Here is a 72,089-nt window from a genome sequence, read left to right as displayed (position 1 = left end):
AGGACGCTTGGGTGCCAGGGGGGGGCTCTGGCCGTAAATCCCTTGCCTTCCGGGTCCTGCACAAGAGGCTAACGTGACTCGGGATTGGATCTCGAGGCCCGCATACTAGTCTACGGGCGGAAGCTTGGATTAGTGATCCCTGGTGGATTACTGGATAGCCTTCGGGCGGATTATGAATACGCCTACGGGCGGGAACTCCTTGTATTTCAAAGATAAAAGGATAAAATGATAATAAAGAAGTTGTTTGGCATTGTTTTCTTTATGTCCTGTGATAAGATTACGTGAAGGAACCGGTGCATAACAGGGTTAATCAAAGAAGCTGTTTGTATATGTCAAACTAATGTGGTAGGTAATTACATAACTAAAACAAACCGAGGAAAGTGCGGAGGATGGACCATGGGTCCGTCCTATGGATGGGTGGTCCCGGTTAGCCGGGAACTTTTCTCAAAGTCTTCGACGGACAGAGGATGATCGTCATCTCCAAAACAAGTAACGAGAACGATGACTTAGAATTAACTATTACCCGATTCACGCTGTTTTAGGGGAACGGAATGGGACTATGCCTTATGGCAGAGAGGTCGAGCCTTGCATCCCTCTCGTTTCCCATTCTCCTTGAACCAAGTGCAGCGTAAATCCACTTCGGACCTGGCGTTTCTGCGTAAAGTAGTTCGCTCGGGTCTGACGCTAGTTGTTGCTAGCTAATGACCAAACAAGAAAACCCAAACTCAGGTCGATCCTAAGTGGGAACGGCCAGGATACTTCCGCTACGTGGCAGACGTGGGAAGACCTAGATCGCAAGTCCCGTAACATTCCATGGGAGTGACGGGCGGAGCTTTCTAGACATCCTTCCCGATGGACTGCTAAGACGTGTCCGGGATGATTCTAGTGGACACGTTACAATTGCTTCCAGATGATTCTACAATAATCTATTGCAAACTACTGTAACAAAGGGAACTATCAACACCACACTCTCTCCTTTCTTAATCAACCATGATTTTTTGAAAATAGCTATCGTGCAAGCAAAACTTGGACCTCCCTCGATCTATCACTTGCCCTTCACAATGCCTTTCTTATTCGCATGCATGGTAGAGAGGCAAATACTCCAAATGGTTGATTCTGTGGTCTTGGTAAAGGAACCAAAATGCCAAGCTTCAACTGTGCTTAATAGATAGGACATGTGTAGAGCTCCTATTGTTTCAAGAGTTCAACCATCTTAGGTAGAGACCAACTCTCACCTAGTCTCTCACCTCTCTCATCCAATGGCTACTCTCATAGGCAACAAAAGAAACCAATGGGACTAAGTTTGTAATAGACACACATGGGACCCATGCATCATTTTAGTCTTAGCAAACACAAGTGGTCTCATGATCTGAATGGCACTCCTTCATTCTACAAGCTCTTGAATCGAATGCATAGTCCACCACTCGCCTCTTGCAATTGTTGAGGGAAGTGTGTTGAGGTAAAAGAAGGTGGAGGAGTGTTGAGTGCTTCACAACCTATCCTCACACTCTCCTTACAACCCTCTCTCCCTCACTCTCCCTCACTCTCTCCCTCTCAATGGCACACACAAAAGCTTCAAGAAATAGAATGTAGGTAGAAGAGAACTCACTTAGAAGTTGGCACACACTCAAATGATCTCTCTCATTAACTTTTTGACTTTTAAACATATGTTTAGAGGGCTCTGGCCCCTTTTGCCCCTTGGGCACCTAGACCATTCTATTAATAGTCCATCAAACTTGACCTTGCATTGACAAGTGGATGTTAAAGCTAAGTGGGATTCAACTCCACAAAGATTATTACAACTTGCACAAGAGTGAGCCTGCACTCAAATTACATTGGTTGCTTCTTGGCATTACCAAAACTTGCACTATTATAAAAAAAATTAGTGCCTTACTTTTTTCTTATCACATGTCACACCTGATGGAGTTAGCACTATCCTAGTGTGTCATCACTAGAACCCAAGTAGTACCATTTAGGGGGTCGAAGTTGAGACTTTACCCTATAAGTAGAGGCGTGGATGCATATCACTACCCTTCATTTCTCATTGTCTTTGAGATAAGTGTGGTAATGGTTCACTTTGGCTTGAGGGATGATAGCAATGCAATCACCTCATGTAACGTGTCCACCTGTTCCCTTCAGGACACGTCTTAACAATCCATCGGAAAGGAGGTCTAGAAAGCTCTGCCCGGCACTCCCATGGAATTTTACGAGGTTTGCAATCTAGGACTTTCCACGTCTGCCACGTAGCGGAAGTATTCTGGCCGTTCCCACTTAGGACCGACCTGAATCAGGGTTTTCCCTAATGGTCATTTCCTAAACGACAACTAGCATCGAACCCCGAGCGAACTACTTTACGCAGAAACGCGAGGGCCGAAGCGGATTCACGCTGCACTTGGTTCAAGGAGAATGGGAAACGAGAGGGATGCAAGGCTCGACCTCTTTGCCATAAGGCATAGTCCCATTCCGTTCCCCTAAAACATCATAAATCAGGATTATTATAGCCTAGACTCTAGGTCGACGCCCTTGCTATTCATTTCCTTTGAGAATATATCCTTGTTGTCCATTATGATTGAGAAAAGTTCTCGGCCAACCGGGACCACCCATCCGTAGGACAGACCCATGGCCACATCCACCGCACTTTTCTCAGGTTGTTTTAGTTGTCTAATTACCTACCACATTTAGTTGGACATGCATCAAGCAGCTTCCTTAATTAGCCCGTTAGACACCGGTTCCTTCACGTAATCTTAGCACTTGACATAGAAAAGCAGTGTCAAACAAGTTCCTTTTCAACAGGTTATCATATTTATCTTTGGAATACATTCATAAAGTCTAGCCCACAGGCTTATCCATAATCCATCCGAAGGCTATCCAGCAATCCACAGGGATCTCTAATCCAAGATTCCGCTTGTAGACTAGTATGCGGGCCTTGAGATCCAATCCCGAGTTACGTTGGCCTCTTGTGCAGGGCCTGGAAGGCGAGGGATTTACGACCAAATCCCCCTAGCACCCAAGCATCCTCCTGCTCCAAGTAGCGCTCAATGGAGAGACCTCATGCGACAGGTTCGGTCCACGTTCCCGGCCCGGCTAACAACCCCCTTGGTTAGGGTCAGGCAGACAGTCGGGGGTAACTGAGGCTGCCTCTCCCTTCAGGCCTTCAGCCTGAAGGATTAGATATCTTTTCATCCTTTAGTTCCTTGAGCAAATAAAGCAAATAGTGCTCTTTAAACTGTTACAAGCACAATCATTTCCAGTGGTCGTTATTTGGCCAACTGCTAAGGAGTGAATCCTTCTCTCCGAATGCATCCAGCATTCGATCCGGGATCAATTGCGACTTGGCAAGATCCCCAAGGGTTTTTCTATTCTTCCTTTTGTCCTTGGGTTAAGGCCGTACCCTATTAACCCAATACCTTAAGTTCTATCAACAGTAAATCATGGCGACCATGTCGCTCCAAATTATTGATTGGTCCTTTGCTTCCAAGCAAATACCTAATTCCCTTATCTTGGCAACTTTTCCCTCCAAGAAAGGTGCTATAGCAGGACGGCTACTCATCCTCTTGCAAGTTAAACTTGCACAAGAATCTGCCAATCTCGTTCCAAGGAATTGGCAACTCTCTTGTGGTCAAACCACAAGATCAGCGACGTTTGCGACTTGTTGCACAAGTGTCGCATCTATTCCGTTGTGGGATCATTTCACCCATCGAATGGCGTCTTCTGATCATGGAATCATGATTAGACAAGAAGCAAGGTTTAGGGTGTCTTCTTATCCAACCCATTCCCAATTGCACTAGGCCGTCCTAGGGGTTCCGACTCAATCCGAGCTTCATCTTTTGAACGAGTGATCGTTTCTTGCAAGCTCATCCAATTGTCCCTACATTCCGTGAATGTGGGTAGGACTTTAGGGTATGAGAGTTTCGACTTGGCAACAAGTGCGACTAGGAGTCCCTAACATGCTAAACCCTAGTTAGCACTTGGGGTATATTGTGTCAACTTAACCATCCTATGCTAATCCTTTGCAGTTTAGGTGTTTTAGGTAATCCAGTTTACTTGTCTTACGACAATGACGGACTATTCCTAAGGATATTGTCTTGATCAAAGAGGGGAAAAACTAGCAACTAGATTCGCAATCCCCAACTCTTCTTGTTAAGACCAAAACACATGTTAAGTTACAGCATAATTTCCATTGATCGTGCTAAGACATGCATTCACGATTCATGCCACTAAGCTTTTAAGATTTTATGCCTAAATGAACCATGCAGTCTTTCCCTAACTACATCTCTGAATGAAATTATTCGTGCGATGAACGTGCATTATGCAACCTTTCCTAACTACTACACAGTTAAATGAGATTTATGCCAATTGAAACTGGAGTTAACCTACTTCATGCAGCCCTTAGAATCTTTCAATGCCTTGCAATTTCCTATGGTTGATAATGACTTTCTTAATGGATCATTACGAAGAAGTTTTGTCTAATAATGTGACATGCAACTTAATCTTTCCATGCATAATCAAAGGTGTACTACAAGAATTTTGAGTTTGTAATGGTAGTCATTAGTTGTTCTAGATTCGTTACTTTGCAATGCACAAAAGCAACTTGCTAAAAATGCATAGACACCTTATGTTCTTTTTCGTTCATTCCATTGAAAAAATACAAATGACCAATCTTCAATCGTGAGTTACTTCCTTTAAAAATAGCCAATGTATTTCATTCGCATCAAACTAGGTGGAATTGACAAGCATAAGTGCATCCTAATTCCATGAATTAACCATGCATAATTGCAATACTTCGACGTAAATCAAAAATAGGAAGAAAGCCTGGACTTGTGGGTTCGGTGAAATATCCACATGAATATTAGAAGATGATCCTCCTGTGGTTGCGCCTTGTGACTTTTTAGGGGCCATCGTGAATTCGACCTTCGGTTAGCCTTCATAGATTTGAATTACTTGCCTTGGTTTGCAGCCTTATGATCTTTGGCCGTCTCCTTCGTACGTGCAATTCCCTTTGAGGTACGGCTCCTTGACATAAGTACTGACTTGTGGAATTTGGCTTTGGAAGGCCTTAGGGTTCTTGTGAAGGCCCTTGTGGCAACGGAGGCTTTAGAGCTATTCTTCTCCTTGAAATTCCAGGGGAAAAAGGGGTAGGAATGGACTTATGTGGAATCCAGTGGGGAGGGGGTCTAAGGAAGCCCTCTTCTTTTCCATAAAGACCCAGGGGTAAGGATGGGCTTATTGGGGGATCTAGCGAGAAGGGATTTTATAGGCTTTCTCCTCTTCTTTTCAAATCTCGAACTAGGGATGATTGGTGGGAAGGGGTTTGTAGCTTCCTCTTCTTCAAAGTCCCGGAAAGGGCTTATTGGGGAACTAATGGGAAGGCCTTATAGGCTTCCTCTTCGAAGCTGTAATAGTGGATGCTTACCTCTAGTCTCCTCAGAGTGAGAGAGCTCCTTTATCCTCTACTGAACTAGAAATAGTAGATGATCCATTTGGTAGTGAGACATCATCAAACGATGGATCTAAAGAAGGTCCACTATAGAGGATATTTATAAGATAACATTGAATGAGGTGATAGAGCCTCAAGATCAAATAAGAGACGTGGACATTATTGAGTTAGACCTTGGTACACCTAATGATTAGTGAACAATCAAATTAGGTTCCATGCTCAGTTCGGAAGAGAGAGGACTATGTGTCTCTGATTCAGGAGTTCCATGACATCTTTGCTTGGTGGAGCTATGAAAAACTTAGTGGCATTCCCCCCATTCTGGCTGTGCATACTATTTTTGTAGCTCTTCCTAACTGCATTGAGAGTCTTGGCATAGCTAGGATGTCCTGAGAAAGGGGAATCATGAGCTTCCCATAGTATCTTCTGCTTAAGTGACTGGCTTGCCGATATACATAATCTCATTCTATAGTAGACAAGTCCACTATTGATAGAGAATTCATGATACTTAGCCTGTAGCTTCTGGTCTTGTTCCTTGATAGGGATCTCCCTTAGCATCTTTTGATAGGCTGGATCATGGCATACTTCTTCTCTAGCTAGCTCAAGTATTGGGTTGTTTGGCATGGATACCTTTGTGGCTAGAGATCTAGCTGTTGATGGATTTTGCAAGATTAGAGAATTAAGGAATGCCTTGCGACTGAGTGTGTCGGTAACTACATTCTCCTTTCCAGGTCGGTATTTGATTTCAAAATCATACTCGTCCAGCACTTCAATTCATCGACATTGCCTCATGTTGAGCTCGTTCTGTGTAAAGATCCACTTGAGACTTTTATGATCCGTTACTAGAGTAAACTTGTTACCCAACAGGTAGTGTCTCCAAATCTTGAGAGCATGGATGATAGCTAACAGTTCTAAATCATGGGTAGCATAATTCTTCTCATGGCTCTTCAGTTTCCTTGATGAGTATGCTACAGGATGCCCTTCTTGCATGAGCACACATCCTAAGGCAAGTGTGCTAGCATCAGTTACTACTTCAAACTCCTTACTGAGGTTTGAAAGTTTTAGGATAGGTGCTGATACCAAACTTTGCTTTAATCTATCAAAGCTAGATTGTTCGGCAGCTGACCATGCAATGGATGTTTGCTTCTTCAGTAAATTCGTCACAGGTGCTGCAATCAAAGCATAGTTTTTTATGAAGACCCTATACCATCTTGTCAATCCAAGAAAACTGCATATTTCTTTGACAGTTGTTGGTATTGGCCATTCTAAAACATCTCTGACTTTGGCCGGCGGATCCACTAAGATTCCTTCCATTGATATGATGAATCCCTGATATTCAATCTGACGTTTAAAGAATGCACACTTCTTCATCTTAGAATAAAGCTTGTGTGCCCTCATTGTCTCAAGGACAATCCGAAGCTAGGGTTCATGATCTTCTTCCTGTTTGGAATAGACTAGGGTGTGGTCGAAGAAGACAAGCACGAAGTCATCAAGATATGGCCTAAAGATATCTTACATTAACTTGTTGAAGGTGGCAGGCGCATTCGTGAACCTGAATGACATAACTAGGAACTCAAAGTGTCCATATCTTGTGTTGAAGGTCGTCTTTGGGATATATTCTTCCTTGATCCTTATCTGATAGTAACCAGACTTGAGATCAATCTTGGAGAAGATCTTCGCACCCTGAAGACGATCAAGAAGCTCATCTATTCTAGGAATAGGGTACTTGTTCTTAACAGTTGATTGATTCAACCCTCTGTAATCAATACATAGCCAAAGCGTTCCATCTTTCTTTTTCTAGAACAGTACTAGAGCACCCCATGGTGAACTGCTAGGACGGATGTAGCCCTGATCTAGCAGTTGCTTGAGTTGCTCCTTCAGCTCAATTGCTTCCGGGATGGACATCCTATAAGGTCTCTTTGCAATTGGCACAACTCCTGGCACTAGCTTGATGTCATGATCCACTTCTCTTTGAGGCGAGAGTTCTATCAACTCTTCAGCAAATACGTCCGCGTATTCCTTTAGCCATGAAGGTTCTTCACTAGACTCCTGCCTTTGATCTAACTTATCAAGCTTAGTCAAGTAGATAGGTAGCCCCATTCTAACTCCCTTTATGATCCGAGATGCTTTAGCTACTTGAATTTTTGGCTTTCCAGCCTCTCCTTGAGTTGTGACTAATTCCCCTTCAGCATTTCGAAAGGAAACTTGGCCCTTTCCACAATGAATGTGGGCATCCTTAGGTTTAAGACAATCCATTCCGAGTAAACACTCATGGATACCTAGGTTCATGACCCTGAATTTGACCGAAGTCATCTTTCCTCCAAGAAAGAATTCCACCTTAGCAGTTTGCCTGGTACAAGTGACCTCACGACCATTTGCTAATTCCACAAGCAAGGTAGGTGCTTCTACTGTGGCTATTCCTAATCTTCTTGCATAAGCTGGTGAGATAAAGGAATGTGTACTGCCACAATTAATCAAGGTTTTGAAACCTTTACCTTGATAGTCTGATGGTGTCTGAATCATCGAAAATTGGCGATTCAGGCCTTTCTTGTTAAGAGCGGCATGGACTATCGCCCTTTCAAACTCTGCTTCCATGGTCGGATCTTCTTCTTCACACATTTCCCTATTGGCAACACATGCGGTTCTTCCTCTGTCTTGGGTGGCGGCCCCCTAGCCATGGTCAATTCCTTGGAAAGGTGCTTGACGATGTCCTCCATCAAGCTTGGGACATTGCCTCTTGAAATGACCGGGCTCGTTGGAGTGGAAACAACAAAGATTTCAGCCATTGCTTTGGGTAGGGACAAAGTTGTTGACATTATTGGTCCTTGCTTTCTTTCTTTGTCCCCGATTTTGACCTTTAACTCTCTTCACTTGGGGCCTATATGCTCCTCTGTTCTGGTCATTATAAGTCCAAGTTTTGTTACTTCTTGGCCTAGCTTGCACCTCCTGAATTATGGGTGTAGCTCGAATGAGTGCGTCCTGTAGATCTGTTGGCCGCATAGATTCGAGGCGGGTATTCACTGGTGGGTTTAAACCAGCACAAAATTTCGACACCTGCTGTGTCATGTCCATCTGTGACGCATACTTCAGAAGTGAGACAAATTTTGAGTAGTATGCGTCAAGAGTGAGTCCCAGCTGTTTCAGCTCGTAGAACTCATTCATTTTCTGCGTGCGATACGCACGTGGTAAGTATATTACTTGCATAGCTTTCTTCAGCTTTTTCCAGGTAATGGATCCTTCCGAGATCCCTTGATCTCTGCACCATTGCTTCCACCAAAGCCTAGCTTCACCGGTGAGCTTCAGCTTGGCGAGCATAGCCTGGTTGGCGGCGGGTGCAGTACCGACTGCTTCAAAGTAATCTTCCATGGACTCTATCCAAATCTGAGCATCCGCTTGGACAATCCTATCTTTCCCGTCAAATTTTGGCGGCTTGATCTGCTTGAGAAGAAACTTCTTCTCCTAGATCATGGCCGTACTTGATGTAGGGGGTGAACTGGGAATCTGTACCTGGGGTTGTGCTTGGATAGAGGATTCTTAACGTTATAACTCGCTAATCGTTATGATTTATATTTCATATCCAATTCAGCTATCAACGAAGAAATCTAGCCACTTAACCTTTTTATCAATTCTCATAGCCAAGACAGACATTGATAAAAAGAAATCTTATTTCATTTATGTGGGCCTAGCCCTTTCGGAGTATAATATTTCCTGAGATGATAGAGCAACCGTTACATTTAGTTCGGGAGAATAATGTCGTGTTACATTTAGCTACGGGAACTGGATAATAGTATGGTTTCAGGTCATGGATCTTCAGGAATCGGTAATTCATCGAAAGATTAGGGTATCCTTTCCTTTGGTACCCATTCTTCTTGTAGCATTCCAACACCTTGATCTTGTTGGCGGGGATTACGCGGGTCACTTCCTTGTATACATATGAGTTCAGCTCAACCCTTCGACCTTCGATATGTAAATTTGAGTTTATGTGAGCCTCCACAAAAATGAACAGCTTCACGATCTTAAGGTCCTCCAACCACTTGATCCTCTTTAGGTTGGTTCGAAGGTACACAAACCGGTGGACAGATATGTAGTGGATTCCTGAGTCACCCGTCCATCTCTGTTCCACGTATAAAGGTGATGGATTATAAATACGGTCTAGGATTTTCATCATATCGATCCTTTGTCGATAATCCGGGGAATGCATCGCGGTCATAAACATGACTTGGAACACTAAGAACTTGTTGCATGCTTCATAATTCTGCAAGACAGCATTGAAAGTAAGGAAAAGTTCTCAACAGCACATTTTCTTTACTTCTTCTTATTAAGATTTCTCAAATAAACAAATCTTTCGTTGGTTCAACTGTAATGTGTCCTGAAGGGAACAAGTGGACACGTTACACCTCAAAAGCTAACACTAGATGGTTGATTGGAAACTTTAGCATTAGGTTTCCATTTTTAGGTCAATCCTTGTGGGATTAAGGTAGAGCTTTCCCTATGAGATAGAGACTCAAGTAGCTCAAGATTAAGAATGTTAAATTACTTTAATGAGTTTCAAGTAGTAGCAATCTTGATTACTTCTTGATGGGCTACTAAAATACAGTCTATTGATGTTTGTTTAGGTAGGCATGTTATACTTGGTATCAAAGCAAAGATTAGGTATTGTTTGCAAATTATTAAGGTTAAGTAAAAATTAGATTAACAAAAAGTTCTCATGATTTATCTTATCACTAATATTTGGCAAAATGTTTCTAGAATGATGAAGCATGGAACCATTTTCTTGTGTTTCAAACTTTATTCACATCAGCTATATACTTCTCTAACTTTGCATAGGGAAATTAGTTCATACATATTTTAGACCAACTTTATAATCCTTTCCCATTGTATCAAGAAAGGTGATGGATGAAAAATGGAGTATATTTCTTCATTGATGCTGATTGACTTCCATACATCTGAACCAACCTCAAGAGATTGCAATGAATGGAAAATTTGAAAGTTGTTAAGATATTCATTTTTGAAGAGTCTAGAGTTAATCCAACTCTTGTTCCAACTCTTGTTACAAGAGGAGAACAAGTCTGTTTAAGCCATTATATCTATAAGGAAGTAACCAAAGTAGTCTAAGCCAACATACTTGCTATTTTGGGATACTCTCATTGAAATAATTATTATAAAGAAGGTTATTCTAACCTTTCCTCCAAGTACATAATCCTATAATATATGTTTGCTGTAATAATTACTATAAAGAAGGTTAATTCCAAAATCTTATATATGTTTGCTAAACCCCATCTTACATTACCGTTGGTGTATCTAAGTCTCATGGGTAAATCTTATAGTAGAGCCCTATTCATGAGATAATGTCTACAGCTATCAAGACAAATAAATTGAATAAAAGATGTTTCATTTCTCTTCATCTATGCCAAAATTATAGTTTTAAAAGAAAATTTTAAGTTGGCATAGAGTAAAATTTTAGACACACATTTTAAAAAAGTTCTTTCATATTTTCAATCCCAAGACATTCCGCACATCGTTGATTCTATCAAACTGCTAGTGAAGAAATTCCTTCTCAAGTAGATCAAACCTCCAGAATTGGATGGGAAAGAAAAAGACATGGAAACTAATGCAAAAGTTTAGATAGAGTCCATAGACAGCTATTTTTGAGCTGGAGAGACAAGTATCTCTAATCAGGCCATGTTGGCCAAGCTAAAACCAATAGGGGAAGTGCATCTTTGGTGGAAGAAGTGGTGTAGAGATACTCGAGTCTCAAAAGCTATTGCCATATCGAAACTCATAAAAGAAGCTATGCATGGGAGGTATATTTTGCCTTCCTATCGCACCTCAAAGATGAACAAGTTCTTTGAGATTCGCTAGCTAGGGCTAAGCTTAAAAGCATATTACTCCCAATTTGTAACCCTTCAAAAGTACGCTCCGACCAATGGATATCACTCAATAGGTGGCCAAGTTTTGTCAAGCCCTAAATCATCCTTTAGATACTTAGCTTAAAGCCATGCATCCCATAGATCTACAAGATGCCTTAATAAGAGTAAAGCCGCTTAATCTTCAAGCATAATCAAGGAATACAAAATACTTGGGTTAAGCATCACCCAATAGATGACCTCGTGCATTCTTGAAGAGATGCAAGGGCAACAATAGTTTGATGCAAAGAAGAAGGAAAAAGCCAATAAAACTAGTATCTTCATTCCCATAAATCAAAACAATGGTGCCTAAAGATGTTTTCATTTCAACAAATTGAGTCATTATAAAAGACAATGCCCTAAACTAGACCAACCACCTCAATAAGCATAGTTTCATGGCTAAAACAGAGGGGCAAGAGGAAGAGGAAGAGGAAGAGCTACACATTAATTGTCATAGAAGAAAAAGAACTCTTGATGGAGATTGAAATGGAAAGAGGGATGGTTCACGATGTCAAGCACTTTCGCGTAAACTAAAAACCCCTAGAAAAACTTTGGGTAGGTAGGATTTTTGTAGCTTAGTTATTTGTGAAACTATTTGTTTCGTTTTTTTGTAGCTAGATTTTTGTGTTTGCCTAGATCAGGAAATGTTTTTGTAATTTTATTTGGATTTTTAAAAGCTTGAAAACTTGATGGACTTAATTAACATTGTTGTTTTTTTGCATAGATTGGAGCAAGATTACAATGGTAGCTATTGGACATATTGGAATAGGTATATTTTCTTGCCAATATCTTTGCACATCATGGGGACTATGGGTTCAAGAGCACTTCACATTGCACTTATCTGATGTATTGCTATTGCTGCACTTATTGCACCATTATTGAGCACTAGCACGGCATGATGCCTATTGTAGCTATATGCAATAAATTTAGATGTACGTGCACTTGAGAGAGTACCTTTCATTGTCACACATTTTTCTTTGCACACACAAGAGCTAGGATATTCATCACCAAAATAAGAACCACATGTAGAGTTGGAAGGTGGATGGGTGAGTTTTGAGGGTTGTGAAGGACATCTATAGTTGTGAGATGGGTTGTTATACTTGGTCAACATCATGAGGACCATGTTTTTGTTGAGTGATTGTGAGATTCTGGGTGGGTGGAGCGGAGTAAAACATTTCTTTTTTGCTAAGTGATGAGAGGTGAGATTAAGGATCATAATAAAACCACGGAGTATTTCTTTAGAAGCAAATTGTTTGATAGGACACATTACATTGTATTAAAAGTAGGTACAATAGAAAAAAGTCAACACTCTTTTGGAATCTAAGAGAGATTGAACATTTCTTGGAGAAGGTTGATCATGTGTGGATTTATAGAGCCTATGTTTGGATATTTCTTTGGATGGGTTCTCTTTGTACATAACTACTATTGTGTTCGGAGTCACACTACCCTTAAGGGTGAAATGAATATTTGAATATAGAGCCTCATTGTCCTATTAGCATGCCCAGATGATGTCAATGAGCCGCAATGAAAGGAAAGCATGCATTCTCAAAGCAGAGAGAGGAATTTTTTGGAGTTGATGCTTTGTTGTTCCTCTACGTGTTTTTAGCTAGGAGGCTATATTTTATAATAGCAAGTTGGCCTACATATTTTGTCAGGATTGCAATGTTGATTTTGGTCATCAAGTTTGCCATATTTGAGGGATTGATAGGAGAAGAGAAGGACTCATTACATTATTTCAAGGACATGCTTCATAAAGGTTTACAATGTTTGATGAAGTCTGCAATGTGTTTGAGAGCCTACTGCATGTTGATGGTCAACTTGCCTCCATATTCCTAGGGGCTTGATTCTCATGAGCTTGAAATGCATGTTTACATGTTTGGATGAGGGAGCCAAGCTTTTTTGGGTCCTTGTGGTGGAGATTAGGGGGGGATGATTAGAAGTCGGGTGGGTGACTTGCAAAAGGAGTATGATGATATAGCGGCCTAGTTATCATATAGCACAACATCATGCTATGTATGGAGGTGGCTATCTTGCAAGCATGTAATAAACTATCTGGGTCGATTGCTTTGAGTACCAAATTTTCTCATCATGATTGTTATAAAAATGAAGGATGGATGAATAGGTTTTAGGGCTAGATTTCCCGAGTAATATGAGGGTCAATGTATGTGTTATGCTAGAGATTAGAAGAGACATGATTTGAAGTCATTTATTAGCTTGAGTGCACAAAGAGGACCATGCTTTACTTTGAAGGATACTAGAGTTGTCATTCTTAGGGACACTAAATTAACTTCTTGTAAACTAGAGGGTTACCATTGGGATATTCAAGAGTGGTGCCATTTCTTAATAGCATGGAGGATAGCCAACATATCCTAGTCATACACATTCATTTGTATCTCCTTGTCATCAAACTTATGGCTCTCAAAAGCAATCACACCATGCTCTTGCAATAGTACAACACAATACCTCTGCAATTGGCATCACACTCAATGGTAAACTCCTTAGAGAAATTAGGACATATGAGGATGGGGGTTGAAGTAAACATTTTCTTCAATTGCTTAAAATTGTGATTAGTAATAGCATCCCACAAAAGAATGATTCCTTTTTTAATCAATTAGTCAAAGGTGCTACAATGGTGGCATAATGCTTCATGAAGCATCTATAAAATGAAGAGAGACTAAGGAAACTACGTAATGAAGTAGTGCTGGTTGGAGTGGGCCAGTCCTTAAGACATTGCACCTTCTTAGGGTCAGCATGTATGCCATTTTTGCTAACATCCCAAGTACTCCACTGATGTCTACATAAAGATACACTTACTTTTCTTAGCAAAGAGTTGATGCTCTTTCAAGATATCAAAAAACCATTTGATGTGTGCCAAGTGCTCCTCTTCTTGTGACTTGCTGTAAATGAGAATGTCATCAAAGAAAATGAGCACAAACTTGAATAGGAAGGGGTGGAGAATTTTATTCATGAGGCTTTGTGAGAGCAAATTTTTGAAGCCGATTTAATGTGCAAAAGACCCCAAGAGACGTAAAAGAGAAAATTTCATGGAAAATGAAATGATTGCGGATTAAGGAGCTAGAGTTTTACTAAATGCATTTCAACACCGGGAATCCAATGCAAGTGTCTGTTCATCAATCGGAGTCCATTTGACTCTCCATTTAATGGCCACAGGGTTTGGCATTGTGCACTACTAGATCTGGAAGCCAAAAAGCATGTGACAAAGGCTAGTTTGATAGTTTTTTATGCCACAAAGCTAGCCACTAGTCTGTTTGCGAATTGGGGGTCATTTTGCCCCTTCGTTCGGTCAAAAACCACTTGTAGATCAGTATATGAACATACAAACTTAAGCTAGTTATTTCAATGTTTAAAGTGTAAATGGGGCCTAAGAGCCCAAAAGACATGGAATTCAACATGAGGAGGGGGAGGGGGGAGGGACACCCATTTTTTGGTGAATCCCTTTTATAGTCAAATTTGGAGAAATCAAAATTGTGAGAATCATGAGGATTGTTCTTCTTGACTGGGAGATCTTGCAATTCTTCACCATCTATCACCTCAAGAATGAGCAAATTTGATGCATTCTATGCAAAGATAAGTTTTTAGTCTTTCTCTCTCCTCCTTACACCTTGTTCTTATGGCTTATTTTATGTGAGAGAGGGGTGCGCTAACATGAGAGATTTTGGACGATGATAATATTGAAGCACTATGGAGCATAGATCAAAGGTTGAGGAGGCGTCATCAACTATGAAAGAGGGTCAGTAGCTTCCCAATTTCGAGACACAGGTGGAGACACATGCGATTTATCATGTAAGTGTTTGTTATTGAGGCTTTATGATGAATTCTTTATGCATATTATGGAAAATGTTCTAAAATGATTGAACATGTCTTGCATGCTTGAAAAACCAGAATTACCAATCATTTCTTGTTGTCCGCATAATCAAATTGAAAATCAAGGAAACTCGCAATGCGGACTTTGGAAAAAATTGAGAATTTTATGATTTTCTATGGTTCTTGTAGTATTTATATGGTAATATGGAATTGAATGCTGCAACTTGATCCATATAAGTTCCACATATATGAAAATTAAAAAAACAATTAATATGGAAATAAATCAAGAAAAATGGGATTTTATGGAAGAAAAATAGATTTTATGCATAAAACAATTACAGAAAATTATGGACATGTTTGTGAATGTATGATGGAGCTAGGGCATGAGGTTTAGCCTTAGCTTATCCCCATTCTTATGTTGTATGGTATAGTTATTACTGTCTATAGAAGAAAAAATGACACGAAGATACTCTTTATATCTACCACCACAAGAAACACTTTAAATGGTAGGAAGAGAGAGGGTTTTTTGAGTGCTAATTACGGTCTTAAATCTGATTTATTTGTTGCACTTTGCATATAGGATTCAATTATTTTCAATGTTAAGAGGTATAGTGGCACCATGCAGTAGCTTGCCACTATTTGAACAGCATCCCTGCAAAGACGTTAGTAATAGAAAGTCATGAACAAACTTGGTTGTGCACATCCATAATGCTGATTTGGTTTAAGTAAAATATTTGTGCACATTTGGCATTCACCTTGCATCTGCATTTTCATACGTGGTATTGAGAGAATTATCTGCTAGATGCATAACACTATTTTTTGAATGATTGACCCACGTTGAGTGTGAGGTTCGCTAAGCTACAAGTATAGTGTTATCATTTCCTTTGGAGACTAATGCGGTAAGGGTTAAATTATCTCTTGAGACATTTCATTAAAAGAGAGAACTACGTTGTGTATGTGCTTTATGTTGAAACACACATTTTGGGGCTAATCCCTGGGGTGTAGGAGAGCCGTAGTGGGGCCACAACAATAAGCTAGGGGTACTCCCTTTGTTTGTATTATGAGGTGCTAGACACCATTATGTTCGGGTACTCCCTAAGTTTGGAGGTGAGAAGGGCATCATGTTGGACTACAATCTAGAGATGGTATCTACAAATGCATTCTTTGGATAAATCAATTCATAGTATCTATACACTTCTGGCTGCAAGGCTGTGGGGTTGTTTAGGTGAGGTTAGGAGACTCGGCTAGAGCCCTAGAGTTAGTATAGAGCCCATTTTTTGTCCCGACAGGTGGTGCATTTACTGAGAGCCACTACTAAGTGGTGGTTTCTGAATCTTGGTTAATTAGAGACTACTTAGTCAGCTTATGCCAAAGAACACCAAGATAGACCCATTATTCTCTGATTAACACCATCAAGCCGAGATTCAAAAACAAGAAAGAGCCAAAAGGGCTAGATGGCGGGCTGAAATCCCTAGGAGGTATTCCTCTCAATGTAGCAACCCAATATCCCTACAAGGGAGAGATCTTAGTGACCCTAGTGCCACAAACAATCAATTGGGAAGAGGAGGAAACTTGAATGCTCCCTTCTCCCAATAAATCAACCCGCTTCAAGTGCAGTTGTAGTCATACCATTACAAACTCATATAACAAATCTGGTTGTCATTATAGTACAACCTATTGTGATTCTCGTAGTATGCCAAATTTGCCAGCTTTAGGATTTCCCCTACCCATCTTTAATGGGTTAATGGAGGAGGATGTGGAGCTTCACATAAGTGAGTTCCTAAAACTCATGTTTGGCTGTTGAATTTAGGACGAGGGACATCTTATGATGTTTTTTGACATGACCTTAAAAGGGAGGGTTGCCATGTGGTATCATGGTTTAGAAGCCAGTACCATAACCACAATTGATTTTTTTTTTTTTGCAGCCTTTCGTAGAGAATTTCCCCCCAAGAGAGGTGGTCAATATTGGCTACATGTTCTAAATATGACACATCAATAGCCCCAAAAAAATGCTCGAAGCATATGCCAAGAAGATGAAAAGGGTATTTTGCAAGTTGCAAGCCTCTATTGCTATCCCACTTACTGCCCGATTGCAATATTTCTTACACGGATTGGACTTCAATATCCAAGTGCAGTTGAGTAGTGTCCCTCTAGCATATATATATATTGTTGTAATCCAAGCAAAGAAAGTAGAGTCTTGTTTACAAGTGACTTATGTATCAATGAAAAAATTAAATTTGAGTCTTAGTGCTAGAAAAAATTTGGGATTGGTTAGTGGAGATCAATGTGCAATCAATAACCCTGTGAGACCAACTTGAATGATGGAGAAAGCTTGATGCAAAATGTGCCTTTGTTGCCAGCTCCTCCAAATGTTATTAAGCCAAGAGCTAGCCAAATAGCTCCTTTTGTAAACTAAGGGTCGGTATAGGTGCCATCCCCTTTGCACATTGTGCAACCTAGTGAGAGGGTAACTCCTAAAGCCACTGGTTATGAGTCATCTACATATCAAACATTGTAGGGGAAGTAAAATATTTAATGAAACATTATACAGATATGATCACTAAGAAATACTACCATATCACCATAGATTATAATTTCTTAAAGCGTTAACAAAATCTAATGGGTACTAGAAAGCTCGACGATGGGGGCCCATCACAATTCAGTTGTAAGTGGTGTGGTGGATAGCATTTCCCTCGTAATTGTCCTAATATCAAATGTGATATATGCAAGAACTCTAATAATTTAGCAACTACTTGTTGGAATAGGGTTAGTTCTCTCTAGTGAGGTAGCCAGTAACTTGGGCCTATAAACCATCATGTGAATATAATGAGAATACTAAAGGACAGAGCCTAAGAAAATTTTGCAAAGGGGTAAAGCCACACTTGAGGAATTACCCAGCAGAGTAAGTTTGATTGAAACTTTGCCAATTAGTGAGAGTTTATCTCCTAACAATATTAGGGTAGTAATTAGGGGTCAAAGACACTCAGAAACATGACCCCAGTATAAGCAAAGTTAACCCTAAGTCTAGTATTGGTAAGAAGATATTGGATAGTCAGGTGGGTCCTCTTAAAAATGATGGTTTTTTAGAGGAGCCTATGGTTAAAAGAAAGTGGAAATTGAAACAAAAGGAGGGTACTAAGTTTATCAAGAAGCCAAAAGAGCGGCCAGTGTGGAAAAAGAGCGGCTAGTGTGGAAAGAGAAGAGAGTAGTGGCAAACTTCTGTGATGAGTGTGACCTGGCAAACACATTATGTCAAGTTAATCTGGATGTGAATCTACTACAACTAATTCAATTATCACCGAATATTTGCAAGGTTTTAAAGAAAATCCTAGGAACAAGTTATGTCATAGAACCTTTTGGTGTCCATCGAGTGGGTAGTGAATGGTGGGATAATGTAGAGAAGCACTGGCCTAGGGTGTAGGTATATGTCGATGGAATCTTAATAGACAATGCAGTGGTGGAACACGACTCATCCGTAAATGTTATGAGCATGGATTTATTGGAGAGGCTAGGTCTACCAATCCAAAAAGATATCATAACAGTTTTAAAAATGGATGATGATAACCTAAGACAATAGCAAGAAATGATAACACAAGTACATGTGATGGTTGCAAATATTGAGTGTGTCCTTGACTTTTATGTTATCCAATTTGCTGGAAGTCCAAGCCATCAATTGTTGCTTGGATTTTTGTGGATATTAAATTCTAATTGTTTGGTGGATATCCTAGTTGGTCGATTGATTTTTGGGCATGGGTTAAAAAGAATAATTCTAGATGCATACCTTGAGTGCCCGTTGGATGAAAGGACATCACCTCCCACTATAGAATGGGAGGCACTCGAGGAAATCTCAGCTATTGGAACCTCAAGTTCTAGTGATTCTAAAGAGGGTTCTACGATTGTTGAGGAGGTTTACAAAGTACGTTTACATGAGCCAATAGAGGCAAAGGACAGGATTCGTGATGCTGATGTGATAGAGCTAGATCTTGGGAATCCCAATGATCCCTACCCATTAAAATTGACACTATGTTATCTACTGATGAGCGTGCAGATTATGTGGCACTCCTATAGGAGTTTAGGGATATATTTTCATGGAGTTATGATGAACTAAAGGGGATTCCCCCCCTTTGTTGATGTGCATACAATCCCATTAAAGGAAGGTAGTAAGCTAGTGAGGCAGAAGGTTAGACGTATGCCTTTTGGGATTAGAGAACCTCTTTTTGAGGAGTTGATGCATTTAAGGGAGATTGGTCTAATCTTTCCAGTTAAACATACAGAATGGTGCTCACCAGTGGTAATAAGAAAGAGAAAGAACAATCAAATCTAGATGTGTGTCGATTTTAAGGGATTGAACAAGCAAACGGTAAAGGACTATTATTCTCTATCCTTTATTGATTAGATTTTAGATCAATTGGAAAAGTGAGAGGTATAGTCTTTCATGGATTGTTTTGCAAGTTATAATCAGCTAATCATAGTTGAAGAGGATAAGTTAAAGACGATGTTCATTACAATTTTTGGTACTTTTGTGTACCATGTGATGGCTTTTGGCCTATATAATGCTCTTGGATCTTGGTAAAGGATGGCAAACAAGTTGTTTGTGGATATATCCCTTGAAGAGATAAGGGTTTTCATAGATGATTTGGGAGTAGCTTATTGGAAGAGAGAGGGAGAGAGACAATGTAATGGAGCAGCAACTTGACCTTCAGGTCGTTCATCATCTTCCATTATTTCATAGACTACTAACATAACATAAGTGTATACAATAGTACTAAGGTCCGTAGGACCATTCACATTGGGTCTAAGACCACCAACTTATTTAATGTCCCACACTTGCTGATACAGCTGGACAAGACTAATGTCGGTCATACATACTAGCAAGAGAATAGTATGAGCTTGATATTCTAACACTTTGCCTCAAGCTCAAATCATCTGATGAACTCCAAGTAGATGTCTAAAACTACTAAACTTATATTTACCCAAAGACTTGGTAAAGATATCTGCAACCTGTTCATCAGTCTTCACATGCATAAGATCTACTCTCCCTGCAAGAACCATCTCTCTGATAAAATGGTAGTGTACCTCTATGTGTTTTGTTCTGGCATGGTATACTAGATTCGTTGCCAGGAGTACACTACTGAGATTGTCACATAATAAGGTCACTGGAGCATCCACCTGAATATCCAAATCAGCCATAAGCTTGAGCAGCCATGAAATCTCACATGTTGCCAATGCAGCACCCCTGTACTCTGCCTCAGTGCTAGACAATGCAACCGTTGGTTGCTTCTTGCTACTCCAGCTAATCATGCCACTTCCAAGGCCAAAATCATAACCACTCGTAGATCTGCGATCATATGAGCATCCTGCCCAATCTGCATCCAACTAGTTTCAAGGGCTTATCTCTCATATAGAACAGCCCATAATCTACAGTGGACTTAACATATCTCATAATCCACCTAACAGCATCCAAATGTGGCTTCCTGGGCTTCTGCATAAACTGACTTATGAGCCCAACTGCATAACTCAAATCCAGCCTAGTGATGGTCAAGTAGATCAGACTTCCAACCATCTGCCTGTACATAGTCACATCTTGAATTTCAACTCCAATGCTAATGTCCAGCTTGACATTCTGATCAAGGGGTGTATCCAATGGTTTGCATTCAGCCATGCCATAATTCTTCAACATTTCCATGGCATAATGTTTCTGCATCAACCATAAACCATTTTCAGCCTTGATTACCTCAATATCCAAAAAGTATTTCAATTCACCTAGATCTTTCATGTCAAATTCAGATTTTAGCATCTTCATTACATGCTGTATGCCCAAGTCATCATCACTAGTGATTATCAAATCATCAACATATATGACCAACACTACCAAGCCACTGTCGGTCTTCTTTGTAAATAGGCTGTGATCAGCCCTACCAACAATAAAACCCAACCTCTGCAAGTAGTTACTGATCCTAGCATGCCAAGCTCTCAGAGCCTGCTTCAGCCCATACAATGCCTTTTTTAGCTTGCATACATAATGCTGAAAATCAAGGTGAACATACCCTTCTGGCTGAACCATATAGACATCCTTTGCTAAGTCATCGTTAAGAAATGCATTCTTAACGTCCATTTGCTGTAATTTCCATCCTCTAGCAGCAGCCAAAGCAATCACAGTGCATATGGTTGCCATTTTGGCAACAGGCCTGAATGTTTCCTCATAATCAAGTCCATACTGTTGGGCATACCCCTTAGCAACCAGCCCGGCTTTGTACCTTCCCACACTGCCATTTGACTTGCATTTGATTTTGTAGACCCATTTGCAGCCAATGGTCTTTTTTCCTTCAGGCAGTGGCACAAGATCCCATGTCTTATTTTCAGCCAAGGCATTCATTTCTTCATCCATAGCTACACACCAGTTCTCATTTTCCACTGCTTCAGCATATGTACCTGGTTCTTTGATCTCCATCACTTTTGTCATGTAAGCATAATGCTTTGCAGTGTAGCCACTATATGTCAACCTGTCAACAGGGTATCTAACCCTCTGTGAGCGTCTAAGCTATGGTGCACTGTTCGATTCCCCTCTCTCATGAGGCGGAATGTACCTGCTCTGCCTTGCGCCAGGCGTATAGACAGTTGGAATACCAAAGTTCACTGTCTAAAGTGTTAGTAGACTCATATCTAGAAGTCATCCTACCATGTGTCATTATCCCAGATACATCCTCAGTAACTTTCTCTTTTCCTTTGTCTGCGACATCATATCTCCCCCTCACTGACATACTGGTGTTAGTGGACGGTGAGCTCCTCAATCTCCTTGTCCATGGAGATACTGTCTGACTACTAGGTCCTGTCATAGCAGTGCTTTGCTACATATCAACTGTAGATACATGAGTGGAAGGCATATCCAATGGCACTGTTGCCGGTGATACATACCAAGAACCCATCTCATAAAAAATAACATCCCTACTCACCAAGGTCTCCTTGGTAGAGGGATCATAGCATTTGTATGCCTTCTTCTCTTGCGAATATCCAATGAAAACACACTTATGTGCTTTTGGATCCATCTTCTTCCTTTTTCCATCTAGAATATGCACATAAGCAAGACAGCCAAAGACTTTCATGTGACTTACATCCGGCTTATAGCCATACAACTTCTCAAACGGTGTCATCTCATGAATACCTGCAGTGGGAGTCCGATTCAAGATATACATGGCTATCATAACAGCCTCAGCCCAATAATAGAGTGGCATCTTCTTCTCATTCATCATGGCACGAGCACCTTCCATCAAGACCCTATTCTTCCTTTCAGCTACCCCATTTTGCTGAGGAGTGTAGCTGTAGGTAAGCTGCCTAGATATGCCATTTTTAGCCAGAAAGTTATCAAACTCATTTGACATATACTCCCCACTGCTATCTAACCTCAAGCAAGAGATATAATAGTCAAATTCCTTTTCAACCTGCTTTTTAAACTGCTGAAAAACAGCAAACACCTCATCCTTTGTCTTCATAATGTAAACCCAAGTATAGCGATTGTAATCATCAATGAATGTAACATAATACTTCGAGCCTCCCATGGATGCATTATGGGATGGCCCCCAAACATCAGAGTGCACTAACTGCAACGAACATGTACTCTGCCTTACATGCCTGACAAATGGCAACCTTGACTGCTTACCAAACTGGCAAGCATCACATACATGACCAATATCTGAATATTGGAACTTAGGTAAACCTGTAACAAGCTGTTTTTTTTGCATAATTTGCAACCTTTGCAAATTTACATGCCCCACTCTCTTGTGCCAAATTTCCAAGTCTCTGATAGTGCCAGAACCATGGGCAAACATGGCTGAATTCAGATCTGGAAAGGTAGCATCAAGAGTAAACATTCTGCCATTCCTGTGACCACGAGCTATTAATTTGCATCCATTACCAAACTCTTCAATAAAGCAACCATACTTGTTGAATCTAACCTGCAAGTTCTGCTCCGTCATCTGACCAATAGACAGTAGGTTCTTCGTAATCGAAGGAACATGCAATACATCATGCAAATTTTTCTTTTTTCCATCATGAACCACAAGAGGCACTTTGCCTTTATGCTCAATGCTATGCTGCGTGTCATCACCTGTACAGACATAGCCATTTTTTTCAGCCACCATATTAGTGAACCAATCACCATGAGGAGTCATATGGTTCGATGCCCCTGAATCAATATACCAAACTGCATCATCAGTGGATTTTTCAGCAACTCTATCTTTTACATACTGCATGGCAAACAATCTATCTCCTGAAGTATCATCTGCCTGACTAGATGTAGCAAAATGCCCATGTTGTTTGCCTTTCTGATTGCCCTACTTCTTCCAGCAGTCCTTGGAAATATGCCCATACTTTCCGCAGTAATGACAATCCTTATCCTTGTTTGGATTGTCAGATGGATGTTGCTGTTGCCAGGAGCCTCTACTTCTAGGGCTAGATCTCCCCCTGCCTCCACTTCTACTTCAACTATATCTTCCTGGCACTTGTGGTTGTGCCATAATACTTGACCAAAATGTCCCATGCATCCTTAGGAGAGCTGCAATCCATTATTTGCATTACCAAGGTATCTGAGATACATAAAGAGAGCCAGTGCAAGACTCTACGAGCTCTTTCTGTCCAAGCTCGGTGTAATTGTCTCTGGTTAGCCATAGGTCGATCTGGGAGCTCAGGTTCAGCTTCCCCTCCAGTCACCAACTCCCAATAGCCTTTCCCTATTAAGAAGTTCTCCATGGGGAACTTCCATATGGCATAATTGTTACTGTCAAGCTTTTCCCCCACTATCTGGGTTATGTTTTCAGTCCTTTCTGCATTTGCCATGTTGTACTAGACACTATTTAGTCACTGCCTGACTTCCTACAAGCCAACAAGTCACTCTGACCAACCTCAGTCCTTGACTGTTTATGACCATTTTTTGCAACTATTCTCTGCAAAAAACCAGGGTATTTCAGCCCTTTACAACCTCAAAAACATCCACAAACATGTGGTATAACCCGTAGGTGCATCAGTCAAGTACATAGACTTTGCAGGTATTGTAACTCTGTGTCAAGCAAGCTTATTGCAATAAAGAGAATACACAGTCTGAAACCTGCAATTTTTTAGTAGCAGTGAAATTATTGTCAAAAACCACTTTAAAACATGCCATACATGCTCCAAACTTTCCCATGCATTTGCTAGTATATGTAGGCAACTAGACATAGTCATACGGGCACAAAACAGTGCATATCCAGCAAGTACAAGTGACATAAATCTACTCACAGATTGTATACAGCCAATAAACTATCAAACCAAGATGTATTTCAGCCCAAGAGATCCTCAAGCCACTTCATACATATGCCACTGTATGTAGGGATCAATACATAACCATACGGGCATTCGCAAACTCTCTGTCTTCAAGAAGTAATGTCAAAAAGTACATGGACTGTTTATGACCAGCCAATACACTGTCCAAGCATTTGTTCTCTGATTCAGATTTCAATTTTTAAGAGCCTTCAATGCTCATCTCAATGCTCATAGCATTCAACAATCATATCCCGTACCATACAACTCCCTGTAGGTAACAAAAGGCATGTATTTCTTCAAGTCAATGAGTGTATGATGATGACAGTTTTATGACAGTTTTCAGCCTGTCATAAAATTTCAGATCTGAATATTTTATCGGTAAAATGTAACCCAAATGCATCAAACTCAGTACATATGCTTCTTGAAGGAACCCTCACTTCAGTAGAGCTCAAAATGCTCATCAAATGGCTTCAAATCTTTAAGAGGACTCTAGTGTATGCTGCCCTGTTCAATGACAGTTTCTAGCCATTAAAAAATTCAAGATTTGAATATTTTTGCCACCAAGACTTCAGCTCATAAGCACACCAACCAATACATATGTCTGCATAAGCATATCTATGCTCAAATCTCATGTTGGAGATACATACATGCTGTGTATTCCCTGTTTGTAACAGACCTGGACTGTATTTCAGATCTGAAGCTCACTGTTCTGGCTCATACATCAGCTCCAGACCAAGCAATGGCTTATCAAGGCATCAAAGGACCTTCCAAGAAGCATTTTCAAGCTGGAGATCAACTAGGTAGTGATTGATATCTTCATTAGCAGCAGAAAATGACCATTCAAGATCAGGCGCAAACACGCCAACAGCCTTGGGGATTTCAGCAATAGATATACTCCACAAGGATAGTTGATGCTTGCTCTTGAGTACTCAATGAAGCCTCTACAATGCTTCAAACGAGCCAGGACAACCCTCTTGTATAATGACAACCCAAAATGACAAAATGCATACCTTCACAGATACAATGACAACCTGCACACTGTCAGCATGCTTCTCTTCAACCACTGCCCTGAGTCTTTAGGTTACAGGTCTTTCTCACAGCTTCATGCCTTCAAGAGCCCATCCATGATGGCTCTAATACCATATTGGAAGAGAGAGGGAGAGAGACAATGTAATGGAGCAGCAACCTGACCTTCACGTCGTTCATCATCTTCCATTATTTCATAGACTACTAACATAACATAAGTGTATACAATAGTACTAAGGTCCGTAGGACCATTCACATTGGGTCTAAGACCACCGACTTATTTAATGTCCCACACTTGCTGATACAGCTGGACAAGACTAATGTCGGCGGTCATACATACTAGCAGGAGAATAGTATGAGCTTGATATTCTAACATAGCTCTACCATGACCCATCATAGATAGTTGATTATTCTATGGGCATGTTTTGAGCGATATTGTGAGTATTGCATAGCATTGAATCCTCGAAAGTGTGTGTTTTTGGGATGCCTTATGGTTTGCTATTAGGTCATGTTGTGAGTGCGGTTGGTATCACCATTGACCCTGAAAAGGTGGTTGTTATTGTGGCCCTAAGCCCACCCACTTGCCCTAGGGAAGTTCATAGTTTTGTTTCATCTGCGGGTTACTATTGTCGATTCATTAATGTATTGGAAGAACATTCATTACTCTTGATAAATCTTTTATCTCACAACCATGTTTTTGAATGGATTGAAGCATGCAAAGTGGCATTTGAAGATGTTAAAATGGAATTATCCAAAGCACCAGTTTTAATAGCTCCAAAAAGGGGTGATTCACGACTATGACAAGGCATAGTATTAGTTGTTGCCTATCGCAGATTTGGGATGCATAGCTTTATCATCCTATTGGTTTCACAAGACGAAAGTTGGAAATTTCAGAGCTTTGTTATAGCTATTTGGAGAAGGTTTTCTTGGTTATGGTATTTGCTACTAAGAAGTTCTAACACTATAATCTTTATGAGAAGATGGTGTTCTTTATCAAGGCAGAGGGATTGCACTTATTACTGAATAAGCTTCAACCTTTTGATCTCCTAGCCAAGTGGTTGATCTCTTTGCAAGAGTTTGACTATGATATTAAGAGCAAGACACCAAAGTTGCAGGGTATTGTAGAGTGTCTAGTAGATTTTGGTGAGCCTAAGGAAAAGTGGGCTAACTGGAGGACTTAGGCAAAATTGATGCAGTCTCTATTCCATCATGGTATGCATCTATCATGCATTATCTATAAATCGATAGCCTAGCAAAAAATATTTCTAAATTAGAGAAGAGAAAGATTAAGAAGTAAGTACTTTTCTTTTCAATAATACTAGGTGTTTTATATAGAAAAGTTATGGATGAGATTTATTGTCTTTGTGTGGTGCATGATGAGGTACCTTTTATTCTAGAGGAATGTCATGATTCAGCATGTGGAGGCCATTTTGTTGGATGACTCACTACCCAAAAATCTTTATGTGTTGGGTATTGGTTGCTTATGGTTTTTCAAGTTGCTTTTGCATACATTAAGCATTGTAATGTCTACCAGAGACATGATGCTAGGTTGTAAGCGGTCACTTAATCCTATCATTGTGTCTTTGCCCTTTGAGAAGTGGCACATTGATTTTATTGGACTTATGCATCATTCGTCTACTACACAAAAGAATTATATCAATGTGGTGACAAAATACTTTACAAAATGGTATAAAGCTTTAGCTACGATGAGGGACAATACCAAGGAAACAACCAATTTCATTATGGAACAAATAGTTTGTTGTTTTGGTCCACCTAAGGAACTGGTGTCCAACTGTGGGACACATTTTCTAAATAAGATCATAGAAGCCTTGACTAAAACTTTGAAAATTAAACATAATAAAACCACCCATATAATCCCCAAGCGAATGGACAAGTAGAGACTACCAACAAGTAGCTAGTAGAGATTTTATCTAAAATTGTATTTGACTCGGATAAAAAACTTCATGCAACTATCAAGGCTTATAATATGATGTTCAAGAGAGCAACAAACCACACCCCATTTAAGTTGGTATATGGGAAAGAGTGTGTCTTGCCCTTGGAGATTGAGTTATCTATTGTGAGATTTATGTTGAACCATTCTTTGGGTGAAGAGGAAGCATTGCATGAAAGGTTGACCTCTTTGGCATATCTTGATGAGATTTGATTGCAGGATTTGTTACATCAAGTGGTAGGGAAGAAGAGGATGAAAGCACTCCATAACCTTTGTGCTAAAATATATAAATTTGTGAAGGGTTAGTTGGTTCTATATTGTAATGCACGACACGAGTTATTTCTTGGCAAGATGGAATCTAAATGGGATGGCCCTTATAAGATTGTTCATATAGGGAAGAATGGTTGTATAGCCTTTTTAGCATATTTGCAGGGGGTAGAGTTTAAAAATAAGGTAAACTTTAATAGGTTGAAGCCTTGTTATGTGTAGGGTCTAATGTTAGACTTGGTGCCTTTGCAGGTCTTCCAAGATCTAGCTTAAACTTGCAGTGGATGCCAAGACAATCAAATGGGTAGAATCATTCCTTACCTTGAACATCCATATTTAGAGCTATTGAGATGTTTGCAATCACACCTACTTCAGTTTCTTTGTAAGGAGCATTGTGGGCTCATGTCTAGAATCCCATATGCACAATAGGAGAAGTGCTACCATTCAGTTTCCTATAAGCATTGTACTTGGACTCTTTTCTAATGCATTGATAGTACTCTTTTCTTTCTAGTAAAGTATTTGTGTCACTGTCCATACACAAGATTGTGTTTATGAGTCCAAGTCTCAATCTTGGAACCTAATTCACTTGTGTGACAATTTGACTTATCAGTGTCAATGTCTTCATGAGTTCATTCTTCCTCTTTCAACCTCCATAGTGTCTGTCATAGCCATGTTCTAGATCTGAGTTTTCACATGGTATCAGAGCCCAATTAGGCATGGCCTAGGTTCCTCTCTACTCTTCTAGCTTCTCTTTATCTTTTCCTAGCTTATCTTGAGTTCATGACCTCATCTCTTGCTCCAATTCCACTTCCATCTCACTTTGACCTTCATGATGGCAACCATAACGTGCAGGACATTGTCTCTTAGGAGCTTCCATATCTCTCTTTATAGACCATATCATTAGGAACTCTGTTCTAGGAGTTTTTTCATCTACTTAAGGCACTTCTCTTCACCTTAGAACTTGGCATTTCCCTATCTACTACTCAGCATTGTCGTTTTTCTCAGGTTCTATCATGTGTGGCCTCCATAGCCAAGCAATACCTAGTCACCTTGGAGCCCTTGGATCTCACACTTCTAACCATTATTCATCATGATGTCTTCTAGGGGAATCTTCTTTAACTTTAGGCATATCTTCGTGGCACATCACATCCCAACATTGGCATCTCTTCAACGTGGCATTGTGCAAAAATGAGATCATTGTCAGAAATAGACGCAGTTCTGATCGGGTTGTTTTCTCTCCCTGTGCGCAGTGCGATCTTGCCCAAGTCCATAGGGATTTTGAATCCCATTAATCAAGCTTCAATCTCATATAAATTTTTTTTGAAATGGTTGAGTAAACAATGCATACTTTGAAAAAAACCAGGCTTGGGTCAGAAACCCTAATCCAGACTCCATAGCCAAAGCTCCAAATTTCATCCTTTACACTTTCTCAAGCTCATTAGAGCTCCTGCCACTCAAGTCTACTGCCTAACCAGACCAACAAATTAGTAAGGAGGGGAGATCTTACAAACTTGAAGCAAGCAACAAGACATTTAATCTTAACATCAAGTTCAAGCATAGTACCTACATAGTGTGTTTTCATACTACCATTGTTTGTGTCTTTTGGCACATTAGAATTCAACTCTATTACTAAAAAGTTTCAGAGTTTCAAGACCGATTCAATGGAAATTATGAAGACTTAGATTTGAAAGATCTTGAAGGATTTTGAAGGTTTGAAGATTTAAGGAAGAAGCTACATACATATTGTCTATTAACACTCACCTAGTGCTTCTTGGCACTTGTGCTCAACTCTTTTGCTACTAAAATCTGAGAATTTTTTGTGCTAATTTGTTGTTTCTCCAACCATCCAACATGGGAAAAGACTCTCCAATTGCTCGCTTTAAAGGAGTTGGGTTTCACACGTGGCAAACCCACATCAAACTCATCTTGATAAAGAAGGGTCTCTAGGCCATTACCACTGGAAAAGAAAAGAAGCCTCCTGATGCAGACCTTATAGTCACTTGGCAAAATAATGATGATAAGGCTCAAGCCATTATCAAACTGAAGCTAGACGACAGCTATATCCACCATGTGGATAACTGTGATACTTCACAGGATACATGGAAGAGACTTAACACCTTGTTTGGTACACAGTTTAAGTCATCAAAATATGGTCTCTTGATTAAAGTTTTCAGGCTTGAAATGAATCCAACTCATCACTTGCCACACATCTAAATTACATGGAAGGAATTCTAACCTAGCTTGTAGGAATCAAGATTAAAATGGAAGAAGATTTTTGCATTGGTGTTCTACTTAAAAGTTTTCCTCCTAAATATAATAATGTATCAACAACTCTAATCAATATGCCAAACCCTGAACTTCTTGATATCTAGGCATCACTGTTAGAGAAGGAAAAGAAACTAAAAACTAACGAAGAACCAAGCACCTCTAGAGATTAACAAGCATTATATGTTGGCAATAGGTACAAAGGCAAGAAGGATAAGCTTTTTTGTGACTTTTGCAAAAGAACCAGACACACTGAGAAGTTTTGCCATGCTAGAAAGAGGTCCCAAAAGGCCTATCTAGTTACTGTTAAAAGAAGAAGAAGAACATGGAGCAAAGGAAGAAGAAGAAGAAGAAGACCACAACCTCATTAGTCCTTCTATTCGGATAGACTTTTTTAGCTTTGTATTTCCTAGCCCTGATGCTTCGGACATAAACTTGTAAACTCCTCATGTAGCCTTGTACTACAGCCTATGTACACTTTGTGAGGCCCTTGTTATAGCCTCTAGAAGTCCATCATGTTTATGGTACCCACATTTAGCCTTTCCTGCAATAGCCTATGGTGTTTTGCCATGTTCATGGTGTGCCCACACTTTGCAAGAGTTTCTCTCACTAAAGCCTCTACACACTTTGTACTTCTGGTTGTGATTGAGGAGGGGTGTTGAGATGTTTGCAATCACACCTACTTCAGTCTCTTTGTAAGGAGCAATGTGGGCTTAGGTCTAGAATCCCATATACACAGTATGAGAAGTGCTACCATTCAGTTTCCTATAAAGAATTGTACTTGTAGTTTTTTCTAATGCAATGATAGTACTCTTTTCTTTCTAGTAAAGTGTCTGTGTCACTGTCCATACACGAGATTGTGTTTATGAGTCCAAGTCTCAATCTTGGAACCTAATTCACTTGTGTGACAATTTTACTTGTCAGTGTCAATGTCTTCATGAGTTCATTCTTCCTCTTTCAACCTCCATAGCATCTATCATAGCCATGTCCTAGATCCGAGTTTTCACAAGAGCAATGTTACCACCAAGGTCAAGTGACCTGGTGGAGTAAGGGTCATCATATTACTGAGTGGTAAGATAGATCTTTCACTTGGGATATTAAATTCTATTGCCACCATTGTCATAGGGTTCTTAGTAGCGTCTCTATTGAGTTTAGCGAAGAAGGAGAGATGATACCTGTTATACATCTTCTCTTTGTGAGCTTGACTTTAACTATCATAAATATGAGTAGGCTGATTGGTATGCCATGGCCTATTAAAATGAAGCATGGGTCTATACTTTGTATATTAACAGAGCTTCACGAGGGCCCACTAAGCATGTGAGTGTTGATATGGTTATTAGAGAACCCCGACGTTACAAAAATGGGAGTTTATTTAAACACTGCTTTTACTAATAATATGGCAAAATACAAGGCCTTAATCATGGGGCTGAATATAGCCCAATGTGGAGATATCTGAGATTTATTGGTGAAAGGCGACTCACTGTTAGTGATCAATCAATTGAATGGAACTTATAGTGTGAGAGATCCCATTCTGAGGATGTATCATCTTACAAATTTGGATATACTTGAGATTTTTGAGACAATGACTTGTCAGCTGGAAAGTGGTTCCACATTGGTAGAACCACTTTGTGGATTTGTTGGCAAATTATGCCTTTGTTGAGAATGTATTTCTCAATTGTGGTCCTGAGGGTTTATTAGAATTACTTGATCTTATTAGCCCAGGACTGCTATGGGGACTACTTGTTGACATGTCTTGTTATGATTGCCGTTGGTTAGTGTGGATGATGAGTCAAGTAGCGATTGACCATCTTTCTATTCTTTCATAGATGCATAGGATTGTTCAACGATATATTCACCAAATATCTCTTGCTATTTATACAGGGGGCCTAGGTAGTAATTTGATGCATTTAGTCTAGGGCCTAAGTGGCCCATCCCTTGGTTTCGTGCTATATTTCAATATGATTTATGTATGTGGAGAATTTTCTTCTTTTAGTAGGGAGGACCAGCAAGTCAAGGCATGAAGTCCTAGGGTTTGGTTCACTATATTTGGGGGAGGTGTGAGCATTTGTCTGCCTCCTATAAAGGCATTGTCAGGCATTTAAAGATCAGTCTTGAGAGTAGTCTTTAGTGACCTTATCTTGCTAGCCTACTAGGTAGCTGGTTCTAGGAGTTTCCATTAGTTGTGAGGCAAATAGAGAAGCTTGTCAAATAAAAGAAAGAGATAAAATAATGACTACATCTTAAAAAACCCTATATAAAATATAGAGGTGTATAAAAAGGGGTCATAACCCCTAAAATATGAGAAGAAAGAAAGAAAAATTCCAAGAGTAGATGATCATTGCCCTACGAAGACTTGGTAGGTTCCTGGGAGAGCCAAAACTAGGGCCGATGCCTTGTCTTCTTAGGGGTGATATTTAGCTGGAAACAAAAATAAAATAAGGAAAGATGGAGCAAAAATAAAAGTGAGTAGAAGAAAAGGTTTTAGTGTTGCCTTGCAAGAGCTTGGCAGGTTCTTGGGTGTTGAGATAGGACTTGAGACTGATGCATTGTTCTCCTTAGGTTATAATACGCTCAACTCCCTCTATTTTACACACCTGAGTATCAAGTCCTAAAGCATAAAAAAGTGCTCAATCAAAAGTATCCAAAAATTCAAGTCCAGGCTATAGGAGCCCTTGCCTAGTGGGAGTTCTATAATAAAGCTAAATTCCACAGCAAGCTTTTAAACATAAAATACAAGAAATAGACATAAAATGCCAAGAAGCCATAGCCAAGGTGGCTTGACAAGAAATGGTATTACCAATGTTGGTTGAGAATCAAATGATGAGAGGTAGTAGTAAGGTATGCACCCCAAGCTACGGTGGCCAAGAGTATTCACCCTCTGTTTACCGCAGCATAGAATATTACCGCAACACAGAGGATTGGAAAATGGAGCAGAACTGTGAGAAAAATGGAAGAAGGAGATAACCAAAAAGGCACATGACAAAGGAAGGAAAAGGCGCCCCAGATGGAAGTCAAACCCTGAAAATTTGAATGACGACCTCTCTAGAAGGATTTAGTATAGCCTCGAGAAAAGAAAAGAGTAAAAGCACGCCATTAAATATGAAGGCGCTCCCGAACCCTTGTAAAAAGAGCGCTCGGCTCATTCTTGTGCAAATTGTATGCATTAGTGGGAATGGGATAAGTAGAACGGTGGAAAATAGGAAAAGAGAGCCTAGGCTAATGGCCGGCCATGTAAAAAGTGGGGATGACCGCCCAAAAAGTAGGGCATGCATATAAAGTTCAAAAGTGAATGAGAAGCTCATTCTTGTGTGTGGCCAAAAGTGGCTCTCCTCTTCTTCTTCTTCTTGTTCTTGTTCTTGCTTGCTTAAGCTTGTGCCTGAGAGAGGGAGTGTGAGCGAGTGAGTGTGCGAGGGTGAGGATCGGGGAGGAGACGCTCTCCATCTTCTCCTCTCTTCTTCTCTTCTCTTCTCTTCTCTTGTCTTGCTCACAGCAATGAAGCTTGGAATGTGGAGATTGAGGATGGAGCTTGCTTGAAGCTTGCACTTGGATCGTGGAGCTACAAGAGTGCGTAGGAGAGGAGGTAACTCGATCGACATGGAGGTAAGCTCACTACACCAGGAAAAAGAAGGAAAATAGAAGGGTTTTGCTGCTGCTGGAGACAGGGAAATAGGGGCACAGATTCAGAATTCTGGCTAGAAGAGTGTGCGGGATTAATTTCTGAGTTTACAACAAGTTGGGATGGGGCAATAAGAGGCCCAGGGAACTAGGGAACACCACATTTGACATTCTTCCTTCTGAGAAGAGAGTGAGCTTAAGAGCCAGGGAGAGAGCAAGAGAGAGAGCTGCGGGGAGATCGCAAAGTGCTGATCGATTCGAGTGCCACATCGCTTCTAGGTATGCCAGGCAGTTCCCTCTATTGCTTTGCATCTATTTGGAACACACGGCACGATTCTGTGGAGTAGGCGTTGACCTTGAGGCATCGCGCGCAACCCACGGGCTGTCGTCCACGCCATCAGACCAGTTCATCCGAGTCCCACAATAGGACCACCCGATTTTTGGAGTCGGATTGTCCGACTCCGAAAATCGGTCTACTTTTCTGATTCGATTTCCATAATCAGACCAGTCGTCCGACTGTTATAATCGGACCCAGTGTCAAAGTCAGACCACGTATCCTAGTCTCGGACTTGGACCACTCGACCCATTGCAGTAGTCGGAACTCCCCCGTTCGACTAGGGAAATCAAACCAAAGTAGAATTTGACCACCGTTCCTAATGTGAAACTCGGACCAGTCCCGTCCGATTCCCAGAATCGAACCAATTCACCAGAACTTTAATAGAAGGTTTTTGAACCTATTCCATAGTCCTAGCCACCTTGGTCACATCTCTGATCCCCTAGGGAACCCAGTTTGGCCTTAGAAGCCAGAGGCCAGACGGGATAACCGAGGATTCACACACCGAACAACTAGTCACTAAGCAGACCAAATTTAGAAATTGACCTAACGTCCAGCGAGACCAGCCAACCAACCAACCAACCCTGAAGCAAAATAGAGAATGCAGCAGGGTCTTTCAGTAAAACTTTAGATCAGCCAGAACCCACACTTAGAGCCACATCAGGCTACAAACGTGAGGGCTAAAGTGGAGTCTGCATTGAGCATTTCATGCATCCGCACCTCACTTTTTGATTTCATCACCTAAGGTGCACTACAAGAAAGGGAAAAGCCTGTTTTCGCACTTACTAGAAAGCACGAAGCACAAGTCGTGAATAAGATTGATGATTGCTTCCAATAACAAGGAGCTCATCAGGAGACATAATAACTTCAAGGAACCCACTACTAGGAGAAGATCCCAAGACATAGTTGGCTACTTGAGAGCCCCATCAGTAGGACCCTAAGAGGACACGAAGATCTGGAAGGCGACAACATAGAGGATCAGACGCTGCCGGAGTTACTCAAATTGCTCGACGACCTTGTGGAGCTGGAAGTGGGAGTAATGTCAGGATCACGAGGCGGACAAGGAGAGGACCGACTAGACTTGGGAGAATTCCCAATCCTAGTGCAAGAGTTAGTCAATGAGTATGACTTGTTGACTAGGACGGTAGTTCAGGGTAGGCCAGTAGAGGAAGTGGTAGCAAACCTAGAAGAGGAAAGAAAGGCGATCAAAAAGGTGCTTGAGAGCATAATTACCTATAACCATGAGCAAAAGGCTAGGAAACTTCAATAAGATATAGACATGTACGAGGCCCGTGTTAGCCCTGGCTGGTGCAGCCAAAGCAGGGCCAAATGCGAAGAGAGAGCGAGCAATAGAGGCTGACTTATCACTGAGTGATGAACTTGTAGCCTGGCGGCTCATGAACAACACATCCGCTGATGAGCAGAGCGCAACAGCCTTAGCCACAACATTACTATCAGGATTAGGGGTCACGCAAGGGGCAAAGGGGAAATCTAGGATCCCTATTGTAGCAAAGCAACTGGACAAGTATGAACCTAGCAATGACCCATATAGCTTTGTGGAGCAGTTCGAACAAGTTTGCGAAGCAAACGGTCTCACGGACCTTGCACAACGCTCTCAAGCCTTCAGACTGTGTTTAGGTGATAAGGGGAGAATTTGGTACACTAGTCTAGATGCAGCCGAGCACACAAACGTTGCCCATCTCAAAGACCATTTTATCAAGATATTCTCTGAGGCAAGGTACTCTGAGAACCTCATCGTCGGGTTGATGAATGTCAGTCAGAGGGAAAAGGAAGACGTAAGAGACTACGTCACTCATGTGCGTAGCCTCTTCAAGAGGATCCCGGCTAATGAGCGACCTAACGAGAAGGCTATGCCTACCGTGTTTATAAATGGAATCCCAAGCGAGGAGCTCTACAAGGCCTTGGCTAATAACTCCACCCTACACAGAGACGTGTTAGCTAGAGTTTTTGAAGAGGTAATAAGGGTGGTCGATCAACTTAGGGAGCAAAGCATGAGGAACTCCAGTCGGGATAGTACGAGGCAGAGAGCTCCAGAGCGGACAACGGTGTTGGGAGAGAGAGAGAACTCTAGCATACAGGATAAGGGAAAAGGTGTTGACCAAGGCCAGGAGCTGGCTGAGGTAAGTATGGAGCTTGCACGATTGCAAGAACACATGAGGAATCCTGCGCGTCTCACGTGCAGTGTATACACTGTGGTGGAGACCACCTCCCACCCGAGTGTCAATATCCTAGATCTAGGCCATGCTCGAACTGTGGTAGGTTCGGTCATGACACGTTGCACTGTAGATTGCCCATGAGATTCCCATATGCGCGGCAATACAACCCTCCATACTTAGGCAACAGGCCACCTAACCTCTTTGGCAGGGGAGCCCAGCTGCCGCTTCCAGCACCAAATGACGCAAGACCAGCCATTCCTAGGCTAGAGATGAACCCAACAGGCATACTTAGACCACCAGGGCCCTATGTGACCCAACCACCGAGTGACGCTCCTGTTCACTATGTGGAAGAACCTAGTGAAGAGGAAAGCTATGTGAACCCATACATCTGCTATGACGAGGAAGGCAATCCAGTCCTGATGGACTATCGACCAGTACCAGTAATGGCGCTGGGTAGAGGAAGAGGTAGAGGCTTTGGAGGACCAAGTCAGGATCCAATCTCATGCTTGACTTGCGGTCATCCAGGCCATATTTCATCACGCTGCTCGGAAAGGGAACATGTAAACAAGGACAAAGCTGACCTTTGATTCACCGAGTGTGGGATCACACACCTATTTCCTGATTGTCCTAGACAGAAGCCATCAGCTAGTTCTACAGACGTGCCCTACGTACCCTTGGGACTATTCGGTGTAGAGACCTTTGGCAGTGAGGATACGCCCATCCCACTGCATATCATGATGCAAGCGCAGACAAAATGAATAGGCACCTCATTGCCTGGGCCAAGTAGCCTAGATGCAACCTCATTGGGAAAGAAAAGCTAGAGGAGAAGGAGAAAGAGAACAGATGCAAAGATTACCCTTAAGACTGAGGAAGCTACAACCTTAGTGGTGGGAAAGGGGGTCACTGATGCCGAGGCAGAGACCTCAGCTCCTAAGACAACAGAACTAGGGAGTGCCAAGGTAGGGGAGTACCCCCATCCTAGACGGTAGCTCGAGGCTATAGTCACAGTTAAGGAGTGGGTCAAGGACACCCAGGAACACCTTAAAGATGTAGAACCCATACTAGAAGACCAAATGGAAGACCTCTCTAGTGTGAGTACACCCGTTTTGCCGTCGCGACCTCAATTGGGGAGGAACGCACCCACACCACGAGAGATGTCACAAAGGCAAGACCAAGGAGAAGCTTGTCAACAAGCTAACCAGGACATATGGCCAAAGAATGGTGACCAAGGAGGTAGCCAACCACCCAGCAACCTCCTCACCACTTTAGTAACCACCCCAGTAACCGTGAGCCTGGTAGATTTGCTTCGGCAGCACCCTCCCTTATGATAGGAATTAAGGCACTAGGTGGAGGGAAAAGGGGAGCATGCTGCTGCTGACTTGTAAGAGCAGGACGCGGTCACGCAGATTCCAAGCCTAACGCTACACTCGGCTCCAAGGTCACTACACAACATCAACGCTTTTTGGGAAGGCACAGAGATTCATGCAGTCCTACCTATCTTAGCCTTGGGGGAGGCAACATGAAAAGGAATCGTAGACACAGGCGCTGGGGTCAGTGTCTTGAGCCATGCAGTTCTACAGGCCTAGGGAAACCCACCTGTGGAAGCGGCTAGGTTCAATGTCACATTGGCCAATGGAATGAAGGTTAGACCATTCGGGGTCCTAAAGAACTGGCCAGTGAAGGTCGCAAGAGTGCAGTTTTTTGTAAACTTCATTGTCATGAAGGGAGTGGACTACGACATACTGCTAGGTCGACCCTGGATGAGGAATGCGCGAGTTATTGAAGATTGGGGGAAAAATCTCATCTTCTTGGGGAATAGGACAGAAGTGGTAAGGGTTGAGATGGACACCTGGAAGACTACCCCAGCCGACCTCGATGCTATCTCAACCATGCTAAAAGGTGATGCCCATGCAAGAAAACCCTATGGGTCATTGACCAAGTACATCCCTTGCCCTGAGGATGAGCAGGATTGGATGCATGTCTTGGCAACTGTCGACCTACCATTCTCAGATGAAGAAGAGCTATATAGGTAAGCTGCTAAATCACTAGGTATGCCACCAAAGGAGCCCACCGTGCCACTCTGCATGATGGCAGGAAGCTCACATGACCCAGGGAAACCAGCCTCATTCCATATCCCCACCAACAAGCTCGAGCTTTAGGAAATCATAGAGTGCCTGACCGGTAAGCTGAAAGGCAACATGGTTGCTAATCTAAAACCCCTAAGTGATCTCTTGGCTGGGCATGAGTGGAAATGGACCAAAATTCATGATCTTAACCTATTATACAATTGGGCTTTAGTCACTGACGAAAAGGAGATTGGAGAGGAAAACCTGGGGGATGACGAGTAATCAGAGGGGCAAGATTCCAATGATGAGGGGTACGAGCACTATCACTCCGCGGGGGACGAGAGTGAAGAAGAGTTGGGACACGATAGAATACGACACTGAAGGGAGAGCAATCGAACAGATCAAGGTAGATTCTAAGCCTGGAAGGGAAAGGGTAGGCTGGAAGGAAAAAGAAGTCGTGCTGATGAAGTGCAACAGGTCCTGGTTGGAGCACATGGGAGCCATGGATTACGAGCAGGCAGGGGTGGCGTAGCCACTAGGAGCTCCAGTACTGAAGACGGATTCACCTATTGAATTACAACCCCCTGGCGAAACTCCTTCCTTAAGCGAGGGATGTGAGTTTAACTCGAAGTCTGAAGTCAGTACAGAGAGTGATCCTAAAATACCCCAACCCTCTAAGGTCAGACACACTAAAGGGGACTTGCCAGTCCACCTAAGGCATAGATGGTTAAGGGAGGAGGCCATAAGCAAACTAAAGACTTAGAAGCAGAGAGGCAAAAGAAGCCGTAGGATCTCCCCAAATGCTTCACGAAGTTTAAGAAGGGTGATAGAGTGGTGGTTTTGCTAGGAGCAAAGAGACAAGGGCAAGACAGTGAACCAATTGAGGGATCCACCAGGGTCAAGGAAGTCGACCTGGCAAGGGAAGGCGAGAGGCCTCGACTTGTGTTCATCTCTGACGACTTGACCAAGGATGAGGAGGCTAGACTTGTTGCTCTCCTGTGAGAGTATGTCGATGTGTTTGCCTAGTCCTTGGAGGAACTTAGAGGAGTCGATCCTAGGGTTGTGACCCATAATATTCCAATGGTTCCAGATGCGGTGCCAACAAAGTAGCGACCTTACCCTATGAATCCCAAACACGCCCATGCAGTGAAGGAAGAAATTGATAAGCTCATGAAGGCGGGATTTATATATGAGATTGAGCACACGGATTGGGTATCACCCATAGTGATCATTATGAAAAAGAATGGTAAAATTCGGGTGTGCATGAATTACAAGAAAGCTAATGCCACTACGAAGAGGGATAACTACCCCTTACCTTATACCGAGCACATGCTAGAGAGGGTGGCAGGCAAAGAAGCTTACAGCTTCCTAGATGGTTTCTTTGGCTATAATCAAGTGCAAGTGCACCCTGACGACAGGCACAAGACTGCCTTCGCCACGGAGTGGGGTGTATTCGCCTACATCATTATGCCCTTTGGGCTAATGAATGCACTTGCAACCTTCCAACAATTAATGTGCACCATCTTCAAGGATATGTTGAGATGCGAATTAGAGGTGTTCGTAGATGACTGATGCATACACTCTAGTTGGGCTGAACACTTAGAGAGGTTGAGAGTTGTCTTCGAACAGTGTTGGTTATACAACCTCTCATTGAACCCCTTGAAGTGCCAGTTCTGGGTGAAGCACGGATGTATCCTAGGGCATGTAGTGTCAAGGAATGGCATTGCCACCAACTTCTCAAAAGTCAGGGTCATTGTTGACCTACCACCACCCATTAACTACAAGGGAGTTCAGTGTTTCTTAGGCCATACGGGATACTACTGAAGCTTTGTACTGAACTATGCGTGGATTGCTAGACCATTGTACAAGCTACTGATCTTATTCGAGTGGACTGAGGAGTGCTAGCGTGTATATGAACAGTTGAAGAAGGCTCTCACCACGGCACCAATGTTACGAGCCCCAGATTGGAGTATGACATTCCATGTACACATAGATGCCTCTAAGTTTGCTATTGGAGCTTTTCTATGCTAGCTTGGTGAACATAATCTTGATTACCAAATGAGCTTTGCCAGCAGGCAACTCACCGAAATGGAGATAAACTATTCCACTACAGAAAGGGAAGGGTTAGCCATATTGTTTGCTGTGAAGAAATTTAGGCATTATCTGTTGGCCACACCCTTTGTCTTTTTCGTTGATCATCAAGCCTTGCTGTATCTTGTGAACAAGCCGTGCACTACAGGTTGCATAGTGAGATGGTTACTTCTCTTGTTGGAGTTTGATTTCTCTATGGTTGTATGTAAGGGAAAGCAACACTACATGGCAAATCACATGTCCCGCATACCCACAGGAGAAGCTGCTGAACAAGGCATACCTGACGACTTACCGGACGCTCATCTCTTTGGCTTGCCTAATGAAGGAGACTTGTTTAGGGCTGATTTGACACCATATTGGGCCGATGATGTAGTCTAAGTGCTAGAGAATGGTCTGCCTAAGAGACCTATTGAGAAAGCCAGGCTAAGGAGACTTATCTTAAAAATCCAGCCATACCAACTGATCGCTGGCCAACTCTATAGGTTGGGACAAGACAGTTTGTTACGTAAATGTGTGTGCAAGCACGAGATGCATGATGTATTGAGAGAAGCACATGGCGGGATAGTTGGTGGACACTTTAGTGGGGTTCGACCGCATATAAGGTGTTACAGTCCCAACTATGGTGGCCACCCTATTCCGTGATGTTGCTAAGTTTGTCAAACACTGCAATGAGTGCCAAAGGACTAAGGTGCCCATGCGCAAGGATAAGATGGAGTTGACCCCCGTAATAGATCAACAGCCCTTTGAAAAATGGGGCATTGACTTCATTGGACCTATCAGTCCTGCGGCGTAGTACTCCCAGGCATGCTACATCATTGTGGCAACGGATTACTTGATGAAGTGGGTGGAGGCAAGAGCCACTAGAAAGAACAATGCTAGAACCACTGTGAAGTTCCTATGGGAGCAGGTCTTTTCACGGTTTGGTTGTCCAATCGAACTAGTGACTGATCAGGGCACGCACTTTATTAATGAAGTGATATCCCACCTGCTCTCAACCTTCCTAATCATTCATAGAAGGTCCTCGCCCTACTACCCTCAAGCAAATGGCCAAGCAGAGTCCACGAATAAAATCCTAATCAACGTGCTTACTAAGATAGTATCCACATCACGACGAGACTGGGATAATAAATTGATGGCGGCCTTGTGGGCCTATCGTACAGCTTATAAGACGGCTGTCGGACAGACGCCTTTTAGGCTGACTTATGGAATGGAGGCCATTCTACCCTTAGAGTTCTTTGTCCCTAGCTTAAGGATAGCAGCTCAGGAGTGTTGGGAGGGAAGAGAAGCTTGGACCGATCGCTTAATGGAGTTAGAGCATCTCACGGAGACTAGACTCTTAGCCACCCACGCTCTGATTTGTGAGAAGGCACGACGAAAGATGTGGTTTGACAAGCATGTCAACCAACGCAACTTTGATCAAGGAGACCTTGTCCTACTACACTCCGTGAAAGGTCACAAACAGAAAATGAAATTTCGAGGACTGGGACCTTTCTGGGTGCGTACAATTAGTAGAATGGGCAATGTCGAGTTGGAGATACTCGAAGGGGAAGGAATAGGCTTCTTCAATGGCAGTCGCATGAAAAAGTACTATCCTCCTTCCCATCCATTGCACGAGCCACCTATGCTTGAAGCCCCTGTCAACATCTGCGTAGCCACAATTACCGAACTAATAGATCAAGATGAAGAAGCAGTAGCACCCGCCTACCTACAAATCACGATCACTGCAGAACGGACGTACTCTTTTGATGCCCTGATCAATGAAGGTGCCGACTGTAATATCTTGACGCATGACCATTGGACACGCATCAGTCAGCCTAAATTACAGCCCACCAATGCTAAACTTAGCCCATTTGGGGGCAACACTTACTCTCTAATGCAAAGTGGCTGTCTCCGTCGAGTCTAAAAGTATCCCAGTCGTCTTTTATGTGTTAGCAAACACTAAAGGGACTGGTGATAATTCACTACTAGGCTGCACTTTCAAAAAGCAGACAAACTGCAATGTGGACTACAACCTGAATCGCATCCATCTTGCTGTAGGCAATGTGCGCATAGTAACTACTTTTAGCAAGGGTCGTCTTACGCCTCCTACAACTGTAGAGCCACGGATAGAGACTCCCACGACCAAGCCTAAGGAGAAGGGCATGGATATCTCACCCCATGCTCCAACTGCTAGAATCAAACCCACCCAAGCCATTCACATGGCCAAAGAGCCCACGCTCATATGGGTGTCAAAACAGTGAGGGCCACCTCCTGGTAAACCACAAAAACATGCTTCTAAATGCAAAAACTATCAGTCGCAACCTAAGAGGCAGCTTAGATGCTATCAACATAGGCGCACTACCACGCCATGATGGATCTCAAAAGATCTCCTGCGACGAGCACAAGGATACTATGAGGGCAACCCCTGGATATGGGTGCCTAAGTGTGGACATTCAAGAAGCTCAACTCTAAGCAACCCCACTCCAGCTGGAGAGGCTGGCACATGCAAAGCACAAACCACAAAGAACATTGAACCAGCACCAATGATGATTAATGACTCCCAACACATCCACGGTCCCAAGTTGGATGCCCAAGCACCATCCAGGTCAGAGGATTTGTGCACCCCCATGCCGGCTTGAATAGAATGCAGCATGCCTCCTATGCCACTAAACCCCACTGCAGCATCTCCAAGTGTCCCAGAGTGCAAAGTCCCCTTTGTGACCCCAGCAATGGAGTCACCACTGTCCAGCCCAATTGCGCCATCACCACAAGCAGGTCTCAAGCCTTCGTACAAAAGACGATATTTCCTTTCAGCGGACAAGGATCTCACCGAGACCTCAGGGAATGACATAGTTACATGCATCAAGGAGTTGGATGACACCTTCACCACATTTGCTAGGAGTTATGAGAGGCTTGACCTAGGACTTCTTGACGAACCTCTTGCTTCTGATGTTTGCGCATTGTCATGCACTTGGGAAGACTACGAGTTTATGACCATCAAATTTCCCAAAATTGTGGCTGAATTAATCGCTAATGGAGAAATCTCAAAGGAGCAAGCTATTCTCAGAAGACTAGTCACCTCTTACCGCAAGCCTGCTCGCTCTACACTTGAACAAGAACTGGAGGAGCTCACACAGCTTGCCAACTCTACTTCTTCGTTCTTACAATTGTGGTATGTCTTACAACTCCAATGGGAGAAAAAAGGCCATTGTATCATGACCAATGCTGAGCAAAGGAGGGCACTCAAAACAATTGAACGTGACCCTACTTATGTGGCACCTCTTTCATTTAGAGTTTTGGCCATTACATGCAACATACACTTAGATGATTAGGTATTGGCCCACCCTTACATTGACTAGTTCCTCACGGAAGAGGAGTTGCACGTTGCTAGTCGCCTCAACTCCGGGGACAACTTTCATGATGTCTTGACCTACATCACTCAAGCTTCCATACAACCATGCGAACTTGATCATCATGCCAAGCTTGAATATAACCCTAACCTTTATACTTGGTTATTGGCCAAGTAGCTCGCCCCACACAGCCCATGCGAGCCTTCCTCCTTAACACTTGGGGAAAAGGGGGGGGAGCGAATGAGAACCAAGTGACAAACCAAGTGATGTAGTAAGAGGTACAAAGGATGAAAATGATCAACTGAATTCAAATAGGAAAGAATGCAAGGAGAAAATAGATGTTGGCTGTGAATTATTTCTAAGTTTCATTCCTCTGAATCAGCACGACAAACTGTCACACGCATTCTTTCTTGGGTTTTGCTAGGAATAAATCATGTTATAACGCTAATGTTGACTTGGGTGATGACAAGCACCTACCATGGCAAGACAAGGTAGACTCCCATTCATGGAAGTGGAGCTGACGAAGTATGGAATCAGCATCGAGACGCGCAGATTTAGCCAATTCACATTCAAGCATACCATGAATCTGGATGAAGCCATCTTGGAAGAGCCAACCATGAGGGAGCTGGTCGACAAATGTAACCTCAAAAAGTACGTGGAGAAGGTCAGACAGGCGGTAGACTCTAGTATGTGTGCGGATTTCTTAAGGAGCTTTGATGAAGGAAGGAGCTATGGCACGGTCACAGTGAGGGCGGGTGATCAGGAAAGAAGGGTGCAAGTGCCCCTTAACATAGACATTGTCGAGAGAGACCTAGGGCTTGTGCCCACGAAAGAAAGACATCCAAAAAGAGATATGTATGCCATGCTGGGAGTCAGAAAAGAGGACATGCACATGATCGATGGAATTAGTTTGACCGATATTCCAGACCCTGCAATAAGGATGCAAGCTAAGATGATCCACGCTCTTTTCTCGGGCCATAGGTACAACGCACTAATGAATAGAATCTGCGTGCCACTACTGGAAAGCATTGTGGTAGGAGTTCCGAAGGAGGTGGATTGGAACAGCTTTGTCCAGAAGACTATTAGGAGTTCAGCCACCCTTCTGGCTCTAGCAACAGCACCAACTGGTGGGGAATCTCCGGCCTCTACTGCACAATCCACAAGAAAGAAACCTGCCACCAAAGCCTCTACAATAAGATATGGAGGTATCCTCATAGCAATCATTGATGAGGCTATCAAGGATGCCAGCATGGAGGAAGAGCAAGCTAGGCACCAAAGCTCACCTCACCACAAGGAAGAAGGCTCGAGCGAAAAGACGGCAAGCAACAAAGGAGAGCCTGAAATACCACTCACTCAAACGGCCAAGCCATAGAAGCAAATGAAGACCGACAAGAGCCAGAAAAAGAAGGAGGAGAGACTGAGCAAAGAGGAGCGGGCCGAGGTGAAGAGGGCCCAAAGAGAGTTAAGGAGGGTGGAGGAGCAACAATAGAAGGAGGAAGAGGAAGAACTCGAAAGAGTTAGAGAAGAGTCAAAAATGGCAAAAGAGGAGAGGCAAAGAAGGGCGGAGGAGGAAGCCAACAAGCTGAGGATGAAAGAACTAGCTGAGTTGGCAGAGGTCACTCGCAGATCTGTTGAGGAAACCCATGGAAGAGGAGAGATCAACCCCTCGAGTCCCCACCATGAGGCCGAAGCAAGTGGCAGTGCAGAAGTAGTCCCAGTGATCGTAGACAAGGGCAAGTCACTATTGCACCCCTTGCCTTCCTCCTTCGTACCGGTGCTGACCCCGACACCACAATCGCCCCGCAACCCACGCCCTCTCTAGACACGGCCCAGCTGATGAGCATGATGGAGATGCTTGTCAGTAAAGTGGCTGAGATTGTGCCAGAGACTGGAGCAAAAAGACATGCCACTACAGATGCTGAGAAAGATCCGAAATGGCAAAAGCTAAAAGCGTCAACCACCACAGCCCCTACTCCCATGCCACCTGGTGCGAACTACAATGCTTACGTGGCTAAGCTCCTAGCACAATTGGATAAAGCAAAGGAAGAAAATAAGGTGGCCCTTGTGGAGTTGGAAAAGGAAAGGGAAACTTCGGCAACCTTGAGGCTCGAAGTTTCAAGGCAAGGAGCCAATCGAAAAAGGGAGGTGAAAGTGATGCAGGATCAACTGGAGGCAAAAATGAAAGAAGCCCGGGATAACGAGAACTGCCTGAGACAGAGGCTAGAGGACGAAGAGCAAAACCTGGTGGCCGAGCAGCGGAGCTTAAAGTTGCTAGTGTAGCAATATGCTGACCTGGAACAGAGAACAACTAGACTAGAAGGGTATGGACAGTTGGCAGCTCAAGAAGGCGAGCCAAGCAAGTGGCAGGAGAATACCAGAGCAAAGCTATGGTATGAACTCGAGAAACAAGACTAGCTGGAGAGAGAGATAGAGTCTAGCACAGGAAAGGCCGACAACCCTCGCAGCAGAAGCACAAGAGCAGCAACAGGAGGCACAACGCTTGCAAGGTGCGTTGGAGGTTGCCAAGGAAGACACAAAGGCCCTCATGGCCATGGCCTTCACGCAACAAAGATTGCACCTTGCAGAGATCCAGAGCCACGAGCAACTAGCACAAGAAAAGTCAAAACTAATCGCTGAGGCAGAACAGAGGTTCAGTATTGCAAATCAAGCGAAAGAAATCGTCGCAAAACAGCTGGCTCAGAAATCCAAGGAGTGGCACCAACTCTCGGTCTTAACAAATGAACAACAGCAGGTGGTAACCACATTGGCAAGTGAGCTGGAAGAGGGAAGGAGGAAGATGGATGAAAGAGCCAGCGTGCGGGAAGAGAACAACTTTGAAAGAATTAGGCAATTAACGGAGCGCTTGGCGGTGGCTGAGTGTGAGAGAGTGCTTGTCGAATCCAAGGCCGAAGCAGCCGATGTATGCACCAATGCACAAAGGCAAGCCTTTCTCAGCACAATGCTACATGTCACCCAAGCAAAGGGCAATGATTCAGTGGAGAGGTTGAGAAGGAAGCTGGAGTTGACCACCCGAGAGCTAAGATATGGCCTTCAAGAACGGGAGCTTCCCACCGGTATGGGAATCACGAAGGAGCAGCAATTCCACTACCTGCAGCGTGCCAGCCTCTCCACCGTTGAGCTCAAGGAACTAGGGTTTGAAGAACAAGAGTAGCCCGCACCACCACCACAAGTGGCCCCGGTAGTGGCCGAGCTAAATGCTGAAGAGGACCCGGACTTGGAGCACGATGCTGAAGAAGAACAACGAAGAATGCCCAGTCCGCCTCTACCAGACCTCCCACCTGAAGAGCCCAAAGATGCCCACATGCCTGAGTGCATTGTGGCAGCCAGAAGAAGAAGGCAGGAACTGGCAGAGGAAGCACAACGCAGAGCACAGTCACTACCCAGACAATTCCCTGACGAGCCAGTGCCACTACGAGGGGATTCCAACCCTATCGATTGGCCTCAGGAATTGATCATATGGCATGACCGGGAGTTCTAGACGAGACCATTTGAGCTTTCATTTGCCTATCCACACTCGCTGGACCGTGCTTTGCCTCTAGGCATTCTATCCAAGATCAAGGACCTAGCCAATGACTTGGCAAACAGATGGATAGAAGAGAGGAGCCTTATAATAACCAGGTGGAGGCAAGAGCCTGCAGATTACTGGTGGCAGGACAAGGTGAACAGGGTCCCCAAAACCATCCAAGGCTATGAGGCACAGCCAAAGTGGCGGAGGAGGATTTGGGATACCAATTTTGATGCCTGGACCACCTTCTGCAGCTCACTTCCTGAAGAACGTAACGACCCCGTCTACATGCCCTACCCCCGTAGGCATGGAGTTGATTATGACCGCACTATTCATGGGAACTTTGACTTTCCTAGAATATATAATGTAAATGCCCAAAATCCCAAGGAATGCCTAGTTTTTAGAGTAGAGGATCTTCTTCCATCCATCAACAACTGCTTCCTCGCGGATTTTTCGTCTTGCCTAGATCCAGCCTTCCTAACCACCTGCAATTATCTTAGAATTATCAAATTCCAATTAATGCAGAGGCCTACAGCTGAGGAAGCCCACCTTCCCCCCCTCTTTTTTGACATCAACCTAGGAATAGATAGTAGGGCTATGACTAGATTAATGATGAGGGCAACCCTGCTTCCCTCCTTTTGCCTAGAAATCTTAGAGAATATGAATGATACCCACTTCATGAGGTGTAATCATCCCTTCTTTTCATCCACACCTCTGAAGGCCCAGGCCGCTATTAAAGAATACCTACAAAGCCGCGCCTTTCTATCCCAATGCCTGCGACTACCCCGCACTTCGGCTGAAGGAGATAGGCATTAGCCAAAATGCCTCCTTTGTATGGCATCTTCAAAAAAAAAAAGAGGAAAAACAAAAAGAAAAAGAAAAAAGACATGAAGGCTCACTTTGCTCACCACACCTAGGGTTCACCCCTAGCCCCTCTCCCCACTTCACGCTTAGGGCACATCAAGGGCAGGACTTCCAAACCTGTCACCCTAAGTTCTACACTGCACCTCCAACAACACACGAATTGGGTCCTCAAGTGTGGAACATTACCGAGGGTATACCCAAGGTTAGACCCATCTCTCAGTTCCACTGCACATACACTTACACCACACCGTGAGACAGACACACCCCTTAGGGAGTGCACAACTTTCTCTTGCAGACTATGATCGTAACTCAGTGATGGACCCACCATTGGCATAGATCTTGGAGCCACGTGTTCTTCAACTAATTACGGAGTCTCGGTTTTGGCAGTCGTCGCAGAAGGGAAGTTACAACTGTGTGACAAATGCCGAGCATCTATAGAAAATCAAAGCACGTCGGAATATCTCCCAATCAATAGGAATCAACACTCCATCATATCTCATTCAGGGTAGCATCTTTTTGATTATGGTCATCTACCCACTAATTCCACTTAGCAACAACCCCAACTACCCTGCTGCTCCCCACCCCAGTGCCATGGGACTGGCACTCCGCTAGGAGGGGGTAATGTTTACCGCAGCACAGAAGATTACTACAACACAGAGGATCAAAAAATGGAGTAGAAGTGCGGGAAAAATGGAAGAAGGAGATAACCAAAAAAGAACAGGACAAAGGAAGGAAAAGGCGCCTCGGATGGAAGTTAGACCCTGAAAATTTGAATGACGACCTCTCCAGAAGGCTTCAGTATAGACTCAAGAAAAGAAAAGAGTAAAAGTGTACCATTAAATATGAAGGCGCTCATGAACCCTTGTAAAAAGAGCGCCGGGCTCACTCCTATGTAAATTGTATGCATTAGTGGGAATGGGATAAGTGTAAAAAGAGCGATGGGCTCACTCCTATGAAAATTATATGCATTAGTGGGAATGGGCTCACTCCTGTGAAAATTGTATGCATTACTGGGAATGGGATAAGTAGAACGGTGGAAAGTAGGAAAAGAGGGCCTAGGCTAATGGCCGGCCATGTAAAAAGTGGGGATGACCGCCCAAAAAGTAGGGCATGTTCTCGTCCTCTTCTTCTTCTTCTTGTTCTTGCTTGCTTGAGCTTGTGCTTGAGAGAGGGAGTGTGAGAGTGTGAGGGAGTGCGTGTGTGAGGGTGAGGGACCGGGGAGGAGAAGCTCTCCATCTTCTCCTCTCTTCTTCTCTTCTCTTCTCTTCTCTTGTCTTACTCGCGGCGATGGAGCTTGGAGTGTGGAGCTTGAGGATGGAGCTTGCTTGAAGCTTGCACTTGGATCGTGGAGCTACCGGAGTGTGCGGGAGAGGAGGTAACTTGATCGGCATGGAGGTAAGCTCACTACACCCATAAGGTAGGCATTGCACGTCGGCTATGTGAGAGGTAGCCATGGCCGCTCGCTTGAAATGCTTGATCAATAAGTGGTCCGTAGGTCTCGGGGTAGAGCTCCGTAGCTCCCCTCCACCCTCTTAGATGGTGGGAGGTTGAGACCTCAAACAAGTAATGTTTGTAGAATGAAAAAAAGATGCTACTCGTGTTTCACCTCCACCCTTTATACTTACCCTAGACTAAAGCATTTATGCTTTATTACAAGCCATCCCGACCTAAAAGAGCTTTTTCCTCAAAGTTGGAATCGGGACAAGTGATGAAGAAAGAGTACAAGGATAGCTTTGTAAATGATGAATCCATACTATAATGAAACTCCAAGCTAAAGAAGATCTCATATATCAATGAAGTACGGGTATGAAATTTGAATATACTACTGGAAACTGTCCAAAATAGGCTGCTACACAAAAATGGCCATAACTTGAAGAAGAAATGTCTAATCATCATGTATGAACTATAGAAATGTAAAGGACAATCCCTAGTATCCAACCATGCCATAAAAATCCAGTTTTGATGACCATAGAGCAGTTATTTTTATGATAGAAATTTAATACAGCAAGCTGTCCTGTTCAGATATTACTCTGTTTCTTTAAGCTCATTCAAAAGATCATCAATTCGGGAAATAGGTTACCTATTCTTGACCATTGACTTGTTCAAATCTCGATAATCAATACACATGTGAAATGATCCATCCTTCTTTTTTACTAAGAGCACGAGAGAGGCAAACTGTGATTGACTTTGTTGAATTAAACCCATTTGCAGCAATTCTTTGACTTGATGTTCCACTTCTTCCCTTTCAAACTTGGACAAGCAATAGGGAGGTTTGTTGATGGGCTTTGTATTGGGCAACAAATCAATAGCTTGGTCAACCTCACTTTGGAGGTAAAGATGATAATGGCTGAAATAAATCCTTGTATTCCTCCAATTGCTCTTCTAAACTTAGATCCATTTCCTTTGAAGAAGAAGATGGCTAATTTGTTGGTTGTCCTTCATCTACTTTCGCAAGCAAAAGAGTGAAGATGCATGAATGTGCATTGATTTCTTTTTGCAAATTTCTTCATGGAGATGAGTTCTATTTGTTTGTGGTCTATGCCTTTCAACTCTATGTGCTGTCCTTGCCAATTAAATTCCATTTGCATTTGCTCCAAGTCCAAGATAAGTTTGCCAAGTGTTTTCAGCCAATGACAATGCCAATAGGCCCCATATCCAAAGTGATCAAGTCTACTTTTATTGTGCAAGAGGGTGATAACTCAATTGAAGTACATGGACACACTCTTTTACTAGACTTATATGCACCATTGGCAACTTGTATCCACAAGGAAGAATCCATATTGATGAGTAGCAACTTCAGCCCATTCAAAGATTTGGTGTTGACGAAGCTATGAGTGCTGCCCGTATCCACTAGAATATGTGCAACCTTGCCATTAATGAAACATTTGAGTCTAAGTGTATTTTCCCCTTTGCAACCGGTCCATGCATCATATGAGATGGTATACAAGGAAACATGAGAATCATGACTACCACCTAGATCAAAAGGAAATCCATCCATGGAATCATAGAATTCTTCATTGGTGGCATGCTCTTCTTCATGAATCTCTTCAACCATTGGGTATGCATCAACATGCAGCAAATTTCCCTCTTGATCTTCTTCTTCTTCAACTTCCACTTCCAGAGTGATCACCATGTTTGTTTTTGAGTTCTTAGCTTTACACTTGAGCTTATGATCTTGTGACCACTTCTCCCCACATTTGAAGCATAATCCTTTTGCATGCATTTCCCTAAGCTTATCGTGAGGAAGGAAGTTGCTGTTAGAATTGTTTTGGGGCAGTTTAGGAGCATTTTCAGCTCTTGAAAAAGTACCTCTTGGCTCAGCCACATTTTGAAAGTTTTTCCCTATTTTTGTACAAAATTTCCACTTTGTTAAGAGGCATAAATAGTGGAAAATGCTGGCACTTTGCCGTTATAATTGTTTGGACTGTTATAACCTTTGTTTTCTTGCTAAAAGAGTCTCTTGATTGGCTGAAAACTTGCCCATACGTTGTAGGTTGATTGGAAACATTATTGACCATACTTCTTTACTGAAAATTTCATGCATCTCTTTTGTACTTCAAAGAGTATCTTTCAGCCAATTGTATGGCCTCATGTAATGTTTTTGGTTGTTGAGCTTCTACCTCTGATGATAGCGTAGGGTCAAGACCAAAAATGTATTTGTTCAGCTTAGCAAAATCTGAAATACCTTCAACATACATGGAAAGATTCAAGTAGGCATTGGAATAGTCTCTAATAGACATTCCTCTTTGAGCACATGCATACTATCTTCTTTGAAGCCTTTCTTTTTCCAAAGGAGACACAAAGACATCAATCATGGCTTGCTTGAACTCCTCCCAAGAGTCAAAAATTTTTCCAATATTTTGAATATAACACCACCAAGTATAGGCATAACCTTCAAGATGAAGAGCCGCAAAATAAATTTTAGCCTCTTTACTTCTAGGGTAAAGGGTGAAGTACAATTTAAGCTTATTGATCCACTCCTCCCATTCTGAAGGGAAAGCATTATCTCCTTTGAAATTAGTGATATTGATCTTCTCTTTATATTCTTTTTCATTGTAAGATGACTGCCCATGAGATTGTTGTCTCCATGAATCTTTATTCCATGAATTTTGTCTAAAAGTAGGTGGCCCAAAACCATGAGATGAAGGTTGTCCATTTGAAACATGCTGTTGGTTTGGGATGTCATGGGTCACTAGGGGAGTTTTGAGGTCTCAAAAATGCCTTTTAGGATGTGGAGAGAGTGTGCTCTAGACCAATAGGAGCAAAGCCTCCGTAACGGAACGCCTATTTAAAAAATTTAAAAAATCATTTTAAAAAACATATAAATATAATAATATTACGAATTTTTATTTTATTATCTATTTTTAGTCTCTTATATTCGTGATTATGACATCTTTTGCATTGATGGCATAGAGTCTCGGTTACTTTTATTTAATGATATATCTAGATTAATGATAATGACTTATGTAATCTAAATTCAAATTAGTGAAAAGCATGGCACTCAGTTTTTTCCCTCTTTCTTTTATTCCTCTATTGTTTTTCCCTCCGTTGTGGTAGCCTAGTCCTCTCTCTCTCTCTCTCTCTCTCTCTCTCTCTCTCTCTCTCTCTCTCTCTCTCTCTCTCTCTCTCTCTCTCTCTCTCTCTCTTCCACCATGGATACAGAAATTCGACCTTCAACAAGGTGTCTAAGCTCCCAAATCACATCCATATCAGTGTTTAACTCATTCCAAACTGATGGAAGATGGATTCCTACTATCATTAGCAAAGGTAGTTGGATCACCATGCAACAAGCAAAACATGGAAAAAGGCAAAGACATGAGAGCTCGTTTATCTCTGCTTGGAAGGGAAGAATCCGAGATTTTAAGCTTGGAGCAAATAAGAATAGCATCAAAGAGGTACTAGTGCAACATGTATTCATGCATAGAGAGCTGTGTTTGGAACCTGGATCTTCAAAGCTTCCAATGCATAGACCAAATTGTAAAAATTTGATTCTTAAAGTTTTTCCTTTCTTAAACATGGTTTAGGTTTTTCCATTATAATATTTGTTTGTCTTGTAGATGTCTATCCCTCTAATCTTGAGGAATGGCAACCAGTGGAGTCTATTGTTGATGTTATTGATGTTATATATGGTTCAATTGGAGAAGAAATATATAGAGGCAGAAAGAAGACAGAGCTTGCAGAGAATGGAATATTCTTTTATGACCATTCTTATGTTATTCCTATGTGGCATTGCCAATGGGGATCAATAAACCTCCTTCCTTTGCCATATTTTTCAAGCTTTGAGTGGCCTTTGCCAAGTCCAGCTACTAGTGAGGGCTATAGATGTAAGATATTTTCTGAGATCCAGAAAGCATTAAAATCTAATATCTCAAGTAGGCTAAGAAAAGTTACTTTGTTTATGCCTATTAATATATTTATTAATTTCTTATCTAATATGGAGATAAGAGACACAAAAACCATGCTTTCAGTGAAGAGACTAACATATGATCATGTCATACAATTTGTTGATGAAGGATGGGATACAAGGACAGAAGGAAAAATTATATGTAAGATAGATCAAGACTCTATAGCTTGTAAATATATGATTGCTACTCAAAATTTTATCCTTAGCTTTTACTATAGTCAATGGAATTTTGTTGGTAGTAGTCTAGTTGCTTTAGACTAGAATCTTGATGATTTCAGCAAAGATCCTATAGTGGATCTTGATATTTGGTTCAACGAGGATATTATTGCAATCTTAAAGATCAGAAAATCGTGAACGCTACATCAAGTGAGGATGGATTTACAAAATGAAGACATGGAACTACCATGCTCCTTTGTATTCCAACTTGACAAGAAACGAGTAAGTTTTCATATCATATTATATCTACTTAGATGTATATCAAGATCTCACTTCCTAACTAACAAACATTTGTAATTTATTTTTTGCAGATATCGAAAAGGAGAGAAAAGAATATATATTGCAAGAACATTCAAGAAAATATATCTTTACTGTCAATATAAAATATGTGCACAAATTTTGTAGCAGATGTCTATCTGCCATCTCTATGAGATATACAAGGGCTGAAGGGCAAATTTCTATATATGAAGGCTTACAAGGCGATATGGCAAAGCTATTTCTTTTTTCGAGAACTATCCTTTCTAAGAGTCCTTTTGCCTTTCTTTGATGCCTTGGGTATAGAAGGTGTGGGTAAAGGTGTTGAAGCTGTGGCTTCACCTTCCGTGGTTATAGGCACTGCATCTCCTTCATTGTGTAAATCCCCACCAGTCTCTGTTGTTGGTTGTATACAATTGACCATTATATACTTCAAGAGCTTTGCTCTGATGTACCAAACATGCTCAGATGCATAGCAATCCTTCGAAAACTATCACACATTTATAGGAAAAAGAGTTTTAGTTCATTATTGTTCTTACAATAGACTATATTTTTATCATCAATGGACTATTTGTAATGAATATCTATCTTAAAGTTTAGCATCTTTCATATTACCTTTACATGTTTATCATCATTAATATAAACAAAGTTAACCATTCTTCTAGCATTTGCAATCACCCTCCAGCCACAAGAATGGCTATCATCCGGATGAGGACACTGCAACCACCAACACAAAGTAAAACTATGAAATTTATGGATGGTAGTTCATAGAATAAACTTATGTTTCAATTATTTTAATACTGTCATTTATTTCTCTTCTTTTATCCTTAAGAATCGGAACACATGTAGCATTAAAGGAGATAATCTCAGCTCTTTTGCCTAAGTCACCAAGTAAGAAACAAAACACATTGAATCCTTTTGGATTAGCTGCTTCAAGAAGGGTGGCCAGCTCATTTTCAAAGGGCTCTAGTTGCTCTGCTTTCCTTTCTTCAGCCCTTTGCCTCCTATACTCTCTCCATTTATCTGCATGTTCCTCTTTAGCTTTCTCCTCTTTTTCATGTTGCCTTGTATCCCTCTCATGGGTGACATCCTCAACCTTGGGACCAGAATCATCTTTCTTTCTCCTAGCTGGGGGCACATTAAGGATACTAAATGTCTTCTCATCAGTGAAGGGAACTGGCTCAAGGGCCTTTGAAAATCTATATCTTAGCCTCCTAAGAATTACCATGTCCTTGTCCATGAGTGTGAGCCTATGAGCATGAGCAGTACAAATATAGGAATCTTGAAAAAACTCAACTAAAAAATCCTCTGTGGCTTCCTGTATATAATTAAGGGCTGTTCTTGTCCATCTGAAACTATCCAAACTATATTTGTCACAAATCTCCCTGACAAGCCTTTGAAAAGACAGCTTTGAAATTGCATTGTTAAGAGCCTTTATTGCCTTCCTAATCTCCCTTAGGCACCTGACATTTTGAGAAAGCTTTCTCTTTGGCTTTGACTTTCTAGAGAGCTTTTGAGGCTTTGAAGATTGATGAACCTTTGATGCTAAACCCCTAGGATCAATCTTCTCCTTCCTTGCTGTTGCTTTAGTCCTAGCCATCTGCCAAAAAAAGACATATTACTTCTTGTCCAGTGAAACGTGAGTTTCAGAAGACAGACCTCCTTGCAGCATGTTATTTTTGTGTTTCACCAGACAACACATAAATAGCAAAACAATCAACAAAACTAAGGAAAACAAAACATTAACCTAAGGAATACCATAAAAATTACCTACAATCTCTACACCATTAAAGCCATAGAAGCAATGTTATAAAACATTAGGGAAAGATAATTTTTTATAGTACCACTAGATTATATCATAGACATGAACTTTTCAAACACGAGTCAAAGAAGAAGTGCAAAAAAACAATACCTTGTCTCGCGTTTTTCTGGAAAAAGTCCATTTAAAACCAATTTTGTGAACCCCGGTGAAACACGAATACGTTCTTCACAACCACAGCTCAAAGATCCTGTTGCATGACCACGAAAATGTACTGTATACCATGAAAATGTGAAACAAATTTGGCTGTTGTTTCCCTTTATTGGGGGACTTTTCTAAAAATTGATGGTACATGCATTAATTGGCAGTGTGGTAAGTGGAACACGTGCGACGTATTCTGAGATACTGTTATTCTCAAAAAAAGAGAGTGCGCATGTATTCTGAGATATTTCATGTGGTGTGTTAAGTGGAACACGTGCGCACGTATTTTGAGATATTTCATGCGTGCGAAAATATTGGAAATTTCCTCAAAATTTGCAGTCGCCTTTATTTTGCCATCATTATATTAACTTTTTTGTTGGAACTATCAACACACATTTGGCAATCAATATAAAAGCTTTTCGAAATCATCTTCTCTGATATTGTCTTTCTTTCTCCCAAAATTTTGCTCCAATTTGTCTTCAAGGTCCTTGCTTCCTGTTTGAAGAGCACTTCAACCATTTCTGATAGGTAACAAAATTTTGTTATTACAAGTATCTGAACAAAATTTCATTGATTAGTATAGAAAGAATTTTTAACAACACTTGAAAAATCACAGATGTCATGTGTTTTGTGTCTTTCAAAAGGAGCATGGCACTTCCAAAAAGGATTTTATCACAAATTTCTGTGTTTTAATAGAATTAATTCATAGTTCATGTTTCTCTTCTTGTTCTACATCTATTAACCAATGAAACGTGAAATAATGTCTCTGGTTAGTGATGTCTTGCTTACTGTCGCGTTTCACTGGTCAAATGTTGAAATAACGCTTGTTTTCAAGTAGTGTCCAGTGAAACGCGAGTTCTTCACCGGCTTTGGCCTCTGGACACCTGTTTTTGTGTTTCACCGGTCACATAAAAAATTTTCTCCTTTTTCGATCTTTTGTCTTGTGAAACATGATTTTGAGGCCTCTTTCCATGGTTCTATCGCGTTTGATTGGACACTGTTGCCATTCCGCTTTGTTTACGGGGATAAATCTTTTGTTGGTCAAGATGACAAAGAGAAAGCAATCTTTGGAAGGAATGGATGAGGAGGAGCTAATGGAGACTTCTGATGATAGGCTCTTTGATTTCTTACACACAACTGGAAATTCTTCCAAGTTTAGCTATATCAAGGAAATTTTCAATGTTCCTTTTGATTTGAAAGAGTTATTGGAGGATCTTGAAGATAAACTTAAGGAGTACAGATATTTTTATGATAGACATGTGCAAGGTTTAGAAGTCAATGGATTTGTTTATTATAGTCATGTCATGGGAGCCACTAGTACAGCCAGATCAACTTTGCTAGGCAGGTTCAACCTCATTGATGAGGAATTCAAGAAGAGAGAAACATGTTGCCCTTTCCACAGGTATCAACACCAATGCCTTCTGATCCACAAGGATGTTGGATTTATTGTGTATCTTCAGTACATGGAAATTTCTTCTCCAAATGTAGCCCAACAGAGAAAGCTAGAGGATATTGCAAGTATGGATAAGGAGGTCGAAGAGAAGGAGGAGATGTTCAAGAAGATATTGAGAATCATCTTGTCCAAGGTTTTGATGTAGGTTTGTTTAAGAGTGACAATATCACAATGGTGGAAGAAAAGGAGATCGAGCCAAGTGCACGGGTTGATGAAGAAGGTCCTCTTGCATGTGTTCCAACATTTCCCACTTATCTTATCAACAAGAAGAGATATGTGTTGCTAAATGATATTCAACATCTTTTTGATCTTAGAGAAGATTGTTGCTTAGCAATCCTTGCAGGTTGGGGCCAAAATGACATGAATTTTATAGGTTATGAACACGAACCACTAGCAAGTCTTGATGTTGAGGGAGAGAATTTCCAAGACAGCTCTATAGCCTTACATACATGTATTAATCAGATCGTAGAATACGAAAAGGAGGGGCTACCTATAGAAGAAGAGTTCTTGCAGGTCCAGAAGAGACATTGTATTGATGATATAGGGTGTGAAGAGAGATTGAAGTCTCCATCAGATGAGAAACCCAAGAGTTCAATAAATCTTTATGATAATAGTCTTCTCGAAGAAGATGAACACCCTAAGGTATGAAATATAATTCTAAGTTACCCATTGAGTTTATGTTAGACTTTATTATGCATTATAGATAAATATCTTATATCTTATATTGTTGTGGTTTGTTGTGTAGATTGAGATTGAAGATCTAGACAAATTTTTTGGAAGGGCCAAGGGCTCTAGGCCAATGAAGCTTGGGAAAAATCAAAGCCTTGGACATTATATTGGAAACTTAAACAATCAAACAATTGTAATATATCATAGTAGATTGTCAAGCTCTCCAAGTCTACCAATGATGGCTTTGAGAGCTATCTCAAAGGTAATTGGATCTCAAGTTTTCAACAGAGGTTTTGGAGCCCCAAGAGGAACACCAAGGAAAAGGAAATTCTCTTGCAAGAAAATCTATCTTGTAACATCAACAAGCTTTTATTTCATTCTTTTGATCATCAAAACAAAGAAAATAGCAAATCTTCACGCAGCATCATAGTAGATTTCTCCCACGGATTTGATAGAATCAACCATAATCTTCAACATCTTCATATAATCCATCAATAGAACAAAGAAAAAAAATGAATACACCATTTTTTAATGGAAATCAATCACATATTATTCATCTTCAATGTTTTCATAGTTCTCTCTCTCAATCTCTCATATACAGTTATACTGTTTTGATAGAATTGACTATCTCTGACTCTCTCTCTCTCTCTCTATCAATAGTACATCATCTCCTCACTACAATGCTCTCATAATAACTCTCAATAATCCTTCTTAGGTCGTGGATGCACCTCCCAAGAGGTATGTCTGATATGAAGAGTCACCAGAGCCACTACAGTGTCTTTTCACAGCTCACTATTGTCACTATCACTTAGTCTTCTCTTTAGTCTTCAGCAGCAGCAGCTGCTTCTTCCTCTTGTTTTAGCTCTTTTGAACTTAGATTCATCCTTTTCAAAGGTTAGAAAAATTTCCCAAAGTCACACATACATTCTACAGAACACTTACAGGAGGTCTACAGAACAGTTACAGTACAACACCAAAGCAGCTACAGTACAGTTATAGTACAGAGATAGAGCAGAGACAGAGACTCTACAAAAGGTCTACAGAGGATTATCAGAAGTCATCAGAACCTCATAACTCATAATCAAACCATTCCAAACTATCAAAAACTATTCAATAAGCTTTCAAAAGATCTCAATCTACATCAATCATCAATCCATGCTTCATACAGAAGACAATCAGAACAAAACAGAAGCTATACAGAAGGTATACAAAACCAATTAGAAGCTCAACAGAACCTATTAGAACATCACAGAACCTCATATCTCCACTGAGAATCATCATGAACTTTCAAAACATAATCAATATCATCCAAAACACTCTCAAATACTTCCATTAACAACCATACATCACTCTAAATCCATAAAAAATCAATCATTCAGACCTCAAAAACAACAAAAATCAGTCAAAAATTCAGTCTTTTTCCACTCTCAACATATCCCCACACTTAGAAGGAAGCGTCCTCACGACCTAAGGAAAAGAAGAATATAAGTTCATTAAAGATCTCAATTGTATCTTCCATAGGATCTTCAATAATCTCTCCAAAAGACGACCCCAACTTATCACATGTATCTGATAGAAAAATACTACTAAAGGAAAACTTCCATTATTCATTAACTCATATGATTAATCATTTTAAAAGCCATAACAAATTTGTAAAGGATATAAGAGGTTCTCTTCAGCTTTCCACCATAGGCTTTTCTTCCACCAGCAATCTTTTGAAATGAGCTCTCGAATAGATTATTCTCAATCACCACGAACTCATCACATACAATTATTACAACACATACACAAACACTAACACAACCATCTGAATGACACCTCCAAAAAGAGAGATATATCATGAAGAATCATCCAAGATACATTGCAAAGGCATCAATGAAGATGATCCCTTTTGAAGGCTTGGTGGTTTCGAAAGCGATCCATGGAGAAGGATTCATCTACAAATGTCTTTGGAGGATTTTGAAAGAACTGCAAGCAGCACATCCTTTCTAGCAATACAAGGTATCTACTAGGGAGACATAGGGCATGAAAATACAGGACATCCAACTGGTGGGAGTCAATGTTCACATTGACATTTATACAAAGTTTTGAAATGGCCTTTTGATCATTATGGGAATGCCTATGCATGTATGCTAGATACCAAGCAAAATGAGCTGTCAATCTCACCGAAGGATCTAGAGATTGTGAATATTGGTGAGCAAAATGAAGGTAATTCTGGTATGCTTGACTGGTAATTGTCCAATCCCCTAGAATTATTGGCTAGTTAATCTGTGGTCCTGTAAGAGAATCAGTCGAGCTCCATCCTCTTCTTCTAGGAATCTGCTGATCAAACCCTTCATATTCACTAACCAACTGAGGGGGTTGAGAAATAGAAGTGGTAGGAGATGGAAGTGGAATAAGTAAAAGTGGATGAAGGGATGGGTAGGCAAAATCATAAAAGGAGGAATAGGTTAAAGGAGTGGCTGAAAATTTTAGGGAATCGGTTAGGAAGGGTGTTAATTGATAAATAGGAAAGGTAGAAGGTACATGGATAAATGGAGAAGGGCATGGTGGAGAAGGAGAAAATACTCTATCGTCGATAAAAGAACAATATGTAAATATTGGAATTTGAGGAAAAGGTTGAGGTTGAAAAAGAAGGGGTAAGATGGTTGTTGAATTGGTTTGATAAAGAGAAAAATAGGTATCATAACGGTGAGCCATTTGTTGGTAGTACAGTAGGCTAGGAACAGAGGGACCTAAGATAGATCTTCTCTGATAGGTATAAAAAAATGTGAAATCAAATGGATTATTTTTTGAAAGGTGAGCTAAGAGATCCACCCTCAGTTGGTTAGTACTCTATACATAGATAGAAACTGTGTTCTGTCGTTGATTCAGGACCAGAGAATCAATCATGGAGTGTCAGGAATTATCAGGGCAAGTAGCCCATTTTGAGGAGTAACTCAGGAACATGTCATCTATTCGCAACTCCAAATAGTTGACATATAAAACAGCTTGTAGAACCACATCTCCCACATACCAGGCCATATTGACTTCATCTGGAATCAACAAGTCACCTCGTAGATACATATATGACAGCAACATGGTATTCGTCGTGACAGAATCTTCAAACACCATACGGACCACTTTTGTTAGTAACTTAGGAGACCAAGCCCCACTCCAACCATTCTCTGGAAAAGGAAGATCCATCGTTGAAAGCTTCATGCAAAAGGCCAACTTTTGCAATTGATAGTGGACAAAGAAAGAATGGTCCGGAGGAACATATTCCTGGAAATGCTCAAATGTAGACCATAGCAGATCCATCTTGGACTGCAATCTTTCCACTTTATCTTGGAATAGAGGACACAAGGTAGCATGTCTCTGGAGAACTACCAAGTCCTGCTGTGAGAGAGAAGGAATCAAGGGAACATTAGGGCTTGGAGGAACAGACCGTGACTGTGCCAATTGGTCTTGCAACTGCTTGATTTGGGAAGCTTGTGATTCCACTGTGTCAATAGCACTCTGTAAGGCTAAGAGTTTTACATCTAAAAGAGTTTGAAACTCTTGTGCTTCTTTGGACATCCTCTCCTTCTCCTCTGAGATTTTAGTGACCTCTGATTGAGCTTTTGTTAACTGACTCTTCAAAGAAGATATCTCTTCTTTTTGGGTCTCAATCATTTGGGTTTATTGCTCCATCTGCTTAAATAGATTTGCTAGTGTGTCTTTAGCAGAGGCTATCTCTGATGTTGCCTTATGCAACTGGTCTTTGGACTACATCAGTTCTTTGTAAAAGGAAGCATGTAGCTGTTGAACACAGGCTGTCACTGAAAGTTCAATGGAACTCTAAACGTCTTTACATAGGAATGGAATGGCATCTCCCGACACTAGACTGTTCAGTGAAGGGACGGATATGTCCAAGAAACCCTCTCTATATGCTCTAAACAGGTTGTTACATGTGAGATAAGCAGGGAGGTCACTGCCAGATGTAGCAGGAATTGTAACTGAAGGAAGAACTGAATGAGCTTTATCTGCCACCTGCTTCAAGCGTTTTCGTTGTATGACCAGTGGAGGAGGAGAATCCAGATCCTCTATATCAATTGGTTCCGAATCTTCTGAAGGTGGAGAGGGAGGTACTGGATCAGATGGAGGAGATGGAGGCACACCCTTCTTTAAGCTTGAGTATGTCAAGAAAGCAGATAGATAGGATCCATAGGTGACATTTGTGACATTGCCCCTGGTTACTTTGACAAAATGTTGATCCATCTTGGTGAGTAGTTAAGTGCTCCAATCAATAGCTACTCCTTTTAACACCATTCTTGAAGCTGTAAAGAGCTCTTTGGATAAGTAATGGGATGGTGTTTTTGCAGGCATAAACCTGTCTTGGAGAAACTGGCAAACCAACTTCCACACAGGATCAGTGATCATGGAAAAGGAAACTCCTAAAGTATTGATTACTTTCTTAACATCTAGAATTTACTTGGTCTCTTTCTGTAACAGCTTCAAAATCTCATCGTTAGAGAATAGTTGTCGAGCTATAACAAAGGGCTCGCCTTTGTAGGGAAGAGACAAAGCCTTTCCTAACCCTCGAGGTGTCAATGTCATGGAAGTACCATGGACCAATCCCGACTTCTTACTGTATGAGGCAAGGAACTCATCACACATGGATGGATCTTCTCGAATCAAGGGAAAGGAGGCAGCCATGAAAGTCGCGAGTCCTGCCTTCGTGAGAGGCTCAAAAGTAAATAGGAAAGAGTAATCCCTACTAACCAGTGGGACATACTGGATAGGGGGGAGGAGTGTGAGGCGCCATTCAGATGGTAAACACACACACCACAACACAGACAGTCACAAAGAATGCTTGCAAAACAACCAAAGGGCTATAAAAAAGGAATCAATAAAAAAAAGGACACACATACATAAACGTAGCTAACCCATTTACCACCTCAAACAATACACAGCCTAGAAAAAATTTGGCATGACCTCGACACATATGCGACCGAAAGCTTCATGCGATGCAACAATCAGGCACCCAAATCCCCATATCAGGCAAGAAAAAAAAAGAACTACACACCGTACCCGTAATCGTAACACATAGACAAATCAGACTACCATAAAAATGGACATCAAGACTTGACTAGAACCTGGACCATCAGTGTCAACTAAAAGACCTTTATGCACCTATCCCACAAAGCGTGTTTATTAAAAAAGGGAAAAAAAGTGCAATGAGGGGAAATTATTTTAATGAAGGGTTCATTTTAAGAAATTATTAATAATGAGTGACATTTTATTAGGTTATAAACCTTAATCAGAAAACGGCGGTTCCTTCTTAAAATTTTAATTACAAATTATTATGTTGAAACGGTGCTTTAGCACAACCCAGACTACGATTCCCAGACTGGGTCTCTAAATGCAAATTCATTAATTAGAAATTAATAGTGATGTGGAGCGCTTTTTTGCGAGCACGTGCTTCTTCATGAAGGCTGGTTCATTTTTATTACAAATTAAGGTGTCTCTTAAGCACACGTAGCGTGTGTAAAGTGAACGACTAGTTGATTTTGAAAATTATTAAATTGTGTGTTGAGCGCGAATGCGCGTGGAAAATGTGGGTGAATAAATAGTTCATTTTAGCAATTAATTATGATTAAGGGGGTAATGAAAAGAAATAAAGCTCACAAAATAAATACTTGGTAGGGATGTATGCAATGGCCGGAAGAAGATGTACAGAAGAGTCTCCAAAAGTAATGAATCCAATCAAACAAAATCAAAGACCACTGACTGAACAAAAAAGAAAACACCTTAGTGGGTTTGTCGATTATTATTATTTTTTATTTTATTATTATTTATTATTATTTTAAATTTTATATTTTATTTTTTTGGTATTTTAGGTGTGTTTGTTTTGTGTTTATAGTATGGTTTGGTTAATTTATTTTATTATGTGTGGTTGTTTGTTTTATGTGTTTTTTTTTATTTTTGTTTTTTTATAAATGATATGTGATTGTTTTTTTTTTGAAAATGAATAATAATGAAATCAAGATATATAGCACATGGATATGTGAGAAAAGTAAAAAATAAAATTTCAACCATTTAGGAAATATCCACAATTTATGTTATGAAAATAAGTTTTTTTTAATGTTTATTCTTTTTTTATCTTCAAAGAATATTGGGGCCTTGTATGAAAATATTTTGAAGTGAAAAAGTAGTGGAAAACGATTAGAGGGGTGGGTGGAACTTTTTAGGATTTTTTTAAAAAAAATTATGTATTTTTTTCTAATTTTAAATTAATTTTCTGTATTTTTTAGGTAATTTTGAATGAATAGTCAAATATTTAATTTTCTATAAAAAAATTTGTTGAGATTTCCACCTGACAAATTTTCCAAAAATTTGTAGAAATACAGGGAAATTTTTAGAAAATTTTCTATAATTTTTTGGAATGTAAATGAATGTTTTAAATTAACTAAATCGATTAAATTATGTAAATCATGATAGTTTGGTAAGTAGGGTCAAATCAAGTCAACTAAGTCATGTTAGTCTGGATAAGTCAGGTAAGTCAGGCTAAGTCAAGTCGGGTTAGTCAAGGTTGATGAGGTTAGTCTAAGTTAGTCTAGGTTAGGTAGGTCAATTAGGGTAGTCTGGGGTCAGTCTAGGTTAGTTAAGTTAGGCTAGGTTAGTATAAACTAACTTAGGTGAGACTAACTAGCCTAGGGTTAGTTAGTTGGGGGGGGGACTAACCTGAGTTAGGTTAGTTGACTAACTTCAGTTAGGTTCAGTTTAACCTAACCCTAGTTAGGTTAAGAGACCTAACCCTAGTTAGGTTAGTTTTGACCTAACCCTAGTTAGGTTAGTTTTGACCTAACCCTAGTTAGGGTTAACTAAAGCTAGGTTAGTGGGAACTAAATCTAAGGTTCGGTGCTAACCTGGGGTGGGTTAGAGGGTGGGAGGAGGTGGGTTGGAGGACGAGGCGGTGGAGGAAGGGAAGGAGGAGGACGAGGAGGTGGAGGAGCGGCGGAGGTGGAGGAGGTGGAGGGGGAGGAGGTGGAGGTGGAGGAGCGGCGGACGACGACAGTGGGGGCCGAGGAAGAGGGAGGAGCGAGGGCACTGCTGCACTGGCCGAGGAGGGAGGAGCGTGGGCGCTGCTACGCTGGTCGAGGAGGGAGGAGCGTGTTGGCCCCGCCAGGGGAGGCGCGGTTGAGGAGGAGGGAGGCACTGCTGGCCGTCGGGGGAGGGCGCGGCTGAGGAGGAGGGAGGAGAGGATATGGAAGAAGAAGAAGAAGAAGAAGAAGAAGAAGAAGAAGAAGAAGGAGAAGCAGGAGCAGGAGAGGAAAGAAGAAGGGGAGGAGGAAGGGGAGGGAAGAGGAGGAGGAAGAAGGGGAGGAGGCACGAAACGAAATGGTAGGTACGAGGGTATTATTATTTTTTATTTTTTTCATTTTTTCTTGTTTTTCTTTTTCCTTTTTGTGTCTATAAAAATATGGATTTTCCTTTGTGATTTATGTGTATGTGTGATTTTTTATTTCTTCTTTTCTTCTTCGTTTTTTTTTTTGTTTTTTTAGTTAGTTTTTTTAATTGTATTTTTTAATTGTGTATATAGTTTATTTATATATTTTTTATATTAAATAATTAAAAAATAAAAATAAAAAAATAAGAAAAGAACACATCCCTGGCCCATGCGCATGCGCGGGCAAGGATAAAAAAATTTGCAATGACGGGTTCAAATGGACGGGGACGGGGACGCACGAGCCATGGATGCCACAGGGCGTCCCGAGGCACATAAAACCAAAAACAGGTGCATTCACGTGCGAGGCGAGAAACATAGTTAACGGGAAAAATAAAGAAAACTTAATAAAAGCCAAACCGTTTGTTGGATCAAAAATCCATAAAAAGGAAAAATGGGCCGAGAGACGAGGGAAAAATTTTGGAAATATGCAACACTGGTTCCGAGACAAAATTAGGGTGTTCACATGGAAAAACGCAAAAAATAAACCCGAAAACGCATACGGGCATTAATATCGAAAAATCCGCGCATCGGAACGAAGTGCGGAAAGAAGGAAAAGTGTGTAAAACAATGTGTTCGACAACCCTATCACAAGAAAACACAGTTCCGATCGAGAAAGTACATGTTCACATGGGAAAAACCCCAAAAATGGGCTGAAAAATAGACTCGAAAATTAATACGGGAAGAACCGTGCGTCAGAATAGCAGGCGATAAAAAGGAAAAATGTTTAGAAAAAAGGAATACATAGGAATGGCACATCAAAGCTCCGTTTGGGGGAAATTAGGAAGGGTTCACATGGAAAAACACGAAAAATACATTTAAAAACGCTCAAAAAAATTCATGACTAAAAATTCGACAGTCGAAAAAGGGGGGAGAAAAAAGGAAAAAGTGGGGGAAAGGTTGGCAGGATACGGTTGTTAAATCAAACTGGAATTCCGGTGAAAATAGAGTAGGTTCACATGGAAAAATGTGAAAAATAGGCCCGAAAAAGGTTTGAATACCCACAAAAATTAATAACAGATGAACCGTGCATCGAAATGACATGGATTAAAAAATAAAAATGTCAGGGAAAGGGGTAGGACAGGCTTGACTCATCAGATCAGGGTTTCGAAGAAATAAAGATGCCTTCACATCGAAAACTATCCAATTTAAGGGAATTACTTCAAAAATTAATAACTTGAGAATCGTCTGTCGGAACAGGGGTCGGTAAAAGGGAAAAATAGGCAATTCGAAGGGACGAACAGGGCTGTAAGGTTGGATTGAGCTTTCACTAAATATAAGATCTGTTTGTATGAAAGAAGCGCAAAACCCAGAATAAGGGCAAACGATCAAGGAACAACCCCTAGGATAGGGTGAAATAGAACGTAAGGGTGGGGAAGGGATCCCATCAGGGTAAAATAAAGTCACGGCATAGATGCATGATTAGAACAGGGTGTATACATGGGGATATGCAACATAGACGCATAGGGACGCGTCCCCATACTTAAGACCTTAACAGGGAGGTTAAACCAAAACGTCAAGAACTTGGTACATCACATCAGACCAACCACGATGTCCCCACACTTAAGACATAACCAATATTGAGAAACAGAAGGTGTAGGGTTAGAAAAACTTGGCCCATATTACCGAGAAGGAATGTCAACTATCGAGGTTGCGTCTAGAGGCGTCGTCGCTGCAGGAGGTAACAAGGTATCTTCACAACACACGTCCTTCGTCCTTCACGGCAGGGACTATGTGGCAGCACCCAAGGAGGTAGCTGGTTGAAAGAATCACAGGAAATTCGTCGATGGCGAGGGATATTGCACTCAACTCACGATCACTCAAATGGATTGAAAGAGCAGGCACTCGCCCCATTACTAATATCACTCGAGGAAATCAAGATGAAACCCATAGCTCACACTCGGTTTAGGAATCAATAAAGGAATGATGCTGAGGGAGTATGCTAGGGTGCACAATTGATGGTGCATCAGTGCGTCCAACTCGTCTGGCAGCATAGGTGCAAGGAGAAAGGCCAGGGAGCCTTGTAGTGCAGTGTATAAAGCAGAGTGATGTGTCATGTGTTGATGGCAGAAACCTAGCCCATGGGTGCATAGGGAAATAGGAACGTACCTGACTCCAAAGGTCGTAACGTCCCTCAATTCTCACCTCTCGGTAATTGATTGAAGAAACTCCAGTCACACTCAGCCCACCCTCTGTCTCACGCTCGGTTGGTAAATATAGAGGGCAGCCCTTTCTTGAAACCCATTGATGTAATCCTCACTGTCGCTTGTGCAGAGATTGTATGCCTTGTGCGCATTTGATGGTGCAAGTGTGCATCCCGCCCTGCGCCGGCATAAAGTGCAAGAAGGAAGGCCAGGGAGCCTTATAGTGCAGTGCACAATAACAAATCGTGCTTTGTGCATAGAGAGGCCCATCCCGTGCGTGCAACACTCCGTTCACACATCTCACCTCTCATTCGATTTGAAGGGAAAGACTGGTCACTCACCCCACCCTCTGTCTCACTCTCTGATAGATACAGAGGGCAGCCCATACGTCCCCATCCTGTTAGGATGAAAGCTCACATCGCTCAAAGGATGGGTGATGAAGATCATGTCAGCTGTTGTTGTCGTCAGTGTCTTGAGAACAAGGCGTACCCAGGGAGGCAGCCAACAAATCTCGTACTTCAATGATTGGTAAGAAGAGTCGTCAGTTAAGAAGGGCAGACGGATTGATATTGTAGAGACAACGCACCAAGGGAGGTGGCTTCAAATTACTTGCTAGAAAAATTCTACTAGTGATGAGTCAGCTATCCTGAACTGCGGGGTGTTACCACCTTTTCCACAGTCAGCTTCTCGCCCAAGGGTGTTTCCACCTTTTCTTAGAACGAGGCCTGTTATGACAGGGAATTTCTTCCTTTTCTCCCATAACACTTTGTTTTTTTTCTTTTCTTTTCTTTTCTTTTTCTTTTTCCTTTTCCTTTTTTTTCTTTTTTTTTCTCTTAATAAAGGGAATGGTAGAAATACCATACCAACCTCGCCACCGTTGTTGGATCAGACAAGAAGATAACAATGTTGGGTTGAGATGTTTCTACGAGGGGGTAGCAAAACGAGACTGCCTCATGAGGAGAATCGCAAGGGCTATCAAAAGCACGACAAGAAGGACAGTGTGATGCCCAAAAGGGAAGGGGTAGGTTGACTGTGATTGTCAAGATCCCCAGGGAGGGAAGTACTTCTTCAAACGATAGCCATTGATCAGGAAAGGATCATCCGAGGCATCAACGGTCTGCACCTAAACAGAGCCGTTAGGATTTACAGCAAGTACCTTGTACGGGCCCATCCACCATTGTTGAAGCTTGCCAGGAAACTTGTCAAATCTTGAATCATAGGTTAGGACAAGATCACCTTCTTTGAACTCCTTGTGCTTGATGAAACTGTCATGATAGACCTTGCATCGCGCTTGAGTGGTTTCCATGCACTGTAGGGCCATCCGCCATATCTCGTCCAAGCATTCCAAGTGCAGGAGACAGCGTTGCAGTGACTCACTATCTCCCAAGCATTCTTTAACTGCCACTCACAAAAAGGGTAATTCTAGTTCAACAGGGAAGACGGCTTCTGTACCATACACTAGTTGGAAAGGGGTCTGTCCTGTAACTGCCTTATGGGAGGTTTTGTACGCCCAGAGAGGGCCTTTGTAAGTCGATCGTCCCAGTCGCGATGATGTGCGGCAATCGTTCTTGTCAGAATCGAGCAAAGGATGTGATTGGTGACTTCAACTTGGCCATTGGCTCTGGGGTAATAGGGAGTGGACTTGCAATGGTGGATCTTATATAGTTCCGTCAACTCCTCCATGATTTTGTTAAGGAAATAAGTACCTTTGTCACTTACCACCTCGAGGGGACTACCAAAACGGGTGATAATATTCTCATACATGAACAAGGCTACACTGTTACCATCATCCCACTTCAGGGCTTTAGCTTCACACCACTTTGTGATATAATCCATACATACTAGGATGTATCTGTTTTGCTTCCGTCTGGTGGGTGGATCAATGGGACCCACAAAATCAATCCCCCACTTCTCAAACGGCTTTAGGGGAAGAATGGGTTGAAGTGGCATGGCACTTGTTTTGGTGGGTTTCCCCATTCGCTGACAGGCATCACATCTCTTGCAGTAATCATGTGCATCCTTATGGAGGGTCGGCCACTAGTATCCTGCTAATAGAGCCTTCCTGACTGTCGCTTCTCCTACGAAGTGTCCACCACATGGTTCATCATGGCATGCTTTCAATATTATGTTGATTTCATCCCCTGCAACACATCTTCGCAGCACTTCATCTTTGCCTCTGTTGTACAATGCACCGCCTAACAAAGTGTAGGGGACTGATTCTAACAGAAGCTTCTTCTTCTCACGACTTGAGATGCCAGGAGGATACTTTTGAGTTGCTAGGAGATTGGCTATGTCTACATACCACGGAGTAACTGCTTCAACTAGAAACAAGGAAGCATCAGGAAGGTCTGGATCATCCTGTTCCTCTTCTTCTAGTTGAGGGATCCGTGATAGATGATCGGCTAGGACATGGGAATGGCCAGGCTTAGTGACCACTTCAAAGTCGAACTCCTGGAATAGGAGCAACCACCTCATCAGTCGTCCTTTAACATCTGCTTTGTTCATCAAGAAGGACAGGGCTTCATGATCCACATAGAACTTGAAATGTGTTGACAATAAATAGTGTCAAAACTTCTCCAGTGCAAACACCATTGCCAAGCACTCAAGCGCTGTCACTATGTAGTTCCGTTCCCTGTCAGTGACCTTTCGGATTGCATAATATATCGGTTGATCTAATTTAGAGGGGGCCTTTTGACATAGGACAGCACCTAGCCCTTCAATTGATGCATCTATGTGCACATGGAACTCCTTCGTCCAATCAGGAGGCTGCAAAATAGGTGCTTGGATCATGCACTGTTTTAGGATATTAAAGGCTTCTTCATAGTCATCTGTCCAAAGGAAATCCGCCTCTTTCCTTAGGAGCTTGTGCAAAGGGGCTGCCTTAGTTGCAAAATGTGCAATAAATCTTCTGTAGTAACCCACAGGGCCAAGAAATCCTCTCAATTGCTTGAGGTTTGTTGGTGCTATTAAAGTGGAAATCTTTTCAATCTTTGCCGGGTCTGTTGTAATCCCTTGTGCAAAGACAATATGGCCCAACAGAACTCCTGAGGAGATGCCAAAGACACATTTGTCAGGGTTGAGAGAAATCCCATACTCTCGGCATCTGTCAAAACATTGCTCTAGGTGTCCCCAGTGCTCACGGATCAAACTATAGACACAGAAGTCATCAAGATACACCTCAATGAAATCATGCAAATGATTCTAGAAGGCAGCCATCATTACTCGTTGGAAGGTAGCAGGAGTATTACAAGAGCCCGAATGGCATCACTCTATAAGCATAGGTCCCCCATTCTGTGGTGAAGGTTGTTTTGGATTGGTCCTCTTTTGCGATTTGGACTTGGTTATATCCGTTGAATCCATCCAAGAGGGAATAAAACTCATGTCATGCCACTGTGTCTAGCAATTGGTCTGTAAAAGGGATAGGGAAATGATCCTTCTTCGTCTTTGAATTGAGCTTTCAAAAGTCGACACATATTCAAAGTTTCCCGTTCTTCTTGGGTACTACCACAATGGGCGAAACCCATTCACTATTAGCCACGTGATAAATGAACTCTGCTTCAAGAAGTTTCAATAATTCGGCCTTCACCAAAGTAGAGTAATTAGGATTCATCCGCCTTTGTCTTTGCCTTACAGGTTTGGCATCAGGCTCTAGATCAATATGATGTTGATATACTGTGGGATCAATTCCCTTTAGGTCTTTATAGGACCAAGCGAACACGTCTAAGTTCTCCTTTAGTAGGTCTCGCAAGACCACTACTTCTTCTTCCGAAAGATTAAGGCCCACTTTTAGGTGACGTTCAGTACCATCAGCATCCAAGAACGTTACTTGTCTTTCACCTTCCACTTCACGGATAAACGTCCCACGGATTGCTTTTGGATAGAGGTCTGACTTTTTCAAGAGAGTAGTATCCTCATCTGATGTCCCACTAGAACCAGTGTCCTCCTTCTAAATAGATGACTCCTTTGTTTGTTTAAGTTGCTAGAAGGGTATCAAAGCTTTGCTTTCTTCTGTGTGAGTGGTAATTTCTTATGGACTTAGGGATTCATCTTCAGAGGATGAGTTCAGGAATGTCACATAGCACGGATCTTCTAGAGGCCGTGGCTCTGAGGGCTTTGGCTTCTTTGACAAGGGGCATCATCATCGTCTTTTCTTTGGACTGAACAGTCAGGGCGACAGGAGCCACTGGTGAACTGAATTTTTATGCCTTTAATCCATTGCTTATACAAACTCTGCATACTTTATGGTCCATTGATCAACCCAAACGGCACCATGGTCGTTCCATCCAGTACCCTAAGATATTCGGCCTCTGAGGTCTCTGTAGGTACATCAACAAGATCATCCTCTATCAGAGGGAATTCTTCATCTGCACTTTCATAACCTGCTTCATTTTCTTCCTCATCATTTCCATCCTCTTTCTCTGAAGGCTCTGTCTCTGCTTCTGTAGAGGCTCTGTAGGAGAAGAACAAATCTTCTGCCTCTGCATGCGCTTCTGCTTCTGTCACAGCTTCTGACTCTGCTTCTGGCTCTGGCTCTGGCTCTGTATCTGTTA

This window comes from Lygodium microphyllum, chromosome 18 (assembly GCF_053477565.2).
Source record: "Lygodium microphyllum isolate KBCC chromosome 18, Lygodium_microphyllum_v1.1.10, whole genome shotgun sequence".
NCBI lineage: Eukaryota > Viridiplantae > Streptophyta > Polypodiopsida > Schizaeales > Lygodiaceae > Lygodium > Lygodium microphyllum.
Note: the sequence above shows the minus strand (reverse complement) of the source record.